This window comes from Lynx rufus, unplaced genomic scaffold (genome assembly GCF_022079265.1).
Source record: "Lynx rufus isolate CCGP_SWC_20201006 ecotype Redwood Valley unplaced genomic scaffold, mLynRuf1.p SCAF_36, whole genome shotgun sequence".
Classification (NCBI taxonomy): Eukaryota; Metazoa; Chordata; class Mammalia; order Carnivora; family Felidae; genus Lynx; species Lynx rufus.
In genome coordinates this window covers 1,499,019-1,567,555 of record NW_025814852.1, presented here as the reverse complement: position 1 = coordinate 1,567,555, position 68,537 = coordinate 1,499,019, and the positions used below count along the sequence as shown (strand labels likewise).

The 68,537-nt window shown below is 61.0% G+C and overlaps 1 protein-coding gene across 1 annotated transcript; it reads left to right on the top strand.

The window, feature by feature from the left end:
- The first annotated feature begins 26,353 nt into the window (after nt 1-26,353).
- Nucleotides 26,354-55,110, top strand: NACC2 (NACC family member 2). Its single transcript, XM_047093864.1, has 5 exons — nt 26,354-27,287; nt 50,537-50,701; nt 52,683-52,788; nt 53,132-53,229; nt 54,605-55,110. The coding sequence occupies exons 1-5, from the start codon at nt 26,417-26,419 to the stop codon at nt 55,108-55,110; spliced, it is 1,746 nt and encodes a 581-aa protein (XP_046949820.1). The 5' UTR covers nt 26,354-26,416.
- The last annotated feature ends 13,427 nt before the right edge of the window (nt 55,111-68,537 follow it).

The following is a 68,537-nucleotide window of genomic DNA, read 5'->3' as shown; positions in this document are numbered from 1 at the left end:
GGTGCTCCCGGTTGCCTCGACCGGGTATATCCAGGTGGCTATAGCTTGGTCAGGGTGGGGTGGGATGGCTCCACGAGGGGCCAGCAGGAAGGGGCCGGGTGTCCTCGTCCTGGGCGGGGTGGTGGGGTGGCTGGTGAGGGCATGGCCACAAGGTGGGGCCGCCCCTCCACCGGCTGTTGGGTATTCCTGAAGGTTTCCGTTTCTCCTCGCCGTTTCTTAACTGTGCTTTCGTAATAATTATAACCGAACGGAGCCACTGAGCGGGCTTGTTCAGAGCCCCAGCAGCTGTGATTACATTACAGTCACTGATTTCCAAGAACCCTCACGAGGGAATTGGTTAGAGCCCGAGGTGGATGCAGACGCCCTGCACGCCTGAGCCTCGACGCCTCGGGACCCTCACCCCGTGCATCTGGACCACCCCTGCGGGGACGGGGCACTCGCCAGTTCCTGGGGCAGGCGAGGTGGCCCCGGGGGCAACGTTTGCAGGTTGTTGGCTAACGTGGGCGGGCCAGGTTCGCCCGCTGACCCCCGTCCTGCCTCTGCCAGAGCCCCTGAGGGGCTGGCTGGCCTCTTTCCCCTCGGGGTTTCCAGCGGCTTGGGATCCTGCAGGGTCCCAAGGTGGGCGTCTTGGTCCTGAGCTTGGTTTGGTGTCTGTCCTTGGGAAGCCTTTCCCACGTCCCTTGTCGGCCCTGGGATATATGAACACGTGTGAGCATGTTTCTTTTCCCCGAGACTGCTTGATCCTTGACCTTGGGCTGTGGTGTTCTAGGTCAGCCTCTTCCGTTCATGGGAGCAGGCGCCCACGGGGTTAGCCATCCCCGGGCCTCCTGGAGGGCACAGGGAGGGGCTGGCCTCCCTAGGCCGTCCCCAGGCCCGTCCTGCTGCTCAGGTGGCTGGGACGAGCCGCACACACTGGGTCCGGCCTGGGCCTTCCTGGGGCTGGGCTCGTGGCTGCGTGCGAGGGAGGGCGGCCCCGGGGCCCAGAAACGCTGTCCTTGCGGTGATGAACAACACAGCGGTGTGGCTGGTTACTTGTTCTTGAACCACTGCTGGAAAGGCCGTCTGTTTGCCTGTCACTGACTTCCCGCCCTGTCACCCCAAAATGCCCCGTCTGGGGGCCGCGGTGCCCGCCTGCTGCTTGGGGGGCTTTGCTGGGTGGGGGCTGCGGGCCGCCAGCTCGGGTATCTGGCTGCTGTCCTCTCCCCGGGCCCCTTCTGCCTGGGGTGTCAGAGAGCCCCCCGTGTGTCTGGAGAGGAGCCCCCTGACCTGATGCACCTCCGGCCCCCCAGAATGGGACAAGCAGGAGCGCACCACAAAGTGTCCTTTGTTGGCTAAGCTCTGTGCCGTCTGGGCTGACACTCGATGACAACGACAACCGACGACGACGACGACGACGACAACGACGAGACGACGAGGGCCCGGCCCAGCAGCTTCCCGGGATAGAGCCCCGCGGGCGCGACGGAGGGAGGAGGGGCCCAAGCGGACTCTGCTCTAGAGTGGGCCTGGCCTGCCACCTCCGGCCCAGTGGCTGCTGGAAGCTCACTCCCAAGCTTGCTCCAGTGCCAGCCGAGGCGGGAGGGGCGGCCGGTGTCCCTCCTCCAGGCCGTCCTGGGTTGTCCCAAGCGCGTCCCGGGCAGCCCGTGATCTGCGGGCCCCGCTCCCCCTGCATGGGCCCGAGTCGAGCCTGGTGCTGGGGGGAGGTGTCCCCTGCAAGCAGCCAGGCAGCGGCACAGGGGGCTGATCTCACGGGGGAGCCCCCTCGGCCGTCCCCTCGGCCCCTCGTGGTCAGTGTCCGTGCCCAGGATGGAATGCCCAGACGTTCGAGTGAGTAGTTTTCAGGTTCCGCGCCCTAAACCGATAGAGCGTGCACTTTGTTTTAAAAAGCCGTGATTGAAGTCAAATTAACATATTTACCTTCAGTGCTCCCCGGGGAACCGTTAGGGAATCAGAGAGGTGCGGCGGCAGCGGCTGGAGCGGGTGGTGACAGTGACGGTGGCTGTGGCTGTGGCTGGCGGCAGTGGCCCCGGCTCTCCCGGCTTTGGGACAGATGGTGGTCCTGCGCGTCAGCCCCCAGGCTCCCCTGCGGCTCCCTCGCTGCTCCCAGGGGCTCCCGGGCACCTGTCCCTGGAGGGGCCCAGGCTGGTGGGGGGGTTGCGCCCCGGGGTTGGGGCTCTGGCCCCGCCTGCCTCCGCCCCCACACGACCGACGCCCAGGACCCTGAGCCTGGACCCTTGTCCCCCTTGCTCTCCGGCACTGGGGTGGGTCCCTCTGGTGCATGTGCCCTCAGCGGCTTGTGGCCCAGGAACATTTGGTCCCCGAGTTCTGTCTGCACCAGGAGGCCTGATGTCCACTCTCGAGATTCAGGTCAAGTTCCTGGGCCGGCGAGCCAGTTGGCTCCCCACGCAGACCCTCGGTTTTCCTACCTGTAAAAGGGGGGTGTGGCATTCCTCGCAAGCTCGGATAAAAATGCTGCTCAGCACCGGACATTTCGACCATTGTGACAAGACCTGGGATTTTCTAGCCTCCCGCCTGTGTGTCCGCTCTCCCGTGGAGATGGGGTTCTGAGGCCTTGGGAGCTCTAGGCCGAGGGGGTGGCCATCCTGGGGAGGGGGGCGCTGCTACAGCACAGGGTGTGGGGGTGCACCCACAGCCTCGGTGCCGCCCGCCGACACTATTTTTAAAAACCCGCGCGTGGATTGTTGAGCTACGTGGCGGAAATTTTCATCGTCGGAAAGCTGTTCATAGAGCGACATCACTTACCTGGTTTTTCCCCCGTAAAAAGCACACCTCTGGGTAGCGAAGTGCACAGAGGCGTTTAAGTTCACCAGTCAGGTCTCGGACTCGTCGCTCACCTGGCCGTGCAGCTCACAGGAATGTGCACGATCCTAAGCGCAGAGTTCAATCTGTTTTCATGCAGCTGACACACCAGTGTGTGACCGGGGTGCAGGTGGACAGGGCCAAAGTGTCACCCCCCAGACCTCTCCCCCACCCACCCCCTGGCCCGCCCGCCAGCCGAGCTCCTGGCGCCTGGACGGTGTGCCGTTGGATCCCAGGTAAGGGAGTGGGCCGAGGCTCCCTTCATCTGTCCCTGCGTCCCTGCGGCACCTGCTGTCTAGAGGTTCTTAGTGGGCAGGTGTTCCTTGGGGGGGGGGGCTCCCCATGTTTCCAGCATCTAATCTGTCACGGGCTCTGGGGTCGGTTGTGCTGCGGGGCGCGGACGGACGGCCTCTGCCGAACGACCTGGTGTGTGGGGGGTGAGCCCGGGGCAGGGGGGGTACAGGTAGCTGGCCCCCCCCGCCCCGGCCCCTCCCTCCCCTTGGAGGCTCTGCTTCATCTCCCTGGTGACTAATCCTCCCTCCTTCTCTGATGCCTTTGGATGCTGTCCCCTGAGTGCCTGTTCTCAGCTTTTCCCTCCCTCCCAGCTGAGTTGTCCTTTTCTTGATTGGCTTGTAGAATTCTTTCAAGGTCCTGACCACACAAATTTGCTTTACAGGTATTGTAAATATCTCTTCGTCCTCCTTGCCTTTTTTTTCTTGGCGCTGATCTTTTGAATTCTCGATTTCAGTGAGAAAATTGGTTGGTTCAGTTTGCCAACAATGCCCTTTATGGCTGCTGCTGTTTGTGTCCTCCTTGGAATCCTTCCGCCAAAGGTCACGTTTCTCTTCTGTTCTGACATTTGACTCTCGCACCTTTCACATGGAGGTCTGATAAATTATTACTTAAAAAATTCTAATGGAAAAATACACATGACATAAAATTTATCATCGTAGCCGCTTTTAAGGGCACAGTTCAAGGGCGTCAAGCACAGTCACACTGTTGTGCAGCCGTCCCTTCCGTCCCCGGAACGTGTGCGTCTTCCCAGGCTGGACTCTGTCCTGGGACCCTCCCCTGCCCCAACCTCTGGCCCCCTCTCCCCCACCCTCCGTGTCTGTGGCTCCAACTCCTCTCCACGGCCTCTGGTGAGCGTCCACTTCTACAGGACGTGTCCCCTGTGACGGGCTGACGTCACTCAGCACGGTGTCCTCCAGGTTCGTCCGGTTGTAGCAGGTGTCGGGATTTGCCTCCTTTTTAAGGCTAAGTAATATTCCGTGGTTTGGACAGGAAAGCCGGTTGCAAGAGCATTTGAGGAACTGCGTGTTTCTAGTCGCCGAAGAAAGAGTATTGGAGTCTGGTTGTTCGGTTGGTTACAGAATTGCTCAGTGTCCCACAGGACAGGAAGACCGGAGCCTTCGGGGCTCCCTTTGCTACTCCGCAGAAATCCCCATTTGCCCCCCTTCTGGGCACCAATCTAAGGGCTGACACGACCCGGTCCGGAGGTAACGAACGTCAGATAGTAAGTCAGACAGAAGGATCTGAAGGAGCTAATCCTCGGTGGAAGGGCCCGCCGGACCCTTCCTCCTGTCACCCGGAGACGGCACACGGTTACCCTTTGCCACGTTTCCAAGTTTTGGGTAAGCGTTCCTAGCAGCATCCTCTCGTGGGCATAACTGAGCTCCAAATATGGTTTTCGAGAGCGAGTTTCGCTGCGTTCTGTGTGATACACGGTGCCACGCGGCGGGGGAGCGCGAGGGTGTGGCCGGTGGCCCCAGCGGCCTCGACGGCCGCGGGGGACACCGGCTCTCCCCCCCCCAGAGCACAGGAGCCGTGCACGTTCTGCAGGTCCTTCTTGGCTGTGCAGCCAGCCCGGGCGGCTCCGTCGGGGGGCGGGGGGGGGCAGGTTCTCAGGGAGCACTGCAGATTGCTCCACTGCCATGAAAGGGAAAGAGACTCCGGAAAGGTCTCTGCTTCTGAACCGAGAGGCTAGGGAGACGGCGCTCGCGATGTACAGGATGTTCCCTTTGGAACGTTTCCACGCTGTGTACAGAAAGAGGGCCGGCGGTGGGTCTCCGGGGGAGGAAGGGTTTCCCGCCCCAGAGCCCCACGGCCACCACCCACCGCGGTCCGTGGGGGCCTTGGTCCGCAGCCCGCGCCTCCGCGCAAGGAAAGGCGCCTGGACACGGGGTCCCCTTGCTGGGGGTGAGCCGTGCGGCACGCCTCCTCGGGAGACATCAGCGTCCCTGTCTGGCCGGCAGCTTCCGGGCAGCGGGAGGCACCTGCTGATGGCCAGACAGGGCCCGGCGGTCTCCCAGGGAGCCCTACGGCGCCGGCCTGGAGGAGGTTAACCCCTGCACGCAACCTAAGCGTCGCGTGAGGCCGTGATCGCTCATTCCCCCAGAGGAAGACCATAAATGGACGGTGTGGAGAGACCCGTCTCCTGGAAGGGAACGTGTGAGAATTCTCTTCCTACGAACGGCCCTTGACAGTTCAAGCTTAACCCTGGAGGGCTCTGGCTGGGCAGCCGAGGCCTCCTCCGGGGCGGTTCTGGAGGTGCGGTGGGGACGTCCCGGCGCCGCGGTAAACCCCGCGTGCCCCGACTCACACGCCCGAGGCCGCGGGCCCCCGGGAAACTACCGGGCTGGAGAGTCAGGAGAAGACGAAATCAGAGCCATCGGAAGAGGTGAACGTTCCGCTGTGGGACGACGCCTGGCTTTCGCCTGGGTGCTTGTTAATCGAATAATTATAGTCTTGGAAATCAGGAACGCCTTTGCGAGGAAACGTCACTGCTTTGGGAGTGAAGAACTTTAATTTTTTTTTTTTTTAACATGTATTTATTACTGAGAGACAGAGAGACACAGAAGGTGAGCAAGGGAGGGGCACAGAGAGGGGGAGACAGAATCCGAAGCGGGCTCCAGGCTCCGAGCCATCAGCACAGAGCCCGACACAGGGCTCGAGCCCACAAGCCGTGAGATCATGACCTGAGCCGGAGTCGGACGTTCAACCGACTGAGCCACCCAGGAGCCCCTATTTACAGGTATTACAAAGCAAGAGAAATAAAGATCACTTTGTGCAAACCTCCTGCAGTTTCCCGTATGTCCATTTGAAGTTTTAGGCGCTTTTTTTTAAGTTTATATATTTTTGAGAGAGAGAGAGAGAGAGAGAGAGTGCGTGAGCAGGGGAGGGGCAGAGAGAGAGGGGACAGAGGATCTGAAGCAGGCTCCAGGCTCTGAGAGCAGAGAGCCCGATGGGGGGCTCGAACTTGGGAACCGTGAGGTCGTGACCTGAGCCGGCGTCAGATGCTTGATCGACAGAGCCGTCCCCTTCCGCATGCTGGGACAAACAGCCATTTCCCTCTAAGACAAGATACCTCTTTTCCCCTTGGTAACAGAAGACGCCCTTTGATATTCTTGGGCCTGTAGTCACACTTCTTTGTCCCGTGTTGTTATGTCTTTGGAAGGGGGTGACTAACTTCTCTCTGACACAGAGGGCTGCGAGTGGAAGGTGATGGGGGCCTGCCTGTCCTACACACGCGTGTGCCTGTCACACCTTGTCAGAGTGGCCCGGAGCGTGTTCCTCTGATCTGTGATGAGGACAGATGAGTAAAGTACCTGCCGTCCGAACACTGTTTCCATCATGCGCTGACTGATCACGCGGAGCTACCTGAATGCTGTTCGTTCCGTTTAATGTTCGCATGGCGTGTTACAGTGAGCGAGGATTTGGGATATCTTACGTTGACACGCTGATGCTTTTTGGTTTTCGTTTTAACTTTGTATTTTGAGATAATCCTAGGTTCACGAGCAGTTGTGAATCGTACAGAATGAACGGAAAAACAAAGTGGTGCGTCCCTGTAGGGAAGGTTATTTGGTCATAAAAGGGAACGGGTGGATTTTGTGGCATCTCAGTACAGCTGTTACTGGACCAGGTAGCACTACCGAGAGACCCAGTGCACCCTCCACAGGCCCCCCGGGGCCCCTCCCACCCCCACCCCGTAGCCTCTGACAGCCACCACCCTGGTCTCTTCTGTAAGTGATCCATCGTCCCCCTCCGTCACCAGCATTTGGTGTTACTGCTGTTTGGGCTGTAGCCGTTCTAATAAGTTTGTGGCGCGTCTCGTAGTGGCGTTAATTTGCGTTTCCTGATGGCTGATGGCGGGGAACATCTTTCGTGTGCTTGTTTGCCATCTATATGTCCTCTTGTGAAATGTCTCCGTGTCTTTTGCTGATTTGTTTTAAATCGTATTAATTTTGAGAGAGAACGAGAGCGAGCAGTGGAGGGGAGAGAGAGAATCCCAAGCAGGCTCTGCACTGTGAACACCAAGCTCGTCACGGGGCTCGAACTCACGAACCGGGAGATCACGACCTGAGCCGAAACCGAGAGTTGGATCCTTAACCGACTGAGCACCCCCAAGCGCTCCTTTTGCTGATTTTCTAATTGGACTGTGTTTTACTGTTGACACGTGGGGCTTCTTTATATAGCCTGTATACGAACCCTTGGCCGTCCATGTGCTTTGCAAGTATTTTCTCCCAGCCGGTCTTTCCATCTTCCTAACAGGGTCTTTTGACGAGCAAAAGTTTAAAATTTTGATAAAGTCAAGTTTTTGACGAGTTTTTGCCCAGGGAAGAATGCTGTGTCTAGCCCTAGATTCTGAAGTTAATTCTCCTGTCCTTTTTTCTAGTTTTCAGTCACACATGTAGGTTCTCAATCTCTTTTGGATTAAGTTTGTACACAGTGTGAGGTCGAGGTTCGTTTTGTTTGCCTCTGGATATGCACTTGCTCAAGCACTGTTTGCTGAAAAGGCTGACTGTCCTTTACTGAATTGCTTTTGCATTTATATAAAGTTACTTGGACATAATTGTGGGTCTTTTTCAGGGTTCTCTCTTCGGTTATTGATCTGTCAGTCATGCTGTCTTAGTCTCTACAGCTGTCTGGAAAGTCTTTATATCAGACGGGTTGATTTCTTCCACTGAATTCCTCTTAAAAATTCTCTCACCTGTTTTAGTTCCTTGCCTTTTCATATACATTTTTGGTCAATCTTGTCTATATCTACAAAAAAATATGCTGGAATTTTGGTAGGATTGTGTTAATAGGTAGGATTGTATATAAATTTGGGGAGAATCTTCTTGTGTCACGTTCCCATCCATGAACATGGTATATCTCTCCATTTATGTAGATGTAGATTTCTTTCATCAGCATTTTGTAGTTTTCGGCATACAAGTTCTGTGCATCTTTTGTTTTTGTTTTTGTTTTTGTATAGTTTTTTTTTTTAAGTTTATTTATTTTTGAGAGAGAGGGAGAGGGAGAGAATGAGCAGGGGAGTGGCAGAGAGGGGGAGACAGAGAGAATCCCAAGGAGGCTTCATGCTGTCAGTGCATAGAGCCCAACGCAGGGCTCAATTTCATGAACCATGAGATCATGACCTGAGCGGAAACCAAGAGTTGGATGCTTAACAGACTGAGCCGTACTGGAGCCCCTACCTGTGTGGGTTTTTTTTAATGTTTATTTTTGAGAGAGAGAAAGAGACAGAGTGCAAGCAGGGGAGGGGCAGAGAGAGAAGAAGACACAGAATCCGAAGCAGGCTCCATGCTGTGAGCTGTCAGCACAGAGCCTGACGTGGGGCTTGAACCAACAAGTCATGAGATCATGACCTGAGCCGAAGTCAGACACTTAACCTACTGAGCCACCCAGATGCCACTGTTGTTTGGTTGGTTGGTTGGTTGGTTGGTTGGTTTTGTTTAGTAAACTCTGCCCCCAGTGTGGATCTGGAACTCACAACTTTGAGATCCATTTCATGCTCTACCAACTGAGCCAGCCAGGCACCCCTTACATAGAGATTTTTCTGAACGATCATAGTATCATCTTGGTAACTGATTGTATATAGAAACACAGTTGTTTATCTTGCATCCTGTGACCTTGATAGACTCACTTATTCTAGAAGGTTTTTTTTGGTGGATTCCCTGGGATTTTCTATGTAGACAATCCTGTCATCAGCAAATAGGGACAGCTTTTTTTATTTCTTCCTCTCTAATCTGTATGCATTTTCTTGCCTTATTGCACTGTGTTGAGTAACAATGGTGAGGAGGATGTCCTTGCCATATTCCCCATCTTAAGGAGAAAGCATCAGCTGTATGATTTTTGTAGATGCTTTTTTATCAAGTTGAGGAAGTTCTCTGAGAGTTTTTATCGTGGGTGGATGTTGACTATCGTCAAATACTTCTGCATTGAATGGTACGTTCATGTGATTTTTCTTCATTAGTCTGGTGATAGTGGGTTACATTGATTGATTTTAAAATGTTGAATCTGACTTGCCTCCCTGGAATAAATCCCACTCGGTCGTGGCGTATGATTTTATTTTATTTTTATTTTTTAATGTTTTTATTTATTTTTGAGACAGAGGGAGACAGAGCATGAGCAGGGGAGGGGCGGAGAGAGAGGGAGACACAGAATGGGAAGCAGGCTCCAGGCTCTGAGCTGTCAGCACAGAGCCCGACGCGGGGCTCGAACTCACGGACCGTGAGATCATGACCTGAGCCGAAGTCGGACGCTTCACCGACCGAGCCACCCAGGCGCCCCTGATTTTATTTATATGTTGTTGAATTCTATTCATATTTTGTTCAGGATCTTGCTTCTGTATCACAAGGAACGTTGGTGTGCAGTTTTCTTTTTTGTGTCATCTTTGGTTTTGACATCAGGGTAATACTAGCTTTGTAAGTGAATTGGGAAGTGTTCCTTCCTCTTCTGTTTCCTGGAAAAGATTGTGTACAAGTGGTGTTAATCCGCCTTTCGATGTTTGGTAGAATTCTCCGGGGAAACCATCTGGGCTTGGAGATTTCTTTTTTGAGAATTTTTAAAGTTACAAATTCAATTTCCTGAATAGTTAGAAGGCTATTCAAATGCCCTGTTTCATATTAGGTGAATTGTGGTAGTTTTTTCCCCTTAGGAATTGGTTATTTAATTTATGTTATCAGGCTTATGTGCAGAAAGTTGTCCGTATTATTCTTTTTCATCTGCAGGGTCTGTAGTGATATCCCTTGCTTCATTTCTGATACTGGTGATTAATTTGTCTTCTCTCTCTTTTTCTTGTCAGTCATGATAGAAGTTTGTCACTTTCATTGATCTTTTAAAAGAACCAATTCTTGGGGCGCCTGGGTGGCTCAGTTGGTTAAGCTTACGAACGGCTCAGGTCATGATCTCGCGGTTCGTTTATGTAAATAAACGTAAATGTATGTAATACAAATAAATGTAAAAAAAAATTTTTTTAAAGAACCAATTCTGTTTCATTGATTTTTTTTCTCTATTTTTTTTATATTTTCAATTTGATTGATTTCTGCCCTCATCGTTATTTCTTTTCAGTTTATTTTGCTTCTTTTTCTACGTTCTTGAGATGAGAGCTTAAGGTTATTGATCTGAAATTTTTCCTACTACAAGTACTTAGTATAAGCTATAAATTTTCCTCTCCGCTCTTAAGTAGTGTCCCACAGGTTTGGATGTGTTGTATTTTCCTTTTCATTCACTTGATTTCCTGAAGACTTCTGACATGTGGGTGACTTAGAGGGGTGTTGCTAACATTTCCAAGTGTTTGGAGATTTCCTTGTTACTTTAGATTATTGATGTCTAACTTGATTTCATAGTGGTGGAAAAACACACCCTGAATGATTTCAGTTCTTTCAAATTTCTTGACGTTTATTTCCAGGATTTGGCTTGTCTTGCTGTAGGTTCCACGGACACTTGAAAAGAGTGTGTATTCTGCTGCTGTCGGAGGGACAGCTCTGCGAGTGCCGATCAGATCCTGTTAGTTGACCTTGGCTCTCTCTGTACTTTTGCTCTGTCGACAGAGGGTTGTCCAAGTCCCCGGATGCGATGGTGGATTTGTCTCTGTCTTTTAAGTTCTGTCCATTTGTGCTTCATGTATTTAGCTGTTCTGTTTCTGGTACAGATACTTTGAGTACTTCTGTGCCTTCTGGGTGGGTTGACTCTTTGGTCGTTGTGAAATGTCTTTCTTTGTCTCTGATAATTTCCTTTGCGCCGAAATCTACTTTACTTGATATTAATATAGCAGCTCCTGTTTTCTTTTGATTATGTTTGCATGATTTACCTTTTCCTGTTTTTTTGAAATTATCTGTATCATTATGTTTGAAAGTGGATTTCTTATAGACCACTTATAATTGGGTCCTGTGTTTTCGTCTACTCTGCCAATCTCTGTCTTCTAATTGGTATATTTAGGCCATTTACGTTTGGTATGGCAGGGCTTCAGTCTGCCATTTTATTTTTTGATTCTGTTTGTCTTTTTGTTTCTTTCTCTGTACTCCCCCCAACACCTTCCTGTGGGTCTCTTGTCATTTAAAATTTCATTTTGGCGGATCTGTAATTTTTTTCTCTTTGAAAGAAAGGTTTATTGAGATATAATTCACACACCATACGGGTCACTTGTAGGCACACAATCCGGTGGTCTTTAGTCTACTTGGAGTTGTGCACCCATCATCACAGTCAATTTTAGGACATTTTCAGAAAGAAAATTCTGAAAGAATTTCGCAGAAAGAAATTCTATGCCCTTTGGCTGTCACTCTGATTCCCTCTTTTCCTCCCTGATCCCCCCACCACCTCCAGCCCAAGGTAACCACTCATCTGTTTTACGTCTTTATAAATTGCTTGTTTTGGGGGCACCTGGGTGGCTCAGTCAGTTGAGCGTCCAACTTCGGCTGTGGTCATGATCTCGTGGTTCATGAGTTCGAGCCCCGCGTCGGGCTCTGTGCTGACAGCTCGGAGCCTGGAGCCTGCTTCCCATTCTGTGTCTCCCTCTCTCTCTGCCCCTCCCCCACTTGTACTCTCTCTTTCTCTCTCAAAAATAAACATTTAAAAAAATAATAAAAATAAATAAATTGCCTGTTCTGGACGTTTCACATAAATGGAATCGTGTAATATGGTCTTTTGTGACTTTTTTTTTTTCTTAGCATGATTTTTTCAGGGTTCATCCATGTGACAGCATCTGTCAGTACTTCATTCTTTTTTATGGATGGATAATGTTCCATTGTATGGTTTTGCCACATTTCATTTATCCATTCATCCGTTGATGGATGTTTTGGGTTGTTTCCACTTTTTGGCTATTGCGAATAATGCTGCCGTTCATATACTGGTTTTTACATGGATATTTGTTTTCATTTCTGTTGGCTGTACCTAGGAGTGAAGTTGCTGGGTTATGGCAACTCCATATTGAACATTTTGAAGAACTTCCAGACCCTCGTCCACACTGGCTGCATCCACTTATGTTCCCGTCACATCTACACCAGCACATTTACTTATTTACTTACTTAATTTTTTTAAAGGTTATTTATTTATTTTGAGAGAGTGAGCAGGGAAGGGGCAGAGAGAGAGAGAGGTAGACAGAGAATCCCAAGCAGGCTCTGCGCTATCAGTGTGGAGCCCCATGCGGGGCTCGAACCCACGAACCGTGAGATCATGACCTGAGCCGAAGTCGGACGCTCAACCGACTGAGCCACCCAGGCGCCCCTTCCTCTGTGTTTTAAGAGTCGTATCATTTTATCTCCTACGTTCAAATCTTTGGTGTGTTTTAAGTTAATTCTTGTATGTGGTGTGAGGTGAGGGTCCAACTTCATTCCTTTACATGTGGGCATCCGGGTGTCCCAGCACCATAGTTTGAAAAGGTTGTTATTTTCCTGTTGAATGGTCTTGGCCCCCTTGTTGTTTGTTTCTAGACTCCCACTTTGATTCCATTGATCTGTATATATCCTCATGTTAGCACCACACCGTTTTGATTACTGGAGCTTTGTAGTAAGTCTTCAAAGTGGGAAGTATGAGTGCTCCAACTTTGTTCTTTGTCAGCATTGTTTTGGTTATTCTGGATTCCTTGGGTTTCCATGAGAATTTTAAGATTGGCTTGACAATTTCTGTGGTGATGTCACCTGGGGTTTTGGTTAGGATCCCACTGAATCTGTGGGTCAGTTTGGGGAGTATCTGCTGCCTTGGCGATGTGAGATCTTCTAATCCGTGAACATAGGTATCTTTCCATTTATTTACATCTGTAGTTTCTTTCAGCACAGTTTTACAGCTTTCAAAGTGTAAGTTTTTACACTACTTCTGTTGAATTTATTTATTTAAGTATTTTGTGCTTTTTGATGTCATTGGAAACGAAATTAGTTACTAATTTCATTTTCAGATTATTTGTAGCGTACAGAACTGTGTTTGAGTTTTGTCTACTGATCATATAGCCTGCAAACTTGCTGAACTTGTTTATTGGTTTTAATAGTTTTTTGGCCGACTCCTCAGAGTTTTCTGTGTACAAGATCATGTCACCTACGATAGAGATAGTTTCATTTTTTTCCTTCCTAACTACTTTTGCTTTATTTCATTTTCTTGCCCACTGGGCTCCGTGAGGGCCCCTTGTACAGCGTTGACTTCCTTGCCTTTTTCCTGACCTTAGGAGGAAAGCAGCCAGTTTTCTGCTGCTGAGTATGATGTTACTTGTGGGTTTTTCACGTGCGCACTTTTTCAGGTTGAGGAGATTTCCCCCTTTCCTGGTTCACTGAGTGCTTTTATGTGTTGTTTATGTGTTACGTGTTTTTGGATGACAGATGCTGGAATTATCTTGACAGAGATTCTATTTTTTTATCTTTATTTTTTAATGTTTATTTATTTATTTTGAGAGAGAGCGTGCGCGTGCATGAGCAGGGGAGGGGCAGAGAGAGGGAGAGAGAATCCCAAGCAGACTCCCCATCATCAGCGCAGAGCCCAACTCGGGGCTCGATCTCACGAACTGTGAGATCATGACCCGAGCTGAAATCAAGAGTTGGACGCTTAACCGGCTGAGCCACCCAGGCGCCCCAACAAAGAGAGATTTTAAAGAATCACTCCTGTGTTCCATAATCCCGGAAGTCGAAATTCAACACAATTTTGATACAAGTTTTGGCATCAGTTTGAGTTATCCAGTAGAGTCAACCATAGATTTTCTATTTTTTTCCTAGTCAGGAACACACGTGCGTGTATCAGTAGCTTCTCTGGTTGGTCGAACGGTGTAAAGAGTTTGGGAAATTCCGATTAACTACTTTCCTCATGAGAAAACACACCCAGATCCTGATAATAAAATCCATGCTGGATTTATAAATTAAAGAAAAGACGTCAGGTTGTTTTTAATTTTTTTTTTCTAACCCAAGTTACCGGAGCACTCCCATTTGTTCAAGATTGTGGACATTTGGAGTTTTGCTTGGAAATACTTTTTGAGCTGGTTGTTTTCTCTGCAAAGGGCTCCCTCCTTAAAATGCTAGCTCATTTACGATATTAGAATTTCTTTCTCTTTATATTCTGGGAATTCCAAAAGTATTGGGTTTGTAAAGTTACTTATTACGTATGAGTGCACGAGGACGCCGCTCTCCGAGAGACTCTGAGTCACAAACCCCTTCAGAAATCCCAACGTGAGGGGGCGCCTGGGTGGCGCAGTCGGTTAAGCGTCCGACTTCAGCCAGGTCACGATCTCGCGGCCCGTGAGTTCGAGCCCTGCGTCAGGCTCTGGGCTGATGGCTCGGAGCCTGGAGCCTGTTTCCGATTCTGTGTCTCCCTCTCTCTCTGCCCCTCCCCCGTTCATGCTCTGTCTCTCTGTCCCAAAAATAAATAAAAAACGTTGAAAAAAAAAATTAAAAAAAAAAAAGAAATCCCAACGTGAGAAAGGTCTGGACACAGCCTGCGGCACCGGCCATGGGTCAGAAGTGAACGTGGAGAGCGGCCCACCTTGCCTCATCTGATGAGAGAGAGGATTTCCTTTGCGGCGGATGTGGGCACAGGCGAGACCCCTCACCTGCCCCTCGGAGTCTCCACCACCGTGGTCACGCTGGAAAGCCGGCCGTCGGCCCGCTCGCTGGCTCCCGGCTCCGGCGGTGCCCCAGACAAGGGTGGTGGAGACCAGCCGGGGCCCCGGCGACTGCTCCTTCCCGGTCCTTGCCACGGAGAAGGGACGTGGCCCAGACCACACGTTACCCGGGATACGGGCGGGCTGACAGATTAGGCCACCTGCCGGGGACGGATAGTCTTGGGGCGGGGGGAATAAACCACCAAACAGAAGAAGACCGTCAGCGGAGGCCGGGGTCTGCTGCCCCCCGGGCTCCCTCGACGGGAGGCTTGCGGGCCAGCCCGCGGGATGTCCGTTGGCGCATAGTGTTTTCAGTTAGGCCCCAGACCCGCGTACACGTGCAAGGTGAGCGTGGTTGCAGATGTGCTGACCTCACGGAGGAGGAGGTGGCGGGTTGGAAGGTGGCTGTGAGGGCGCCCGAGGAGCCGCGGACACCGAGGCCCGAAGGGGAACGAACGGGTGGTCTCCCGGACCTGCCGGGCCAGACCCGCGGCTGGCTCGTGTCCTGCAGAGCAAAACCCCGCGCCTTTGGGGCTGTCTTTTCCAGCGGAGAGAAAGTTTGCATCTTTCCTGGACAAAAACGAGCACGTTTACATGTAACTTGGCAGAGCCTGGGTAGAAAGGGAGTCGGAGGGCGTCCTCCCGGACGGTGGTCGTCCTGGGACGACCTTGCGGCGGCCCGGCGGCCCCGCCTCCCTGTGGTGGTCATTTCCAGGTGTCTGATAATCCTCTGAACGGCGTCCCGTCCACCTGGGGTTCACGATTGTGTATCTCCCGAGCTTGCTTCCCTCCCAGCCTGCCCGCCTGCCGTCAGCCTCTCGGCCCTTCTCTGAGCTGGTGCTTCTGGGGCATCTGGCTGGGGGCGGCCAGCGTGGCTCCCTGACCTGCCTCTCTTGGCTCCTTCCTCTGCTGTCTTCCCTCTACCTCCAGCTTCTCCCGCAGGCTCGATTGATTCCCAGCTGACCCCCAGTGGCCAGGTCCCCCCAGTGAGAAGGGCAGGCCCTGCGGCGGGACTTGGGGAGCCTGGTGTTCTGCGGGGCCGGGGGAAGCATCTGCGTGGGACAGGTGCCAGGTGCGGGGCCTGCTGTCTGTCCGAGTGGCTGCTGGCAGCCTGGGGCTCAGTCCCGTGTGCCTGGGGCAGCGGGAGCCCTGACCTCACCCCACTGTGCCCCGGCCAGGCCGTAGGAGGCCACCTGGCGTCTGGCAGGACGTGAGCTGGTGGCCGCGGGCTCCCTGACCTCCGTGGGATTCCAGGGCAACTGGGGACCAGGCCTGGGGAGGGCCTGCCACTGCCCCCCCTCCCCCAGCCCCTGGGGGAAGGGTCTCCTTCAGCCTAGAAGGTAGTGGTACCACTGGGCCTTGTCCCTACTCTGAGACGGTCCAAGATGAATAGTGTGATCCCGGGCCAGGAGATGTGGGGACACACACACACACACACACACACACACACACACACCTCTCTCTCTCCACCTCCTCTGCTCCCTGCCACCTGTGCAGACCCCCCACCCACAGGCTCCCAGGAGGCGTGAGTCTGGGAGGGCTTGGGGCGAGCAGGCAGCGCGGGGGGTTCTGGTGAAGGCACTGCCAGCTGGATGCCCGCATAGCCGCTACCTGGCAGGTGGGAATGAGCGGGGGAGGGCTGGGGCCCTGGGCTCCCAAGGGTGGTGAGCATGTGCCCCAGGGCGCTGAGGGTCTTCCGAGAACGTGGTGCCCACCGGCTGCGTCTCTGACGGGCACGTGGCTTTGTCCTCTGTCTCAGCCCCCACCCCTGAGGTGTGGGGGGCCAGCCCGTCCGGTGGGGGGGGGGTCCCACCCTCCCGGTGTGAGCACTGCACCCCGCCGTTCCCGGCCGCGCTGGCCGGTCCTGTCCGTGCCCCACAGATTCCGCAAGGTCTGGGGCTCTGCGGCCCCCAGCCCCCAGCTTGCCACGGGAGCCACGTGAGAAAGCGGGGTGGGGGCCAGCCCGGTGCCCCCACCTGTGGCACAGGGGAGCCGCCTCTGGAACCCACCGCCCTGGCAGTAATCCTCGTTCCCAGGCTGTAAAGTCGGGCGTTCGTATTTACGATCTTTATTTTTCATATCAGTAATTACCTTTTATGGCCCCGGCTGTATGCCGCGCGGCCTGTGCCTCTGATCGCGGGCCAAGCACGGACCCGCCCCCTCCTGCTCCCCCCACCTTCGCACGGCAGGATGCCTCCGCCTTGCACAAGGGCTTGGGGAGATCTGGGTTTGTGGTTAAGATTCTCACATTGGAGCACGAGGACAATTATGTGTAGCTTTTATTCGGCCCCCAGGATTCTTACTGCATTATCCGTATTTCCTTTAATTTGTGGGATTTCTAGTAAATGGGCTTAAAAATAGGTCTGGGCGTGATGCCAGGCAGATGCGGGCAGCAGGCATCTCTGTGTCTCCTTGTCTAAAGGCAGAGTGGGGCAACCCCCGTGTCACTTGGGCCCGGCCTCCTGCATGTCCCCTGAGGCAGTCCCACTGCCACTGCCCCCTGGGAAGGGCGGGGCCGGGCCAGCCCAGGTGCCCTGACTCCTGGACAGGAAGTGGGGCTTGTGTTTGGGACTGCCCGGGAAGGCAGGGCCAGGGGCATTTGGGGACTCTCTGAGGGGAAGGAGGCGGGCAGATGCTGTGGGGCTCTGGTGCAGGGCAGCGGGCGGGCTCCCGGCTGTCGGCATGTGCACCCCCGGGCTCACCAGGTGGCAGCCCCCAGGCGCCCCGAGACCTGGGTCCATGCCACCTGCTGGAGCCCCGGAGGCCCCCGTGGTGCCCGTCTGTGAGGGCTGGTACTGTATTGGGCTCTAAGCGGCTGACGTGGCCTCCGTCCCCCAGACCCTTCTGTTCTGCAGGTCCCGATGCCCCGTGTCCCTGCAGACAGGGGGACTGGCCCCAGAGCGTGGTGCCGGAGCCCCCTCTGTCCTGCTTGTGCGGGGCTGGAGCACCCTCGGGACTCAGAGGACCCGCTGACCTGTCCTCTTGGCCCCTCGGTGGCTTGGCGCCCCGTCCCCAACTCCATTCCAGAGTGGGGGTGGGGGGCATCCGTCTGTTCCCGCCCTACTGTGTGAGCCGAGCCTGCGGGAGGGCCAGAGTGTCCAGGGGGTTGAACGTGGAGACAGGGAAGTAGAGATGCTCCGCCCATGGGGTCAACCCTCACGGCACCTGCTGAGGTGGGCAGTGGGAAGGAGGCCCGGCGTTGGGAGCCCTTAAGGAGAAGGTGAGGCCGGCTGGCTGGCCCTGGGGGGGGGGGAGGTGTTGCTGAGGCTCCTCAGGCATCCACCCCGCCCCACACTGGCTCTGGCTTCAGGACCAGGAAGTGCGAGGTTGGCCGGGGTCTCCGGGCCAGGGGGGGGCCACCGCCACCAGCCGCCGCCTTGCCCGGAGCTCCGAGGTGGGGGCTGCTACGTCGTGGCCCCGTCTCCGTGTAATTGGACCCCCCCCTCCGGCAGCTGATTGAGTATTTCTGTGTCTGTCTGATTTACATTAGGTTTTTAAGCATAATTAGAAATGCAGGGGAGCTTTGTGTCTTACCTCGACTATTTATGGCACGATATGCAGATGAGAAAGGCTATGAATATTAAGGACGGGGGTGTGTGGCACAGCCGCGGTGGATGAGGAGCCGGTGACCGGCCCAGGGCAGCGCCCCCCGCCCCCCGGCGCCGGGACCCCCGCCCGTCCCCCAGGTGCTCCGGGACCCGCACAGGCCTGTGGGAAGGGGAGGGTGCCCAGCGGGCTGAGGAGGGGGTCCGGCCCGCTCGGTCTGGGCAGCCCCCGGTGCCCCCGAGCCCCGCCCTCCAGCCGGGGGTGCAAGGGGGGACCTCCCGCCAGCAGATAAGGGGGAGGAGGCCCGTCTGCCAGCGAGTGGAGCTGGCTTTTTAAGTTATTAAACTATGCCCGAGGGAGACACTCTTCAAGCTTACGTTATTTAAATTACAAATACGGGTGAGGGAGATTGTCGGCTCTGTTCAGAACACTGCTTCATTCTTTGGGAGCCTTCTGGAACCGTTTTGTGGCTCGAGAGCGGACCTGCTGGGTCCACGGGCTCCTGGCGGGGCGGCGGCCAGTCCCTGCTCCTTCATGCCGTGTGGCCGTGTGGCCGTCCGTGCCGTGTCTGTTTGCCCCCCCCCAGCCCCATACCCACAGTAAAGTCAGAGTATTTGAGAGTGAAGGGTGGGGGGGCTGGGGTGTCGAGGAGCCCCTCGGACGTGGGCCCGGCTCGGCCACACGGACCACCAGACCGGACCCTTGTCGGAGCCCGTGCCGTGGGACACGTGCTGAGATGCGGGACCCGCTGCCCCATCTGACGGGGTGTCCGCCCAGCCCGTGCCCAGCTCCGTGGCCCTGCAGCAGCAGCGGCTCCGACGGCCGTTGGTGGCCTGCCTGGTGCCATGGGTCCCAGTGTGCGTTGAGCCTCTCTGAGGACCAGCCCCGGGTGTGTGGCACCCTCCTTGGGGCGGCGAGGGGGAAGGACTGATAAGCACACGTTTGAATTTGCAGATTCTGGCAGGCTGCCTTTTTCTGTTTGGGGGAAGGAAAAGAAAGCTTCCAGGCAAACGCTTGTTGTGAAGTTGAAGCCAGTTGAAGCCAGCTGTGGCGCCCGATGCCGGCCCAGGCTGAGGTCGGCCCAGGCTGCGGTCGGGGGTGGAGGCTGCCGGGTGCCGGGGGTGGGGGGGGCATGGTGAGCCAGGGCGGGAAGTGCGTGCCCCTTCCCCTGGCACAGGGGCTCCAGGGCCAGCACGTGCAGAGGCCGAGGGGGGAGTCTCCTCTGCAGCGGATCCTGGGGGCCCTGGGCGGGTCCGGGCCCGAGCCGCCCCACGGTGCCTCCCTCTCTTGCCACCCGAAGCTTGTCCTGGGTGGCTGCAGACGCGGGACGCAGGTCCCGGGCCCTGGCCTTGGCAGGAAGCTCAGGCTCCTTGTCCGCACCCACCTGGAGAGGAGGGGCTGGGAGGCGGGCACACGGTAGGTGCGGTGGGTGCATGTTGGGGGCTGCGGGGAGGGGCTCCCGGCAGCCGAGACCCCACCCTGGAGCCCCCGGTCCTCGAGGGGTGACTGGCCCTTCCATTAGCAGCGAGGCCCCGAGGCCCCAACTGGCGGGTGCCTCACCCAGCCCCTGGGGACCTGGCACTCCCAGCTGGCGGCCGTGCTGTGCTGGGAACCGACACCTCGACCCTTGAAGGGTCGCCCTCCCCGGGGCGAGGCCAGAGGTGCTCGGCACAGCCAGAGCGCTGACCGGGCGTGGGGTGTAAGTGGGCCTCCGCTCCCGCAGGCCGGTAACCAGAGCCTGCGCTGGTCATTGGAAAGCTCCCTCCCCGCCCTCCCTTAACAGCCCAGACGCACACAGCAGGCGCGGCCCTGGTGCCCCCCCCCCCCCCCCCCCCCGCGCTCACGTGTGCGCGCTGACTCACGGGCCAACTTGCCTGCCTCCCGGTGAGGCACTGTCCTGGGGCTGCGGCCTGCCCCGCCCCCGCCAAACTCGGAGCACCTTGACTTTCAGGAGGTGTCCTCGTTGCTGAGCTGGCTTCTCCCCGGACGGCAGGGCTTGGCGGCCGGGCCGAGGGGCTGCCCCGGGGACGGGCCTGGCGCTCGCTCGGGGCAGGGGAAGCAGGGAGGCAGAAGGGGCTCCTTTGTTTCCTGGGGCACCTGCCTCCCTGCCTCCCCGCCTCCCCGCCTCCCTGCCACGGGCGTATTTGATAGCTGTGCGTTTGCCGAGGCCCAGACCTCTTATTAGATTGGAAGAATTAAATCCTGCCCAATGATCTTATTTAATTTCATTTATCATTTATCTCGCCTCTCCTTCCTGGGCTGGTGGTGACCCTACAGAAGGTAGGCGCTGCATTGTCCCACCTCAGGAAGCTCCTCGGGATCTGGGGGGCGGGTGGGGGGGGCTTCTGACAAGGCCCCCCAGACCTTGCAGCCGTATCTGCGTGGGGTCCTGGGAAGGAGGCACCCCTGCTTGGAATGCCCGTCCTTCTCTGGTCCTCCGGGCCCCCGAGAGAAGTCCTCGGCGTGTTCCCAGTACCTGTTGGAGCCCCTGCTTCCCCAGGTGCACCTAGAGCCCTGCGTGGCCGGCCTTGGCCTGGCTGCAGCCGAGAACCTGTGCCCCGTCTGCATCCTGCCCAGGCCCTGGGGCGCACACCCTGCGGCCAGTCCCTCGGTACCTGTGTGGGCACCTGTCTGCGGCTCCTGGGGCCAGTACCCTCACCCCCTTCTCGTTGGGCTCCTTCCCTGTGCACCTGCCAGCCGCACTGCCCGTGGGGGGCGGGGAGGAGCTCTGGGTGACCACCTGTGACCCTGGGTCCTAGACCTGGCTCTCCCCGAAGTAGGGTCTGCGGTGAAGAGGCCCCCCCCCCCCCGCTACCCACGTTTTCTCATTCTGGGGGGAGGTCGTGGAGTCTGAATGGGGTGGGGGCCCCCGAGGCTGGCACAGCTGGACTCTGGCTTCGGGATTTCCCAAAGTGGGTTCCGTCCTGAAGGTCGTTAGGAGGGGGCGGGGTTCCGTGGTGCAGTGGCTTTGAGGATGGCCAGAGTGAGCACAGTTAGAAATTTCTGCCGTTCCTTCTGGCTCTTCAGAACCTTCAGTAATAGGCCAGTGGGCATGGCGGGTCTCGCTGTGGCGGGGGAAACCGAGGCGTGGAAGGGGAAAGGCGGTCTTGGTGGGGCTGGTGCCCGCTGCCCTTGGCCCACTCGGGTCCCGGCCCCTCCTCTCTGGCCACCGCACAGGGTCGGCCCTTGACCTGCCCTGCTTTGACGGGTCTAGGCACGTAAACCAAGCCTTTATTTGATTTCTTTTCTCCTAAAGTTCAGCTTTGTTCTTGTCCCGGCCAAGGCTTCTAAGAAAGCAATCTAAAACCAGCTCTTGTAGGGCTGTCCTGGGCTGGGCCGTGAGATGGCAGCCTGGCCTGTGCAGGTGGCCTGAGGACACACGTCCCCCGGGACCCGATGGCCTCATCACCTTCCAGAGGAGGAATGGTCCCCTCTCCGGGCCAGCGGTCTGGCCCCCAGCCCTGGGGCACAGGCGTGGGCGAGGATGGGCTGGGGGCTGACGGAGGCACCCACCTGGACCACCGCCTCCTGTCCCAGTCAGCGCACATAACGGCATTGTGATGCAGGTTACTGGGGCATGGAGCATGCTGTGTTTGCCGTCCGCCTCGACCCTGTAGTGACCGTCAAAGCGTAAACCTGACCCCCAGGGGACAGATGAGCGTCCCAGATGTGGTGCCATTTGCTTGAGGCCACAGGACACGGATAGGAGAGCAGCCGGGCTTGTGGGAGGCGGGGGGAGGGCATTGCCTGGTGGGACCCAAGATTGCAGCCCTGCTGACCGGCCAGGACCTGATGCTTGGAGGGACAGGCTCCGAGAGCCTCTTGGTGTCCCTGCCCTCAGTTTGGGACCTGGCCACTGGCTGGCCCAGCCCCAGGCCACCGGGGCCCTCTGGGCACCGATGCACGGTGTACCTTTGCTGGCCAGGCTGACTCACCCCTCTCACGGCCCTAGAGCCCTCATCTGGCTCAGGGGACCCCATCTTGCTCTCCAGGAGACTCCTGGCAGTGGGTGCTGTGGGTCTGTGAAGGGGCCATTTGGAGGGCCCCTCTCCTCTGTGGTGTATTGCTGGCCAGCACAGCCCCACTCTCGTGGCCCTCCCTGGCGTGCCCAGCATTGGGCTAAATGTCCACCAGGCAGTGGGCAGACCCCCCCCTGCTACCCCCCCCCCCCCCCGATCTTGCTCAGGTCAAGAGACACCCTTGGCAGGCTTCTCTGAGGAGGTGACAACAGGTCTGTTCCAGGCAGGGCCGGGACGCAGCACAGCCAGCGATGGGGGCGGGGGGATTGCTCCTGCAGAACCGGTGGAGGCTGCGTATGCTGGGCCCTGGGGCCCAAGGCCAGCACCCAGGCCAGGAGTGGCCCTGCCCCGCCCCCCCCATCACGGGTCCCGCCATCCTTTGGCCTCTGGGTGGCCCTCTGTTTCCCCACGTCGGCTCTGCCTGTGCCCCGGTCTGCTTTCTTTTGTGGGCGGGTGGCACGTGGGGGGTTGTGCCCCCAGCCCCCTCATCTTGGGGCCAGTGGGCTCCTCCTAGGCCCCAAGACAAGGAGGCTGCCAGGACAGCACAGTCCGGTCGGGAGGCCTGACATGGCTCCTGGCGGGGGCGACCCTGGGTCTGTCCTTCTGGGTCTGGATGCCGGCGAGGCTGTCCCACCGCCCCCCGGGGTTGTGCGGAAACAGGCAGGACCTCCAGGCAGCTTCCCCAGGGCAGCGGGGCCAGGCTGTGCGGAGCACGAGACCCTTGCCCTGAGGCCTGTCTGCTGTTGACCGCGCCACCCGCGCCGCCCCCCTCCCCTGGACTTGCTGCCTCGACACCCTCCAGGTAGAGGAGAGCGAGGGCCCAGGGTCCGGACTGGCTCCATCGCCAGGGGGACGAGGGCCAAGTCCCCCGTCGGAGCAGCGAGTGGGGACCATTTCTGCCGACGCTCCAAGCTCAGCGCTCACGTGGCCGCCACACCGAGTAGCCATCCGTCCCACGGAGGAGCCCGGCAGCCACTGCTGCTGGGAGGCCTCCCCACACCTGTATTTCTTCCTGTGCCGTTCCTCCCGCGGCGTTTTATCTGCTGTGGGAAGCTGAGCCCGCCGCATGTGAGCGCGGACGCGCCAGATGGCCCTTCTTCTCCCTCCGGACACGCCGCTGCCGTGGAGGGGGCGGTGGGAGGGCCGCTGCCTGTGCCCCGGCCCCTCCCGCTCCGGCTGCCAGGGTTAGGTTCTCGGTGGTGGCAGCCGTGCCGTCACCCGTCTCGACCGTCTTCCTTTTTGCAGGCTGTGTGTGTTCTTCCCGGGGCCGCGGTTGGGGGCGAGAGGGGAGACCGAGGCAGGGCGGGCCAGTGGTTTGCCACAGGCGGGGGTGTGGGCCTGGAACAGGACGGGCCCTGTGCACAGCACAGCCTCCCCTCCCAAGGGAGGCCCAGGGGAGGAGCCCAGCCTCCTTCACACGGGCACCCTTGCAGGTGGTGGCTTTGCTGCCCGGCTGCTGGGAGGGGCCCCCCTCGGCCTGGCCCAGCTGCACTCACAGAGTTGTTCTTCTTGAAAAGACCCGCGTGGGGGCTTGGGGGACAGGGTGACTTTCCTGGGTGAGTGGGATGGGGTGTAGGGCTGCACAAGCGGGCCCTGCTGCTTCCGGACCCCAGGGAGAAGTAGGGAGGCGAGCAGGGGCCACTGTGGAGCCCTGGGGGAGCACTGGGGGGGGGGGGCTGGGCCTCGTCCTCGCCCCCCCCTTCCCTGTCTCGGGGCCTCTTCTCCCACCTGTGCTTGCCTTCCTGCCTCCTGTTCTCAAAACCTGCCCCTCTTTCCTCCCGGGCTCCCCACCTTCACCCTCTGCCCTGCCTGTGCCACCCCGTCGCCCCCCTTCCTCCTTGCCTCCCCGCCCTCTACGCCCCCCTGTGCCCCCACACCCTCATCCTCCTGTCCCCGGCTCCCTGCCCCCTCGTCCCCCACCCCCTCTCCCCTGTCCCTTTATCCCCCCTGCTCCCTCATCCCCCGCCGCCTGACCCCCCAGCCCCCACGACCCCAGCCCTCCGCCCCCCTCATCCCCCACCCCCCTGTCCCCTTATCTCTCTACCCCTTTGTCCGCCACCCCCTTGGCCCCCCACCCCCCCCCGCCGGCCCCCACCCTCCCTCCCTGGCAGAGTTGGTGGCTGTGCCAGCCCTGCAGACTGTTTGGAATACTTTAAATGCTTTGACACTCGGGCTGTGCTGGATGGCAGGACGGCAGTTTACTGGGTAATTCACATGCAGAGCCGCACCATAAATCTCGGCGCTCAGTTGCCGTGGCACCACGGAGCGTTTCTCCGCGTACAGTACAGTATTTCTGCCATCTTTGTTTGCATTGTGGTGAGTCATCAAAGTCTGTCTTGTACCAACACCCGGAGCCGTGCATTCCTCTGGCACCAACACTCCACTGTTTTTAAAGCCGGGGCTGGAGCTGGCATTTACTTGGGCTCCCAAGTCAAAGGCCGCTATTCATTCCCGAGAGCTGCCTGAATGTCCGTCTGCATCCGGCCTCTTCATTTAGATGCTGTGCGCTGCCCCGGAGAGCCGGGCTGGGTACAGCTGAGCTGCGGCCGCCGAGCCCAGCGCCGAGACTCTCTGCCCTGCTCCTCCTCCTCCTCCTCCTCCTCCTCCTCCTCCTCTCCCGGCTCCTCGCGCCCTCCCCACCCCAAGGGCTCCCGCTCTGTTTGCTGCATTCCCGGAGCAGCTGGCGAGCCTGCCCCTGCCAGGCGGAGCGGGCACTGCCGGGCCACCGGCGGCAGCCGCCAAAGGTAGGTCTCCCCCGCGGGCCGGTGCCACGGCCGACCGGCAACTTCTCCGCAGCGGGGGCACTGCGGGCCCTCCCCCCGCGGCCACCCATCTGCCCAACTCCTGTCGCCGGGGTCCGGGCGCTCCGCCCTCCCTCCGCCCTCCCTCCTCCGGCCGCCCGGCGCCTCTGCGGCCGCCTGCACTTTCCTCCCTCGGGACAGAGCGGCCCTTTGTGCGGGCGCCGCTGTGCAGAGTTGGGCCGGCGCCTTCTCCACCCGTCCGTGCCCGGCTTCTCCGAATCTTCTCTGAATCGGGCGTCAGATCAACCTCGCTGGAGCCCCGGCCCCCGGCCCCTGGGGCGCCCGAGGAGGCAGTGGCATCCCAAGCCCTTGCCGGTCCCTCCCCCCCACTCCTCCCCGACTCCCCCCCTGACCCCTTTAGTCACCTGGGCTGGGGCCGAGCCAGCAGGGATTGGCCGGCACGGGGAGCTGGGGGACCAGGAGGGCAGGCAGGTGGGGTTGCGACAGACTCCCGACCGCTGGTCCAGCCGGGTCCCTGACAGGCGCGCTGGCGGCCTGGGGAGCCGGCCCCGGGGGAGGGGCGGGGGTGGCCAGCCACCGACTTCTGGCTTCAGCTCACTCCCCTGGGCGCCCCCACCCCCACCCCTTGCCCGCCTCTGCAGGGGGACGAGGGGCCAGCATCTCAGCCAGTGGGGTGGGACTCCCCCCTTGTGGGCCCTCCGTGTGGCTGCTCTGAGGGAAAAGAGGAAAAACAAACCAGAAACCAAGAGCCTCCGAGAGACCCCCTGCGAGACCCCCCTCGCTCTGGGCTCCAGCCCCTCCGAGGGGCAGAGCTGTGAGGGGTCCTTTGCTGCTAACTTTTTCTTGGGGAGAAGAGTTTGCAGACGCAGCCCGCCGCCCTCACCCCTCCCAGCCGCCGCGGGTGGCAGTGCCCTGCTCCGTGTTCTGTCCTCCATCCACCCCGTCCTCCCCTGAGTGCAGGCCTCTGTTTGCATTCCTGGCTTCTGCTGAGACGGGGCGTCCCGGGCCCGAGGGCTCAGGCGCTCTCCTGGGGGTGGGCCCTGGGAGCCACACAAGGTGCGGGGGTGTGTGTGGGGGGGGGGGCGTCCCCCTCCCCCCACCCCCCCACCCCTCCCCCCGGCTGGAACACGGCTGTGCGGCTCTGAGTCCCGTGCAGCGCTGCCCAGCCAGGGTCCTGCCGTGAGGAGCTCGGGGCCCCAGGACCTCCCCTGGGTGGCTCTGCTGGAGGGGGGCCGGGGCGGGGACCGCGGCGGAGGAGGGCGCAGCGGCCGAGTGCCTTTCCGTACCCTTGGCCGGCGGGCCCTGGCCGTCCGGGGAGCCTGACCCGCGTGTCCCCGCGCCCTCTCTCCCCCACAGATGTGCCCCGCTCGGGCGCTCCCGTGCTGAGTGTGAGGCGAGCCCTCTAGCGCCTGCCCGCCATGTCTCAGCTGCTGCACATCGAGATCCCCAACTTCGGGAGCACGGTGCTCGGCTGCCTCAACGAGCAGCGCCTGCTGGGCCTCTACTGCGATGTGTCCATCGTGGTCAAGGGCCAGGCTTTCAAGGCCCACCGGGCCGTCCTGGCCGCCAGCAGCCTGTACTTCCGCGACCTGTTCAGCGGCAACAGTAAGAGCGCCTTCGAGCTGCCGGGCACTGTGCCTCCCGCCTGCTTCCAGCAGATTCTGTCCTTCTGCTACACGGGCAGGCTGACCATGGCGGCCAGCGAGCAGCTCGTGGTCATGTACACGGCCGGCTTCCTGCAGATCCAGCACATCGTGGAGCGCGGCACGGACCTCATGTTCAAGGTGAGCTCGCCCCACTGCGACTCGCAGACCGCCATGATCGAGGACGCCAGCTCCGAGCCCCAGAGCCCCTGCAACCAGCTGCAGCCGGCCGCCCCCGCAGCCCCCCCCTACGTCGTGTCCCCCTCCGTGCCCATCCCGCTGCTGACCCGCGTGAAGCACGAAGCCACGGAGCTGCCGCCGGCTGCCGGCCCGGGCCTGGCCCCCAAGCGCCCGCTGGAGACGGGGCCCCGGGATGGCGCCGCGGTGGCGGCGGGCGCGGCCCCCCTCAAGCTGCCCCGGGTCTCCTACTACGGGGTGCCCAGCCTGGCCACCCTCATCCCCAGCATCCAGCAGGTGCCCTACTCCCAGGGGGAGCGGACCAGCCCGGGGGCCAGCAGCCTGCCCACCACCGACAGCCCCACCTCGTACCACAACGAGGAGGACGAGGAAGACGACGAGGCCTATGACACCATGGCGGAGGAGCAGTACGGCCAGATGTACATCAAGGCCACCGGCAGCTACGCAGGTAACGCGCCGCGGGGGACCGCGGGGGACCGCCGGGGACCGCCGGGGCCCGTGCGGGTGCAGAGGCAAGCCCGCCCCCTGCCCCGTGGGCCCTCACAGCCTGGCTGTGACCCCTCGGGGAGACCGCCGCGCCGGGCCGGGCTGGATGGGCTGGAGGGCACGACCTAGGTCAGCCTCTCATGGCCTTAGCTGAGGCCTTGACGGCCGATGCCACGTGAGATGGGAGCCGCGGGAAAGCCGAGAGACCACCCACTGGAAGCTGCCGTCCAGCACGTGGGATGGGGCTTGGTCTCCCGCTCGTCAGACGAGGAGACCGAGGGCCTCAGCGGACCAGGGACCTGGCTGAGGGCTCACAGAGTGCTGTGCGCACCGCCTGCTCGAGGCCCGAGCGGCCCCGTCTGCAAAGTGCCAGACGCTGTTGGAGGCCCCAGCAGGCCCGTCTGCATTACCTTTGACCTCAGCCGGCCCCCCACCCGTGTGGTGTCACCTGCCCCGTGACTCTCAGTGAGGCCAGAGACTCCCCTGTAACGCATCTCATTTGCCACCACCTCCCTGGGTCCAGGCCAGAAAGTGCTTGTTGAGCTGAGTGAGACACGTCCCCCCAAGTTACTCGTGGGGTGCTCCCCCACTGGGGACCCGTGCGTCTGAGGTGCCCTAACTCAGCATGGCGTGACAGACCGTATCACATCCCTGGAGACTGTTTGGGGTTTGTTGGGCGGAGGGTCTGGTATTTGGGGCCCCGGATCGGGTGTCTACCTGCCTTCCGTGTTCCCCGAAAACTGGCCGTGTGCCTGGGCTCGCTGCCTGCTAATTTGCATGCAGGGCCCGTGGTACCAGCGGGAAGTGGCGATGTAGAACCGGGGCCCCGAGGGACCGCGTGGTGGCTCTTTCCTGCCCTCTGTTCCCCCACGTCCTGGTGCCTGATGGGACAAACGCTGCTCCCCCCACCAGCCTTCCCCTCCACTTCCAGGCAGGGACTTGTTGATCAGTGCTGGGGTGGGGGGGGGGGCGGTCCCGACCAGCTAGGGCCCTTGGGACGGCCGTTCCCCCGGGGCAGCCGAGGACTGGACGGTCTGGCCAAGCCGGGTTCCTCTTAGCACCGTGGAGAGCAGGGAAGCGCCGCCCTGGGCACCCCCCTGCCCCCTACAGGGGCTGTGGGTGGATGGTTGTTCCCTAGAAGTCATTACTTTATTTAAGTGCATGTTGCTACGTTTGCATGAATCCCACAGGACGCTAGTGCAAAGACCACCTCGACCTGGAAACCTGCAAGCTCGGCTCGGCCCTTCAGAGGGCCGCTGGGCCCAGGCCTTAGGGGAATCTCCGGGAACCTGCCCGGTGTGCGGTGCCCTCTGCCCACGGCCGACAGCCACCCAGGGGGCCGTGTGAGGGCCGTGTGGAGCCCCAGAGCCCGCCACAGGGAGCTGGAATCTGCCAAGGGTCCCGGGGGTGGGGGCTGTGCGCTGGTGGCCCACAGTGGTACCCCACGGAGGAGATGGCCCAGCCTCCAAACGTCTCCATCCAACGTGGCCATTGGCCTTGGCAGGTTTGGGGTAGGAAGAAATAAGACGAGGCCTTGGCATCTCTGGGCGCAGGTACTCTGAGACGGCCCGTCTGAGTACACCTGCCCTTCCGGCCTGATGAGCCTGGAGCCCTGTCTCCACCCGGACGGCAGTGGCCTACCTGTGTCCTTGGCTTTTCCAAGGAGCCAATGGGACAGTGGCCCTGGAATGGCCAGGGTAGGGATTGGGGGGCCGGGCCGCCCCACTGCCTCGACTCTGACCCGGCCGTCTCACCAGCCCCCCCACCCCCACCCCTAGCTCTCAGGCAAGATGCCAGGGGCACAGGCCTGGCCCAGGGCAGTGTGCCTACAGAGGTCTCCCGTGCCTTGGGTGACAGGAGGGAGTCCGGCGGCCATCAGAGCCCCTTGCCCACATCTCCCTGGGGGCTGTTGGCAGGAGAATGGGGTGCTGGGAAGCTGGGAAACAGAAAGGGACGGTGGGCAGAGGTGGGCCGGGCACGGGACCAGCCCTGCCTCCAGTCGGCCCGGGGCGCTGCAGTCTGGGTTTTCTCCTCAGTGAGACCATAAGTGGGGCAGGGGGGGGGGGGTGTGATTTCTTGGTTAAAATCTAGGTTATTGGCAGTGACGTCGCTGGCATCACCGGCCGCTGGGATGACGGTTGTGGGGGAGGGGGCGATGGGGGCAAGCAGGCAGAGATGGGGGCCTGTCCCCCAAGGCTGGCTGCCCCTTGGGTGCCGGCTGCCTGTACCCCGGGCTCCCTCTTCGCCCTGGCTTGGCCTGGTTGGGGGACATCCTCACAGCCCCTCGGGCGGCCAGACAGCCTGCTGCCCCCGGTCTGGGGTCCGGACGGGGGCGGGGCGGGGCTGTCGAGAGCTGGTGGGATCAGGGATGTTGATAGAACATATCCACCCGTGAAGCCACGGGTGAGCAGGGTGAGCAGGGCACCGAGGGCACCCCAGTGCAGTAAGGGGTCTGCTCTCGCGGCCTCTACTTGGCCACACTCCTTGGGCACGTCTGTACCCACGGGCAGACGGGGAGACAGACAGGCAGCAAACGGGACCTCGAACAACTATTTTATCTTGGCTGGGGTCCCCGTGAGGCAGGACGGGCTGCCCCCTGGCCCCAGGGAGCGAGGCTCCGTGGTGGGGAGAGTGAGCTGCCCAGGGGGGTGGGGAGGGCTCCCTCTCCCATCGCTGCCACCTCTGCGGGAGGAGCGTGGGTGGCCGGGAGGAGCCACCTTCGGGGCCGCCGCCCCAGGACCGGGCTTCCCGTGGCGCCTTCCGCCGCGGGCCCAGCCCCTCCTCTGCGCGGGCAGATGTTTGATCGTTGTTGGCAGACGCCGTTCCCTGTGGATGAGACAAAGGCACTCCTCGGCACTCACACTCTAGCCAGGCACGTCCACGTTAGGGGCCCCGCGGGGCGCTGTGCCGGGATGGGACAGGTGGCCGCGGGCTGGTGGCCCTGCCTGGGCTCGCCCTCTCTTCCCCTCTGCGGGCTGGCTGGCTCCTCCGGGTCTGCCCGCTGTCCCGGCCCCCGGACACGGGACAGACACTGGCGGTGCTTGGGATCGGGTCCTGTCTCCCCCGCCTCGAGCAGAAGCTGCAGACGACTCCTGTGAGCCCTGGAAGGACGCAGAGCGTGTGCGCCCTGCCCCGGACCAGGCCCTGGTCAGTGCCACCATGGCCTGTGGTACCCTTGTGTCCTGCTCACCCCAGAACCAGCACCGCCCCCCCGCCCCCGACCCTACCTCCCTGACTAGGGCAGCCCCTCGCTCCCAACATGGCAGCAGACAGTCAGACCCCTAGCCTGTTGGGGGGCTGCTCCCGCCTGCAGCCCAGCTGCCCCTTGGGGGTCCCGCGGGGAACGGGGAAGGCTAGGTCTGTCGTGCGAATCCCAATCCTAAGCACCCCTCACTGCCTCCTGACCCGGGCCCAGGGTGTCTACGCTGTTGGATCCCCGCCCAACTGCTGGGAGAGGCCCGGGAACAGTGGGTGCGTTTTGTCCCTGGCCTGATGGGGGGGGGGTCCCTCCCTTTGGAGGCAGCAGTCAGGGCACGCGAGGGAGGCGCGGGCCCCAGCGTGCCTGTCCCACACGTGCCCAGGGAGCTGGCCCCGTGCTGCTCTGAGGTTCCGGGGGTGGCCTCCCTGGCTCCCTGGCCCTCAGCTTCTCCTGTCTCAGGTACAGGGACAGGGCACTTCTGTGCAGTGTCACGTGTGGCCCCCAAACCCCGGGAGACCCTGAGGTGCCCTCTTAACGTCTGAGTGACTGAGGTATGATGTCCGTGCCTCCCCCAGAAGGGGCGTGAGATGCACCCGCTTGAGTCTTGGGCTGTGGCACCAGAGCACGGTCAGACGGAGGACACTGCCGTCACCCGCCCGCCCCAGGCAGCCCTGGATCTGCTCTCTGTCACTCGGGGTGCGTTTGCCGGTCCTAGAACATCAGGTGGGCACGGTCGTGCGCTGCGTCCTTGCGTCTGCTTCTCTCCGCAGAATTCGGGTGAGACTCGTCTGTGCTCCCGGGTCAGGCCCACCTTTCCCTCCCCTTGTTGGGTGGTTATTCCAAGCGTTTGCACAGTGAAATGTGCCGATTCCAAGTGTACAGGCGATGACTCTGGGGGCTGTAATCAGTCGAGTACCAGGGTCACGGTCAAGATCAGATCAGTCTGCCTCCCCTCAAATGTCTCCGGGTCCTCCCGCCCCAGCCCTGGCCCCCTGAGGCCTCCCCACCGGCTTCCTGTCCTTGTCGATTTGGCTTTTGCAGAATCTTTTAAGTGGCATCGTTCAGAACGGAGTCCTTTCTTCTCACTGTATTTCGTGGCCTGTCCACGTGGTGCCAGGTGTCGGTCCTCCTAGTCCTAGGCCGTGGACACGGCCACCAGTGGCCAGCGCGTGGGTGGCTTCGGGGGACAGGAGCTGTTGCCGTCTTGCTGCTGTGAACGTCCGCGTGCAGGTGGCGCTGCTGGGTCACGGGAGAGGCACGTGTCCACGCGGCCACACGCTCACTGGTCTCCTGAGAGTTGATTTGTGTCCTGAGCGGTGACTCGGGTTTTTGCCTGGATTGGACACGTGTGGTGCTGCATCGGTTAACTTTCTAACCCGGAGCCACCCTCGCAGCCCCGGGATGGAACCCACGTGGCGTGGCGTTTATGCCGCGCTCGGTTCAGTTTGCTGACGTTTTCTCGGGGGTTTCTGCGCCCGCGTGCGTGGCGGGCAATCACCTGTAGCGCTCTTAGTATGGTCTCGGGGATCAGGAGAACGCGAACCTTCTCTTCCCTTCTGTAGTTTTTGAGAGTTTGTGTAAGTTTGATGTGACTTCTTTCTTGTGCGTTTGATAGAACACATCCACCCGTGAAGCCTCTTGGCTCTGCGGGTTTTTATTGTTGTTAATTGTGGGAGTTTTTAATGATAAATTCTGTTCCTTTAGGTACAGAACGAATCGATTTCCCTTTCCTCGTGCTCCAGCCGTGGCGTTTTGTGTGTTTCCTGGAGCTCATGCGCTTGTGAAGGCTGGCGTGACACGATTCCTGCGGCCACGCCGGCTCCCGTGTCTGGTGCGCGCGGGGCGGGGGGGTGGGGGGGTTGCATGCTTACACACAGCACGGGGTCGACGTTGCGGGTTCATCCGGTCCAACTTGAGTCTCTTGACACTGGCAATGAGACTTGACGGAGGTGGGTTCGCACCTGCTGTCTTTCCATCCGTTTCCATTGGCCCCGTTTCCCGGTTGCCTCTCTGCCGGCACTTTTTGGGTCGAGTTTCTCCTGGTATTGCTTTTTTAGCCCCGCTGTTGACCTCTGTCTTGAGCCGCCCAGCCCCCTGCGTCTTCACCCCGTCCCTGGAGCCTTTGTCCCTGACGCCGCCCCCTGTGGCCCCCTGCGCGGTCGTGGTCACGGGTTTCCCTTCTTGACGTGCGACCAGCCTTCCCACGCGTCGTCCTCTACCTGAAACGGCCAGCCGGCTTTTCTCCACTTTCGGTCCGTTTTATTCATTTAATTAATTTGATAAATTAATTACTTTTTATTTAAAAAATTCTGTAAGTTTTTTAACATTTATGACATTTTTTAGCGTTATCTTTGAGAGCGTGAGTGGGGGAGGGAGAGAGAGAATCCCACGCAGGCTCTGAGCGCTCAGCACAGAGCCCGACGCGGGACTCGAACCCACGCACTGTGAGATCGTGACCTGAGCCGAGGTCCGACGCTTCGCCGACTGAGCCCCCCGGGCGCCCCCGTTTTCAGTTCTTTGAAGTCCCGTGAGACGTACCGGCTTCGGCGCGCGGCTCTCCAGTTCACAGCAGTGCCGTCAGCCCCGTCCTCGTCTCTGCCCGCGGGCGCCAGGCCGGCCCCCTCTCCGCGGCTGCCCCTGCTCTTGCCCCCGCCGCTCCGCCTTCTCCTGTGGGTGGGCCGCCAGCTGCTCCGCGTTCCCGCCAATGCTTGGTCTTGTCTGATGTTGAAAGCTGTGCCCGGTGGCCGTAGCGGTGTCTCTGTGACGTCCGATGACGTCGGACAGCTTTCACGTGGGTCCGCCGGGTCCGCCGTCCCTTTGAATCTGTGCCCTTCTTCCTGGGCCGTCTGATCAGCGAGGGTGTGAGGCACCGTTGAGAATCGGGCGTTCTTTGCATGCTGCAGGCAGAGGCCTCTGTCGGGCGTGTGATTCGAGAACGTTTCCCCCCGCCGCCGCAGTCTGTCCGTTCCCTTGACAGAGCCTTTCATAAACGGACACTTTGGGATATTGATGAAGCTAAGTGATTAATTACACTGACCCCGAACAATCCACTTAAACGTGGATTTTCTGCATTGCGGCGCTGTAAGTGTGTTTTCCTGTCCTTTTGACTGTTTCGGTATTATTTTCTTTCCCCCAGCTCACCTTGTGGTAGGAACACGGTATATGGTGCATAGAACGTACCGACTGTGTGTTAATCGACTGTGTGTGACCCGTATGGCTTCCGGTCAACAGTGCGCTAGTTACCTGTGGGTGAGTCCAAGTTACATGCGGATTTTCGACGGCTAGGGGGCAGTCGGTGCCTCTGATAATCGCCTTGTACAAGGTCAGCGATATTTCTCTACAGACCGCGCTCTCGTGGTGGTTAAGTCTTTACCTGACCAGCACACAGACAGACATTTCCCCTACGTTTTCTTCCAGATGTTTTACGGCGTTGGGTCTCACATTCGGCGTGTGGCCCGTTCTGGGTCAAGTTCTGTGTGAGGCGTGAGGCGCGGGGCAGGCTCCTTTGTCTCTCACGTGATGCCCAGTTCTCTTTCAAAGAAATGTCACTTATGAAAAAACCCGGTGATAGTTACCGCACATACTCATTTTGTGAGACTTGAGCTCCTCACGGTCCTAGTGAGGGACCAGCAGTGGATTCTGAAAACTCGCAAACACGTCTTTATAGCGTTTGACGGTTTGTGGTAGTGATGTGTGATTTACGTGCCGTGAAGTCAGTCCCTTGTCGTTGTGCGGGGGTGTCCGTGGCCGCGAGCGTGCGTGCCCTGGAATTCTGGGCGGACGCTTGTGTTCCGCCTTCTCTTGTTTTCTTCGTGGGGACTGTCGTCCTTCTGTGTCCCTTGTGCATGCTGTGTCTCTGCAGGCCGCCTTTGTCCCTGACCGTCCTCCACCTGGTTTCGACGTGCCCCTGTGTGGTGTCCTCTGTGTTCATTCTGCTGACGTCCATGGAGCCTTTCAGGCACGTGCATTTATACCGTGGTTTCTCCAGGTGTCTTTGTGCCCCTCTGTCCGGAACCCCGGTCACGTGGCCTTTTGCCCCTGCGATCTCCGAGGCTCCGTGTGTTGACCGAATAGTTCCTATTGCTGTTTCTAATGCTTGCCGATCTTCTCTGCAGTTGCATTTGGTTCTGATCTTTGGCTCCCTGTTTCTCTCCTCATTGGGTTCCTCTTTTGTTGTTTTTTTAAAGTTGATGTATTTATTTTGAGAGGGAGACAGAGAACGAGCCGGGGTGGGGCAGAGGGAGAAGGAGAGAGAATCCCCAGCAGGCTGTGGCACTGTGAGCACAGAGCCTGATGCGGGGCCCGATCCCACAACCCTGGGATCATGACCTGGGGTGAAATCAAGACTCAGACACTCAAGCCACTGAGCCACCCAGGCGCCGCTGGCCTCCTCTTTTGCACAGCTTTAAAAGTTGCGGTCGGGGCGCCTGGGGGGCTCGGTCGGTGGAGCGTCCGACTTTGTCCCAGGTCATGATCCCGCGCTTCGTGGGTTTGAGCCCCACGTTGGGCTCTGTGCTGACGGCTCAGAGCCTGGAGCTGCTTCGGATTGTGTGTCTCCCTCTCTCTCTCTCTGCCCCTCCCCTGCTCTATCTCCCAAAAATAAGTAAACATTAAAAAAAAATTTTTTTTAAGTTGTGGTCACGTTACGTGGCTAGTTTAAAGCCTCTGCCACTGGTGCCGTCCTGTGTCGTTTCCTGGGGTGTCTCTGCTGACCGGCTTTCTCCTCCTTAGGGGTCGTCTTCTTGTGGTCTGTCGGTTGTTTGTGGATACGGGACGTCATCAGTGTTACCTCGTGGAACACTTGGAGTTTGTCACCCCGGGTCTCTCACGGTAGCTGGTTACGTGGCACCCCGTAACAGCGGGCGTGGCAGCCTGCGCCCCGGAGCCTCCCTGCTCTTGTGGGCTCCCTGCTGCCCTTTGTGTCCTCTGTTGGGCTTGATGTCATGAGGTCCGTTCACGATTTAGCAATGGCAGTTTTCGGATTTTGTTTAAAGACCTCTTTCTCCACGTCTGGATGGCTGTGATGTTCTTCTAGGTGTTACTTAAACAATTCTGATTTGGAATCATTTTCCTTATTTTTTTTTTAACGTTTATTTTATTTTTGAGAGAGAGAGAGAACATGAGCTAGCAGGGAGGGGCAGGGAGAGAGGGAGACACGGACTCCGAAGCAGGCTCCAGGTTCCGGGCCGTCAGCGCCGAGCCCGACATGGGGCTCGAACTCACAGACCGTGAGATCGTGACCTGAGCCGAAGTCGGGCGCTCAACCGACTGAGCCCCCCAGGCGCCCCGTGATTTGAAATCATTTTAAATTTACAAAAACGTTTCAAGATCAGTGCCCTTTGCTCAGACTCGCTCACGGGTAAGAATGTGCCACGTCTGTTTCTCTTCCTGCGGAGAGGCTGTGGGGGTCTTTGGACCGTTGGGGGGCGAGCTGCAGACATTATGTCCTTTTGCCCCCAAGTACTGATCATTTCCTGCAAGTGGGGACAGTCTCTTCCATAGACACAGTCCCGTGCTCCACGCACAGGAGGCCGGGCGGTGACGCCGTGCTGCTCGCCGGCCTGTGCCTGAGTCCCTCCACGTGTCCCCATGCCATCCTCCAGAGCGGCGCGGTTTTCCCCCAACCTGTGCCCGGTTCGGATGCGCACACTGCGTATCGTGGCGGTTCTCTGCCCTCCCCTCCTCGGCCTTTGCCCTTCAGGGCACTTCTCTTTCTGAAGAGCACAGTTCAGCCGTTTGGCTGAATGTCCCTCTGCTTGGGCTCAGGTTGTGCGTTTCGGCCGCATCTCGGGGGAAACGGTGCCTGGTCCCTCCCGGCGCGTCCTCTCGGGAGGCACCTGAAACCCGTGCGGCTTCACGGTGGTGATCGGTGACCCCGGCCGGGTGGAGCGTGGGTTCGCCCTCGGCGTCTGTGATCCTGCCTGGGCTGGTTACTAACTCCTTACGCCCTACCCTTGCTAGTTGGCCCTCTGTGTTCGGGAAGGGCTTCTCGACATATCCCACTCCGCTCCTGCGGTGCTCCCTCCCTTACTGTGTCTCCCGTGTGAGTGGAGAGGGGTTTTTGGGGCATTTGTCATCTCGTTTGGCAAAAATCCAGCTGTCTCTCCCTTCAGCGGGGAGTGGCGTGGAGAATTCACCGTCGAGGTGCGAGGTCTGCGTCCTTGTTTTCAAGACCCCCTGTCCGTCAGAGCTGGGACTCATAGATTTTAAAAACCGCAGGTTCGGGCCGGTGTCTCCGAATCCAGTCCGACCCCAGGGTTGTCCTAGCCTCCCCTCTTCCTGATGTCCGTTCTCCGAACAGACAAGATCCGACGCTCCTGTTTCCGCGTGAAAGGCGTTTACGTCTGTAGTGTGAGTGGAATCGATGTTTCAACGTGCGGTGATCTGGGGTCCACGGTTTACTTTTTTCCCACCCAACTTCCGAGTGGGTCTGCCACTTTTCATTGAGAAGACCACCTCTGTGGGCACCGCCCTGCTGACCCCGTGTGCATGTGGCATGTGGGCCCCATCCCTAGCCCTGCCCTGTCCCCTCTGTCACTGCTGGTCCCTGTGCCAGGGCACACCGCCCGCATTCCTGCGTAAGGTCGGCCTCTGGTTTTGTTCCTTACAGCCGTCCTGCCTTTTTTCTGCATTTTTACGTGTTTTGTCAAATGCCACACAAAAGTACCTGCGGGGTTTGGTTGGGATTTCGTTGACTCTGCAGATCAGGCTTGTGCTGAGATCCCTCCAATGTTGGGTGTTTCCTCCATTTACTTACATCTTTTTCGGGTTTTCTTGGGACTGTTTTGTAATTCTCTGCATGTTTGTTGTTAGATTAATTCCTAGAATTCATTTTTTGTTTGAATCTACGTGGTATTTTTTTTTTCATTGTTTGTTGCTTGTATGTAGAAACAAATTGAATTTATTATTTAAAAGCAAATCTGGGGGCCCCTGGGTGGCTCAGTTGGTCAGAGGTCTGACTTCGGCTCGGGTCATGATCTCACGGTCCGTGAGTTCGAGCCCCGCGTCGGGCTCTGTGCCGACAGCTCGGAGCCTGGAGCCCGCTTCGGATCCTGTGTCTCCCTCCCTCTCTGTTCCTCCCCCGCTCACACTCTGTCTCTCTCTCAAAAATAAGTAAACATTGAGGGGCACCTGGGTGGCTCAGTCGGTTAAGTGTCCGACTTCAGCTCAGGTCATGATCTCGAGGTCCGTGAGTTCGAGCCTCGCATCGGGCTCTGTGCTGACACCTCCGAGCCTAGAGCCTGCTTCGGATTCTGTGTCTCCCTCTCTCTCTCCGCCCCTCCCCTGCTCATGCTCTGTCTCTCTCTGTCTCAAAAATGAATAAAAACATTAAAAAAAAGTAAGAAAAATAAGTAAACATTGAAAAGTGAATAAAAACTAATAAAAACAAAAAAAAATTTTTTTAAGTAATAAAAAAAAAAAACCCTGGCCACCGCCCACTCATTTATTCCAATAGTTTCCCTGCAGACTCTCAGATTTTCTCTGTGTCCCATCCTGTCACCTGCTGGCAATGGTGGCTTTATTTCTGTTCCTGGCCCTTTTGCTTCCTTTTTGCCCGACCGTACTGGCCAGACCTTCCGGTTCACTCGAGTGTCTCATCTCTGAGCTCAGGAAACACGTTCAATATTCATCTTCAGGTAGGATATTTGCTCTAGGCTTTTGTGACGCGTGTTATGAGGTTAAGGATGTTCTTTTCTTACGTTAAGAGGTTGGTGTGTTTCTTTTTCATAAATCAGGGTTGAATTTTAACAAAAGCCTTGTCTCTAAACACTGAACCGGGCATCCCGCTTTCCTCTTCTGCCCGTTACTTTTCTGAGTTACGCTGATTGCTTTTTTGAACGTTAAAAAAACAAAACACTTGTGTTTCTGGAATAAGTTCAGCCTAGTTACGATTGAATTTCTGCATTCGGCCTCCTCCTCCTTTTTTTTTTTTTTTTTTTTTGCCCGGTTTTGGTGACCGTCCTGAGGTGTGAGGCCCTCCGCAGTGTCCGTGCCCCGGAAGGGGCCTCAGGCAGTGTGGAAGGGGGCCACCTGCTTCAGTGGGAGCCTGGGCACGTGGCCTGCACGGTCCTGGGCTCCGGCCTCAACGCCAGGAAACCTGCTGGCACAGGCCCCACACGCGGTGTGGGCGCCCTGGTGTAGACACATCCCCCCCCCCCCACCTCGCAGGAGGCGGGGGGCTCCGAACCAGGGCCTGTGGGCCGCGGAGAGCGCCTCGAGGGTCAGATCCGTTTCACGGGTGACCACCCGCCGCGGGAGAGAGCCTGGACGTTCCTCGCTTGCGAGCACCGGGCCGCGTGTCTCATTTCCCTTCAGACGGTGCCTCACGTTTCCCTGTGGTGTTATCCACCTTCTGAAATGAGCCGAGAATTCCTTCCTGCCTGTTTTGTACTTTTATGTCTTCTCAGTCGAGGACTCAGTCCGCCTGGAAGCGTGCTCCTGCCTCTCCGGACGGTTGTCGGCCGCATCTGTTTTTCTGACTCATTGGCGTGAACTTGTCCCTAACATCCTCTTAAGGTCCCTCCTGACGTCTGGAGCGGGGCCGTCCCCTCATGTGTTTCGTGCAGCCCACGACCTAAGGATGCTGTTTATGTCGTTAAAGAAAGATCTCCCGGGCGCCTGGGGGGCTCAGACGGTTAAGCGCCCGACTCTTGGTTTCGGCTCAGGTCACGATCTCACGGTTCTTGGGTTCGAGCCCCGTATCAGGCTCTGTGCTGACAGCGCGGAGCCTGCCTGGGATTCTCTTGCCACGCTCTCTCTGCCCTCCCCTGCTCTCTCTGTCTCTCAAGATAATTAATTAATTAACAGAAACATGTGCAGCTAAAGTCGTGTGCGCCCCAGACAGCCTCAAATACTTCCCGTCGGTCTGTTCACCCTGGAGGTCTACAGGCCCCCGTCCTGCAGGGGCCTGTGCTGTGTTCCGAACACTGTTAGTTTGTGCCTTTTTTTCCTTTCCTTTTTCTTCGGAGAACCAACTTTTGGATTTTTTTCTCTATTTTCTGTCTTTGTATATGTTTTCATCTCACCGTACTACAACTTTCTCTGAGTTTATTCGCTGTTCTTGCCCTGGATTTTTTTTTTTTTATTTTTAAAAAAAATTTTTTTTTTCAACGTTTATTTATTTTTGGGACAGAGAGAGACAGAGCATGAACGGGGGAGGGGCAGAGAGAGAGGGAGACACAGAATCGGAAACAGGCTCCAGGCTCTGAGCCGTCAGCCCAGAGCCCGACGCGGGGCTCGAACTCACGGACCGGGAGATCGTGACCTGGCTGAAGTCGGACGCTTAACCGACTGCGCCACCCAGGCGCCCCTGCCCTGGATTTTTAAGACAGATCCTTCGGGGCGCCTGGGTGGCTCTGTCGGCTGAGTGTCTGACTCCATTTTGGCTCAGGTCATCATCTCAAGGTTTGTGAGTTCGAGCCCCTCGTCGGGCTTTCAGCTCTCAGCACTGAGCCTGCTTCGGACCCTCTGTCCCCCTCATTCTCTGCCCTTCCCCCACTCTAAATAAACTTGAAAAAAAAAAAAAGGACAGATTTTCAGATGACTGACTTCTCAGCCTTTTACGGTAAGTGCGCGTGGGGCCACGCACTTCCTGGGCCGCGCGGCTGGCTTCATCCTGTCTCGCGCGTTTTCATCGTCACCCATGAAACAGATTTTCTGGTTGTGTCACTGAGTCGCGGTGTTTTCCTCGACCCTTGGCTTTGCGACGGCGTGTCCCTCAACTTCCAACCACACTTTGGGTTTTCTGGTCATGTTTTTGTTGAAGTTTCCAAATCAAATGCCCCGCGAATTTCATACCGCCTCACTGCTCTGGAATTCGTCAGGAATTGCTTTATGCCCCAGAATATATGTTCCATACGCACTGAAGGAAGCAGCCAGGCCGTCAGCTTAATGAACTGCACCGATGACTACGTCGCATCCCACACGCGCCCGCACGTTTGTTCTCGTGTTCCTGCTGGGGTGGCCGCGTACGGTGGTTCTTACGTCCCCTGCCGCGCTGGAGTGTCGCGTGCTCTCAGGTTGGCCCGCCGGCCGCCCCGGTCCGCGGCCGCGGCCGCGCTGTGTCGTCTCCACGCGGCTTCACGATGTGTCGTGGGTTTTGGTGTTTTTGTCCGGGCTTAACAAACCTTCATTGTCTTCTCGCACACAGTCCGGTTCCATCTTGTGTAATCACTGGTGTCTTTGGGTTTCATGTCCCGTCTTTCTAGCGATTTCCCATCCGTCCCCTCTGATCTGTGTTTCTCTATTTTCCCCCTTTCTGGCCGATCAGCCATTTGGTTCTGTTTATTTCCCTTTCTTTTATTATGAGTGTGGGGGCTGCTGTCTTCAGGGTTAGAGAGTCCAACATCCATCTGAGCACGGCCTCCGTCCGGGAGCGTGTTCAGGGCCCGGCCCTCTCCCTCTTAGCTGGGACCTTTCGGTCACCCTGGCTCCCGTGCGCCGCCGGGCCTCCTGGGCTCCCGGGACACGGGGTCATGCTTGCCCCACGTTCCGTGTCTCTTTCGCTCTTTGTGACTCTTGTGTTTCCTTTCTCCGCTTCAGTCTGGATACTTGGCATTCTTTTCCAGGTTGGCATTCCTGTCACCTGCTCTGTTCCGTCTCCTCCAGCGACACCGATCTTCCGTCCAGGGTCTGATCCTTCCCACAGATTCTGGTTTTCTGGTGCAGCTCCCCATTGTGTTGCTACGTTTCCTGCCCTGTCGAGAGCAGGCGCTCCACGGGTGGTGGCCATTGTCTGGGACGGACCACCTTGGGTCTGATCTAATGTCTTTTTGTAAATTGGTTTCTTATTACTCATTTCCCCCTGTTCCTGCTGAGTTCTCGTTGAAGCTCGACACGGTAGGAAGCATCTGGGAGCTCCTGCCAGCGCTCCTCCACAGACGGTCCGTTGTTAGAGGCCTCAGGTGGGAGCCGGCGAGGTGCTCACCGCGGCTCCCAGGCCACGGCCGGTCCTGGGGTTCCCAGACCGCCTCCTCCTGGCAGGCCCCCGAGTCTGCTATCTCGCACGTGGGCACCACATCCCTGATTGCACCTTTCTTTGGTTTCTGAATCTGGTCCTGCACACGTGCTGCTTAGTGGTGGCAGGAATATAGGGGAAGCCGGGCCATCTCCCAGGCCGAGGCCCCTCGAATCTGCACGCTTCAGGCCCGGCTGTCCCTCCCACCCAGCCCTATGGCAGCTGTCCCCTCAGCTCAGGGGCCTGGCCCTGAGACTAATTTTTTTTAAGTTGTTTTTTTTTAATTTTGAGAGAGAGCCTGTGCAAGCAGGAGGGGCAGAGAGGGAGCGAGAGGGTCCCAAGCAGGTTCCACACTGACAGCGCAGAGCCCGACCCAGGGCTCAAACCCAAGATCAGTGAGACCATGACCTGAGCCGAAATCAAGAGTCCGACGCTTAACTGACTGAGCCGCCCTGGGGCCCGTCCAGCACCTTATTTTTCATGCAGCTTTTGGAGTTGTTCTTGATGGGGGGGGTCACTCCCCCATTGCCGTACAGGGGTCTCTGGGGCACCTCACAGGTTAAATGAGTTTGTGTTTGTGTAGCTGATGTGTGCTAATCATTGTAAAGAGTATAGAAGGTCACACTGGGGAGAGCTGTTCTCCACCCGATGCTCCGCCTCCCGCTGTCTCCCAGCGGCCTCGCGTCCCGTGTTTTGTCTTCAAGCATAGCCCGTGCGTGCATCTTACATAAACACGGTCCCAGGGCACGCAGAGCCCCACTGTGTTTTCAGGGTGACCAGTGTCACCTGGTGTCACGGACCAGGATCTGTCCGGGCCGTCCACGGTGGACGTCTCGAGTCCGCGGAGCTGACGGACGAGAATGCGGTCAGGCTGGCAGTGCGGGCAGCCGCTGGGTTTGCCGGGACACCAGCTGGGGCCTCGGTGGGGTCTCCCAGGGCCAGACGTGGGTGCTGGACACAAAACGGGCAGCCCTGTGGGGTCTGGGGACAGGCAGCATCCGTGGCAGGTTTGAGTGGGACTGGCTGAGTTGGACGGGGAGCCTCCCAGAGGAGGTTTGGAATGTTATGAGCCGGGCCCCAGAGGAGCTGCGGCTCAGGGTCGCCCTGGGTGCCGTCCAGGGCTGCAGGGTCAGAGCCTCACGTCCTGTCCGGCCGCTGTGCCTGCGCCTGCCTGCGCACGGGGACCCGGGGACCCTACCTGTGCACGGAGACCGTTCCCGCGTGGGGGCCCCCCGGCAGGGCGTTTGCACACAGTCTCTCCTCGACGTTTCTGTGTCCGCTCGTAGGTTTCTTTCTTCAGGGCTTTCCCTGCCAGACTTGTTATTTTGTGCCCGATGTGCTGGGATCTCGTTGGTTCTGAGATGCCTTCTGTCCTTCCTTGCCTCTTAGCCCCCGCAAAATAGGGTTCGCCTCACAGTCGCTGGGGGACGTGGCTACATTGGTGGCATTTCTGTCCTCACGTGAAAGAGCAGTCCTCTGTGATGACCCCCAGCTGCTGATGCTCTGCCCCACCCCTCGGGGCCCAGGCGCGCCTTTCGGAAGGACCCCCTGCCCTGTGTCCAGGATGCCAACGCGGTTGTGTTCAGACGCATGGGCGCCTTTGTAGGTGTGGCCCTTTCAGAACTGCCTGCCTGGTGGGTGTTGGGGGCGCCTCCTGGGGCCCAGCAGCAAGGGGCAGGGCAGGGCAGCGCTGGGCGGGCCGCCTGGGCGCTCACGATACACAGCAGCTCCGTCAACCCTCCGTGCCGCCCGACATCACCCACCCCCACCCCATCCCCTGCGGTCACCGATCTGTTCTCTGTCCCCACACGAGACACTGGGCCGTCTCCAGTCAGGGCATTTGTGAGCAGAGCCGCTGTCCGCGTCGTTGCTCAGGGCCCGAGCGACTGTCTTCATCCCGTTTCCCTGGCTGAGCACCCAGGTGAGGAAGTGCGGCTCCCACACTCAGACTGTGTTCAGCTTTGGAAGAGCTGCCCAGCCATCCTCTGGAGTGCCCGTGTCCCCTGCCCAGCCGCCTATGGAGTGCCCATGTCCCCTGCCCAGCAATCCTCTGGAGTGCCCGTGTCCCCTGCCCAGCCGTTCCCCAGGGTGCCCATGTCCCCCTGCCCAGCCATCCTCTGGAGTGCCTGTGTCCCCCTGCCCAGCCGTCCCCCGGGGTGCCTGTGTCCCCTGCCCAGCCATCCTCTGGAGTGCCCGTGTCCCCTACCCAGCCGTTCCCCAGGGTGCCCATGTCCCCCTGCCCAGCCATCCTCTGGAGTGCCTGTGTCCCCCTGCCCAGCCGTCCCCCGGGATGCCCGTGTTCCCTACCCAGCCATCCCCCAGGATGCCTGTGTCCCCTACCCAGCCATTCCCCAGGGTGCCCATGTCCCCCTGCCCAGCCATCCTCTGGAGTGCCTGTGTCCCCCTGCCCAGCCGTCCCCCGGGGTGCCCGTGTCCCCTGCCCAGCCATCCTTTGGAGTGCCTGTGTCCCCCTGCCTAGCCGTCCCCCGGGATACCCGTGTCCCCTGCCCAGCCATCCTCTGGAGTGCCCGTGTCCCCTGACCAGCCGCCTATGGAGTGCCTGTGTCCCCCTGCCTAGCCGTCCCCCAGGGTGCCCGTGTCCCCTGCCCAGCCATCCTTTGGAGTGCCCGTGTCCCCTGCCCAGCCATCCTCTGGAGTGCCCATGTCCCCTGCCCAGCCGCCTATGGAGTGCCTGTGTCCCCCTGCCTAGCCATCCCCCAGGGTGCCCGTGTCCCCTGCCCAGCCATCCTTTGGAGTGCCCGTGTCCCCTGCCCAGCCGCCTATGGAGTGCCTGTGTCCCCCTGCCTAGCCATCCCCCAGGGTGCCCGTGTCCCCTGCCCAGCCGTTCCCCAGGGTGCCCATGTCCCCCTGCCCAGCCATCCTCTGGAGTGCCTGTGTCCCCCTGCCTAGCCGTCCCCCGGGATGCCCGTGTCCCCTGCCCAGCCATCCTCTGGAGTGCCCGTGTCCCCTCCCCAGCCGCCTATGGAGTGCCTGTGTCCCCTGCCCAGCCATCCTTTGGAGTGCCCGTGTCCCCTGACCAGCTGTCCTCTGGAATGCCTGTGTCCCCTGCCTAGCCATCTTCGGGAGTGCCCGTGTCCCCTGCCCAGCCATCCTCTGGAGTGCCCGTGTCCCCTGCCCAGCCGCCTATGGAGTGCCTGTGTCCCCCTGCCTAGCCATCCCCCAGGGTGCCTGTGTCCCCTGCCCAGCCATCCTTTGGAGTGCCCGTGTCCCCTGCCCAGCCGCCTATGGAGTGCCTGTGTCCCCCTGCCTAGCCATCCCCCAGGGTGCCCGTGTCCCCTGCCCAGCCGTTCCCCAGGGTGCCCATGTCCCCCTGCCCAGCCATCCTCTGGAGTGCCTGTGTCCCCCTGCCTAGCCGTCCCCCGGGATGCCCGTGTCCCCTGCCCAGCCATCCTCTGGAGTGCCCGTGTCCCCTGACCAGCCGCCTATGGAGTGCCCGTGTCCCCTGCCCAGCCATCCTCTGGAGTGCCCGTGTCCCCTCCCCAGCCGCCTATGGAGTGCCTGTGTCCCCTGCCCAGCCATCCTTTGGAGTGCCCGTGTCCCCTGACCAGCTGTCCTCTGGAATGCCTGTGTCCCCTGCCCAGCCATCTTCGGGAGTGCCCGTGTCCCCTACCCAGCCGTTGCCCGGGGTGCCCGTGTCTCCCTGCCCAGCCGTCCCCGGGGTGCCCGTGTCCCCTACCCAGCCATCCCCCAGGATGCCTGTGTCCCCTGCCCAGCCGTCCCCCAGGGTGCCCGTGTCCCCTGACCAGCTGTCCTCTGGAATGCCCGTGTCCCCTGCCCAGCCATCTTCGGGAGTGCCCGTGTCCCTCTGCCCAGCCATCCCCGGGGTGTCTGTGTCCTCCTGTGCACTGTGGCTGGGGACCAGCGCCCAGTGGCCACCCCTCGCCCCACTCAGGCCGCAAGTTCAGCCGCACCGTGCGTGTGGAGTGGTGTCTCCATGCGGTTTTATTTGGAGTTTCTGGTGGCTAACGTGGCTGCCTCTTCGGTGCCGGTCTGCCGTCTGTGTGTTCTCTCACCAAGCATCTGTTTGGATCTTTTGCCCATTTTAAAGATCGAGTTGTCCGTTTTCTGGCTGTCGGGCGTTGAGAGCCGCTGCGGGTTTTCAGCACAAATCGCCTGTTGGGTGCAGGCCTGCAGGCTGGGGCCGCTGTCTTTGCGGGAGGCTTTCCCTTCCGTGGGGTCCCGCTAATCAGGCCATTCCTTCAGGGGCTGTGCTTTCGGGGTCGTGTGTAAGCTTTTCGCCGAGCCCGAGTTCACGAAGAGTCTCTTCTGGAAGTTTTGTAGTTTTGTGTTTTACGCGAGGTCCCGGGTCATCTTTGTCAATTTCCGCGTCAGGCGTGAGGCTCAGATCAAGGGCGGCTTCACTTTTGTGATCTGTCCGTGCCTGGCTGCTTCCTCTGCACCACGTGCCGAAGCAGCTGTCACCTCCCCCGTGGAGTGGTGAGCGAACCTTTGTCACAACTCAGCCGAGCGTGTCTGTGCCGGCCTGTTTCCGTGCTGTGGACCGCGTGTCCCTTCGCTTGCCCGTACGTACCGTTCCGATCGGTTTATAGTGAGTTGAAAGTGGGTAGTGTGACCGGCCTTTTTCTTTCCGTTTGGCTTTACGTTGTGCTTTCCGATATAATCAAGGACTAGGGGTTCGATTTCTTATTGTGCCATTTTAACAAATGACACGTACTCTGAGTGTCCCCTCCCTTGTCCTCACACCTCCGCGCCCAACCTCCCCGGGGCTCGGTCACCTGCTGGCGGCCACACACATTGGTGGGGGCTCCCTGCCAAGGATGGGGGCTGCCTAGGCCATCTCCGAGGGGCCGCCAGAGACACTCTGTGCATCTGGGGACAGGAACAGAGGCCACACCGTTGGGGCGTGGTGATGCACCGGCATCCCGTGGGCTGGGGACTCTGTGTGTCTTGCTTGGGGAGAGAGTCCATCGCTTCCTCCAGGTTCCTGGTGACCCACAGGAGGGTGAGAAGGTGCAGGGACGGAGGTCAGTGACCCTCCCGGGGTCCCTGCAGGCCTGCGTCACCAGCGCTGCCTTCTATCCGTGCTTAACAGACTGCGAAATGAGGACCACAGCCCTCGTCTCCCACAGAGGCCTTTCATTCTTTCAAGAGAATCGTGTTGTTGGGCTGGAATATCGTGACGCAGGATTTGCCGTGACAGCTGTTGCTGAGGGCACAGTTCGGGGGCGTCGGGCACACGCACGCTGCCGTGCAGCCGTCCCCTCCGTCCGTCCCCAGGAGTGTCCATCTTCCCAGACCGAACTCGGTCCCGTTACACGCCGACCACCCTGCCCCCCGTGCTGTCTGTCCCTGTGGGTCCGACTCCTCTCGGCCAGTGGAATCTGACGGGACTTGTCCTTCTGTGCTGGTTTCCTCTCACCCAGCACGATGTCCTCGCCGGCTGGATTCACGCAGCGTCACCGAGTCAGGGAGCAGCTGGGTCCCTTCTTGGTGCCCAGAGTCCCTGGCGGGTCCACCCATGAGTCCTGTGTCCACAGTTGCAGTTTTCTCTGTCCGGTGATCCGAGGGAAACTCTGCCTGTCCTTGGTTGCGGCTGCCCCTTTGGCCCAGATCAGCTACTGTTCCGGATCATTCCGTAGAGGCCTTTTGACCGGGACTCACCTTTCCTACAGGGAGAGCGATTACTCACCTCTCGGGACAAACACCTAATTGCTCTTCACTTTCATGTGCTTCTCTCCAAATTCCACGGGCCCAAAATATTCGGAGCCCACGGTCCTGGAGACTGGAGCTGTTGCTGGTTGAAAACGAGGCCGTTGATGGTGAGGGTGGTGGTTCCGCCATGGTGGCCAGTCCCCGAGTGACCTCAGTGTGGTCCGTGGGTCCGTCTGCGGGCTGCCGTGTCCCTGCCCACAGCCCACCGAGGGGCCTCCCGCCAGCCCCGCAGTCAGGGACGCCTGCCCGAAGGCCACGGGGACACGCGAGGGGCCCCGTGCACGCTCTCCCAGGCTCCCAGAACCTGGTTGTAAGCTGCCCCCTCCTCTCCCTGGGAGGAGGGGACTTGGGGCCCGGGGCAGGGGCAGGGGCAGGGAAGGCTTTGGGCGCACCTTTCCAGATGAGCCACCACGCGGGTTCGGGTATTTTTAGCTGGCGCAGTATCCGCTAGGCAGAGCAGAAATAGAAGAGGCTGTTCTGGGTGTTCTGGATCTGCTGGTCTCTGGCTCTCCGGAGCTGGGCTGGGGGCCGGGGTCCGGGGGCTGAGGCGGCGGTCCGGGGGTGGGGGGTGGGGGCTGGGGTGGGGGCGGAGGGCGGGGGCGGGAGGCTGGGGCCGGGGTCCGGGGGTGGGGGCTGGGGTGGGGGCAGGGGCTGGGAGCGGGGGTGGGGGGCAGGGGCTGGGGGTGGGGGCGGGGGTGGGGGCTGGGGTGGGGAGCTGGGGCCGGGGGCAGGGGCCGGGGTCTGGGGCGGGGGGCTAGGGGCTGGGGGCGGGGGGCTGGTGGCCGGGGTTGGGGGTTGGGGGTTGGGGGGTAGGGGGCTGGGGGCCGGGGGCCGGGGCGGTGGGCGGGGGGCCGGTGGCCGGTGTTGGCGGGTAGGGGGCTGGGGGCTGGGGGCCAGGGGCCGGGGCGGGGGTGGGGGGCAGGGGCGGGGGCTGGGGGGCGGCCCGGGGGCAGGGGCCGGGGTGGGGGGCTGGGGCTGGCGCTGGGGCCGGTCGGGGGGCAGGCGAGAGGAGCGGAAACAACTTCTGCTGTTTGGAGAAACACGGCAGGCTGCGTTGTGGACGCCGTTATTTCTGTTGGTGAGCGCTCTTTATGTAAATGCCGCGGCGCTGGCTTTGGCTCTGCGTCTGCGTGTGTAATCACAGCAGGCCGTGGGGGGGGCGGGGGCGGGTAATTATGTTTTAAAATACCACCCGGGTTGTTTTTCCTGTGCTCCCTGAGCCCCCGGGTATGCCAGGTTTGGAAGGTTCTCTGTTGCTCTCTGCTCATCTGCCCCCACCCGCGTTCCCCACACACACCTGGTGGGAGGTGCCTCCCGTTCCCCAGAGCGACTGCCCCCCCTACTTGAGCCCTGATCTGGGCGGGGGGGGGGGGGTGCTGGGCACTGGAGCCCAGCCTGCCTTCTCCCGAGGGGCTGTCCTGTGGCTCCAGGAGGCCGGCCCCCACGACCACCCCGACGGGAGCTTGAGGCTGCCGGGTTCTGGCCGCCTGGGGGTGAGGGTCTGCCCAAGATGCCTCCTTGCCACCCTGCCTCCTGAAGCCCCTTTGCAGCAGCCCCCGTGTGGCTTTCCCAGGTCTGTGGCCCGGCCCAGCCTGGCACCTGCCACAGTGGGGCCAGGTGCTGAATTTTCCTGGGACCCCCTAAGCGGGGATGGGTCACAATGCCGAGGGGACAGGACCACTGCTCCAGCCTGAGTGGCCAGGTATCCCTGCCTGGAGCCTGATGGAGAGCAGGTTCCAGCCTGGCCCTGCCCTCCAGGTATCTGGGCACTACAGGGTTCTACAGCCACCCCCTCTGGCCCAGGAGCCGCTAAGGCTGCTACAGAGAACCGCTGTCCTTGACCATGAGGGCCCAACCCTGAGTGGCCCTCTGAGCAGCCTGAGGCCCTTGCCGGCATGCAGACCTTGCCCCTGTGTCTGGGTGGCTGAGGGCGGGCTGGGCCGTGCTCTCTGCCAGCTGTGTGGGGGAGTCCCCTGCCCCGGACCAGCTGTGATTTCTCAGTGACAGCAGCTGACCGGGAGCAGGTGGCCCTCCTGGGAGGTGACCCAGAGTGGCCCATGTGCTGGGGACACAGGGTGAGGGAGGCGGGGTGAAGCGTGCCGGGCTGATGGCAGCATGTGCGTGGCAGGGGGCTTTGCCCTGGAGCCCTGCCCCGTGCAGAGGCCCTTCGCTGACCCTGTGATGAGCGTGCGGCTTGTGTGGCTGCTGGGGTGGGGGGGGGGGGGGGCAAGGAGACCAGGGGGCTGCAGGGAGATGGGGGAGGATGTGGGGCTGGACTTGGGGGCACCTGCTTAAGGGGTCTTGGGACACAAAGCCTGGTGGGGCTCAGTCCTCTCCACCACGGGAGCCTCCATGCGGCGTCTCTCCCCACCCAGCCTGGCTACCTGATGAGCCCCCGACGGGGCATCCCCTGAGGGCCTCTCCTTGGCCCCCCCAGCACCTGGACGGCACTCGGTGTGGCTGGTGCCCGGTACACTCAGGGCCTTCATGAGCACTAGCGGGGGAGCCCCACCCCGGCCTTGAGAGACAGGCCAGAGGGCCTGTATCCAAGCCAGGGGAGGGTGGAGGGTGGAGCCTCGGGAGGGGAGGGGAGGGGAGGGGGGGACAGTGGCCTTGACGTCCAGCTGCTCTTATGCTCCCGTGTGGCTTGGGGACGTCAGAGGGGGCTCAGCCCCTGCCCCATTGTAGCTGCAGGTTCGGTGAGCTCAGGGGCCCCTGACTGTCAGCTGGCAGTGGTTTGTCAGGAGCATTCCCAGACCACCTGGAGGGCTGGAGGTGCCCTGGGTGGCCTGCCCGACAGTGCCACTGCCCAGCTTTACTGCTGGCAGGTACTTACGGAACTGTCTCTCGTCCCGGCAGCATGGCACAGCGTCCGGGAAGTGCCCACTGGCAGGCAGAGGCCCTGTGTGCCCCCACCTGTGGAATGGGACCGCCCCCGGCAATCAGGCCAGGGGCACAGTGCAGGCCCTATGCGCTCCAGGCCTGCCCTCCACCCGGCAGAGTGCCCGATGAGACCCCGGGGCCGGCCCGGCTGCCCTCCGACCAGCCCCTTGCACATGCCATCCTGAGCCCTCAGTCCTGCCTGATCTGCAGGCCTGTGTCTGGTGGGCACCTCCGGGCCCTCATAGCTTGTTCACAGGTCTGGGTGGGCATCCCTCCCTGCCTTCTTCCGTTCACTTCTCCACTCTGGTCCTCCCTGCAGAGGTCAGGGTGAGGTGGGCAGGGAGAGAGTGGGGAGGGCACGGAGGCAGGGAGGGAGCAGTCGAGCCCACCGTGGAGGGTCTGACCCGAGCCTGGCTGGGCAGGATCTCCATCTCCGTGCCTGAGAGCACCCCTAACCAGATCGGGTCTGTGTCCGCAGTGCAAGAGAAACCAGAACCCATGCCGCTGGAGAGCCGCTCCTGTGTCCTCATCCGCCGCGACCTGGTGGCGCTGCCCGCCAGCCTCATCAGCCAGATCGGGTACCGCTGTCACCCCAAGCTCTACTCAGAAGGGGACCCTGGCGAGAAGCTAGAGCTGGTGGCAGGTGAAGTGCCCCTCCCCGCCCCGTCTATTGTGTGCAGATAGATGTCCTCCTTTACTTTCCTTCCTTCAGAGCTCTGAACAACGTACTCATCACTAATCAGTCAAAAAAAAAAAAAAAAAAAAAAAGAACATCTTAAATTTCCTCTAATTTCCTTTTAGGAGAATGTGTCATTAAGAGGAGTTATTCAATTGAATTAATTTAGCATTTTAATTGAATCCCCCGGGCTGGTCGCACATCTGATTGGCAGGGGCTGCAATCATGATTGTGTTTTAATTTAGGTGGCAGATAAAACCAAATCGAATACAGCGCACAGGCCCCCCTCCCCCAAGTCCCAGAGCGCCCCATCGTTGAGCTGACGGGTAGCGACCGGAGGCTCCAGACGCAGGTCCGAGTCAGAAACGGAATTCTGCAAAAGCGAACGACACAGCAGAGTCCGAAAGCCCATTAGGGCCGGGTGCCTTTGTCAGAAATACTTATCTTTTCGACATGAGGATGCATCTGGCCTCGCAGGCCCCTCGTAGATTTCTAAGGCTCTTCACAGGGAAGACAGAAGATGCTGCCGTCACCCTCGGTGGGGAGGTGGAGCCATTTTCCAGGAGTCTCCTGGTTGGCCGGGGGAGCCCCTAACAGGCTGGCCAGGACCCATGGGCTCCTTCCCTCCCTCCAGTGCTGGCGTGGACCTTCTGTGAGCTTCTGCCCCCCCCCCCCCAGTCCTGTTGGGCACTCCTGACCACCACGCCCTGGGCAGCATCATAGGGTTCTGCCTGAGCCGTCCCCTCTGCTGGGAGCCACTGTCCAAACGGGCAACCTTAGAACAGGGCAGAGAGGGGTGGCTTTGCCTTTCAGCTAACAGCCTGTCTGTCGGGGTTGGGGGTTGGGGGCGGGGGCCAGGGCTGGCCACCATCCCTGGCCCAGCCCAAGCTGGATATCAGGTTCCCAGGCCCCACTGTGTCCCAGCCCCCCCTTTACAGGTTTCCCCACAATGAGGGGGTGTCCCCCGTGTGGCTCAGAGTGACCTGCTCTGCTGTTGGGTGGGAGCCGCTGCAGACGTGAGCGGGGTGGCCCTCAGGGACACCTGGCATGCTGTGGCTGAGGACCGTCCGGCCACACTGACCCGACGCCCCCGGCGGTGGTCTCCATCCAGAATCACGTGTCTGTTTAAACAGTGGGCCCAGGCTCCCCCGGAGACCTGGCCCGTGGAGGGAAGCCAGCCCCAGGCCGCCCAGCTGGGGACCCACACGCAAGAACACCTCCTTGTGTCTTCCTTCCACCCTGCCCCCCGAGAAAGGAGCCCCCCCCCCGCCGTTGTCTTTTTCACAAGATTCAGCACGTGATCTGTGACAACTGGGGTCACAGAGGCCTGAAGGAGACTTCAGGAGGCCCCAGAGCCCGTTGGGGTTTACCGCACTGTTGTCTCAGGGGGTCGGGGGCACCGTCCGGTGCGGGCTCCTTTCTCCACAAGCAGCTTCCGTTAAATGGAGGCCACCCCACACTCTGGGCGGTGTGTCCTCTGCTGGCTTGGCCCACGCCCTGCGGGGCCCCTGGGCCTTGCCAGGTTTCTTTGGGGTAAACAGTACTGTGTGGGCTCACTGCCCCCACCCCTGCCCTGGGCTGGCGGCGCCCCTCCCCCCACAGGCACAGGGCCGGGTGACCTCCAGAACTCTAGGCCCCAGCACTGCCCGAGGTGCTTTGGTTTGGGGGAAGGGATAGAGAGGCGAGGAGCGTTGCCCAAACCCTGGGCTGAGCAGAGAAACCCCCTGAGGCTGCCAGGGTGATCTGGGGACACGTGGCCAAGGCTGCCTCCTCCAGGTGACAGGGCACGCCCTGGGGTGCTGCACCCAGAAGTCGGGCGGCCTTGCGCCGCTCCCCACACCCCCTGCGCACCTGCTCTGGCCCCAGGAGCCTCCCGGGGAGGTCCTGGCCTTGGGCTGTGTGGGTGGGGAGGCCGAGCGCCTCACTCTTCTGTGTCTGGGGGTCACAGGCTCTGGCGTCTACATCACACGAGGTCAGCTGATGAACTGCCACCTCTGCGCAGGGGTGAAGCACAAGGTCTTGCTGAGACGGCTCCTCGCCACCTTCTTTGACAGGTGGGTCCCTGGGCAGGTGCAGAAGCCTCGAGGGTCTCCTGTGGCTGACGCCTCTCGCGTGTGAGGCCCCCACCTTACTGACTTCACACTTGGGTGTCGGCCCGGGGACTGTGGAGGTGAGGGAGGCGGGGCCTGGGTCTGGGGAGGGCTGTGGACCACCCCCCCTCTAAAACAAAGACCTACGTGCTTCACTTCACGGGTGGGTCAGAAGGTGGCGGGCCTGTTCCCCACCCCTGCACCCTTGGAAGTCAGGAGCGGCACAAGGCGGGGGGCAGGTAGACTTCTGGGTGGGAAAGCCCCATTCCCGTGGCACCTCTGACTCCCCCCCCCCCCCCCCCGCCAGGAACACACTGGCCAACAGCTGTGGCACCGGCATCCGATCGTCCACTAGTGACCCAAGCCGCAAGCCTCTGGACAGCCGGGTCCTGAACGCTGTGAAGCGTAAGTGGACGGGGTCTCCCGGGTCGGGGGCGCAGGAGCGGCGGGGTCCCCCGGGGACCCCGGCCGGGGCGGGCGGCCTCTCCCCGGCACCAGGCTGGCCCTACAGGGCTGGGGGGAAAGAGAAAAGAACAGCTCTCAGGAGCCAGGTCTCGAGGTGCTAACGTTCTTGGTAGGTTTCCAAGCATGATGGATTCAGCTGCGTGCGAAACTATTTTAATATGTGAAATAGATCTAATTTTCCTTTTTGAACAAAACCCCTTATTTACATTTCGAGGTTATTTTGAGCCTTTGCCATCTGCTTGCTGGCTCCTGCCTCCCGCTCCTGGGCGCGTGGGGGCGGAGCCGGTCCATCTCCGCAGCCGACTGCTGCCCCCCGGCCCCAGCCCCGGCCTCCGGAGGAGCCCACCCGCTCCGATCGGGCCAGACGGGCCGAGAGCCGGCCCTCCTGCGGCCGTCGGCTCACGAGACACTGTCTTACTTCCTTGCTTGGAAAACATCTCTTGTGAGGCTAATTCTGTTTTAGAGCAAAGAGGGGCCTTTGTGGTGGATAATGGGAGTCCCAAAGCGTGCAGTGTCAGCGGGGCTCCGGGAAGAGGCCGGGAGGTGTGCGGCCGATGCTGCTGTGAGGGGCTCGCCCTGGGGACCTGGCTCCGGCTCCCAGGTGGCTTGCAGAGCGGGGTCCTGCGGCTCCCAGTGGAGGACAGAGGAGAGGCTCGGCACTGTTTTCAGTGATGACGGATGCGGCCACGGGGCTCACTTCCTCCCGGCGTGGGCTGGGCCGAGGGAAGGTGCTGACCGGCTCCGCCTCGCTCCTTGTCCGGACTCTGAGGAAGCGCCTCTGATGAGCAGGTGCCGAGGGCTGCCTGCCCTCCCTGCCCCGACTCCCCTTCTGACCAGGGCACGGTTACCCATCAGGCTTGTCTGAGCAGGTCTGGGACCCAGGGTGGGTGGGGCAGCGGTCAATGAGGCCCAGAGATGCCAAGGACCTGCCCAAGGCCACACAGCCAGTGGGTGCTCAGGGAGGTACCACGGCCCTGTGTCCGGATGCCAGTTGTCCCGAGGGAGCAGGGCAGGGTCTCCAGGACTGGAGTGAAGGGTGACCCCCTGTCCTCAGGCTGAGGCCAGAAGACGCCTGGGTGGCCATGAGGTCTCTGGAGGCCCCCAGCCATGCCCCCACTGGCTCAGGAGTGGCCACTCCAGCAAATAAGTGCCCTGACCCCGGGGCTGGTGGGGCCCCTCGGGAGGCGGGGGTCACCCTGACCCCGGGGCTGTGGGGCCCCTCGGGAGGCGGGGGTCACCCTGACCCCGGGGCTGGTGGGGCCCCTCGGGAGGCGGGGGTCACTCAGCCCGTGCCCCCGCGCCCCTGTGCTCGCAGTGTACTGCCAGAACTTCGCCCCCAGCTTCAAGGAGAGTGAGATGAACGTGATCGCCGCGGACATGTGTACCAACGCCCGCCGCGTGCGCAAGCGCTGGCTGCCCAAGATCAAGTCCATGCTGCCCGAGGGCGTGGAGATGTACCGCACGGTCATGGGCTCCTCGGCCGCCGGCCCGCCCCTTGACCCCGACTTCCCGCCCGCCGCGGCGCAGGTGTTCGAGCAGCGCATCTACGCGGAGCGGCGGGCCGACGCCGCCACCATCGTGGCTCTGAGGACTGACGCCGTGAATGTCGACCTGAGCGCCGCCAACAACCCCGCATTCGAGGCCGGCGAGGAGGCGGACGGGGCGGGCTCCGTCATCCAGGAGGTGGCCGCGCCCGAGCCGCCGCCCGCGGCCGCCCAGAGCCCCCCGCAGCCCTTCGAGCAGGGCGGCACCAGCTCCAGCCGGCCGCAGACGCCCGCGGCGGCCCGGAGACAGGAGGCGTCCTACGCAGGGACCTTGTAGAGGAGCCGCCGGCCCGCGGGACGGTTTTCCAGCTGCTTGCATGCGTTACTAATACAACAAATGTGATCAAGCCACTTACCTACGGAACTGCTACTGTTGCCTGAAAAAAATGTGATTTTTATCCTGCTTGTATTTAAAGTTGATGAAGGAAACACACGCATTCGATATACTGTAAGGACGAGTCCGCCGGTGACCTCGCGAGGAAGGTCCCAGGGCCCCTTTTGATACCTGCGAGGTTAGCCTCCAGGCTGTGGCCCCGCCCCCCGCCCCCCCCCACCCCTCGCGGCGGGAGGTGGGGGCGGGGGCGAGAGCCTGGCGGGGGGGGGGGGGGGGGGGGGTCCGCCTGCCCTGCCTCCCGGCCCTGCCCACCCCCTCTGCCCAGGGGGCCTGAGGTGTGGGGCAAGCGCCCCCTGACACTCACTGCTCACCCCCCTGGGGCCAGGGGCCAGGGCTGGGCCCCCAGGGGCCAAACTCCTCTGGTTTTCCTTCTTCCTGAGACTCGGGGGTCAGGCCTTCCGGGTCCACTGTGTGCGTGGGGTGTGGGAGCGCGTGAGAGCGTGTGTGCGTGTGTGTGTGTTTGAGCGTGTGCGGGGGCAGCGGGATGGGCCGCCCACAGGAGGAGGGAGGGTTCCGGCATCTCTGTCCTCCCACCCTGTGCCTGTGGGCTCCCCTGGCCCCCCAGCTCCTTGGTCCTTGGTGCACCGGGGCCCCACGGGCTGGGCCAGCTGCCATGAGCGCCCGCGGGCTCCCGCCCGGCCACCTGCCATCCTGTGGGGCGCGGCCACGGCCCTGGTGCCGCCCCACAGCCCTCAGCCACGTTGGGATTACGTTTGTCTGTTTATTTGTTTTTGTCTTAATTCAGATCTATTTCATGTATGGTTTGAAAATTTTCAGACCCAAAAGAGCAAAAAATTAGGGAGGATTTGGTGTCCCTGCCTCCAACCCACTGTGGCGGGGGGCTGGGTCACCTATATCCGGGTCCCGCCCGGCCCTGGGTCCCACCTCCCTCCTGTGCAGAGCAGGGCCGTCGCAGGGAGACGCAGCCGGGGCAAGTGACACAGGAGGGTGCTGCGGGCCCTGCTTGGGAGGAGGCAGAGGCCAGGCCGGGCTGGAGTGGGTCCCCGTTTTGTGCTGCAAACCCTGGGGTGTGCGCCTCTGCGGCTGTGGGTGTGCGGGGGCGGGGGGAGCAGTAGGGGTGCAGTCGGGAATGCACGGCAGGGTGCACGGAGGAAGGGCCCCTAGAAGTTGCTGGAAGGGAAGTTGAGTTGCTGTGTTTTGGTGAGGGAGGGCACGGGCTGCATGGAGCGCTCAGGTGGCCACTTTGTCCAGGGGCTTCCTTCCTTCCGAGCCCCAGGCAGCCAGTAGGCCAGACCCGAGACACCCCTCGGTTTCTGGACCTGAAGGGGTCTGTTGGACCCCTCCCCTTCCCCCGCACTCTCCCCGCCCCCGACTGGGTGCAGAATAGGCCCACCTGCCTGCATGTGCCTGTAGGTGTCCCTGCCCGGGACCCACAGAGCTGAGCCTCCCCCAGCTGCGGGCGGCCTGCAGGGGCTTAGGCCTCTTTCCACGGAGGGTCCTACTGACTGCTGCCCTGTGTGGAGAGGCCCTGGGGGAGGCTTTGGGAGGGGGCTCCCTGCACGGAGCCTCCAGCCTCCTCCAGCCGGCCCAAACATGTGCCCACCCTCCAGAAAGATCTGATGGCTCCCGGGAGACGGGTGGGGGGACCTTGGGCAGGCACGGGGGAGCTGATCGCAGCCCCTGTGCCCCAGACCAGGGTGGTCCGGGCCTGGAGGTCGGGGCCCCGAACCCACCGCCTGGCCCCGAGATACGCCTCTCTCCCTGCCTCCTTCTCCCCCCGACTTGGGCCCAGGTGGGGTTGGCTCTGTGTGGGCCCCTCAGGACCTGGCCCTCCTGGGACTGCGAGAAGGCCTCCCCCCAGCATCAGGCGGCCCCTGGGGGGTGGGGGTGGGGATGGGTAAGGCTGACCCCCATCCCCCCATCCCCCCATCCCCCCATCCCCCCTGCAGCTCCCCTTCCTCACCCCAATGTGCACTTTAATTTGACCATCCCTGAGGACCCTGGGGAGACGGCCAGCCCGCCCCGGCCGTCAGCAGAAGGGCTCGCTCGCTCTCCCTCTCTCCCCTCCGGTCCAGAGTGGGAGCGGCCCCTGACCCGAGGCCAGGTCACGCAGGGGTGCACTGGCCCGGTGGGGGCAGTGGCGCCTGCACAGAGAAGGCCTGACCGCCACTCAGGCCAGCACAATGTCCCGCGACCTCTGTCCCCTAATTGTTTATAACCGCCGTCTGTTTTGTTCTGGGTAAGGAAGGCAAGAGCTATGGGCGAAACTTTAATACTTCAATGTGAATGGGTTCTGAGCTCCCCCTGTGCCCCGGGCGGGCCAGGCCGAGCGTTTTGCACTAAAGTGTCCCGCGGTGGACGTGGGTCCGGAGCGTTTGCAGACGGGCATGGCTGATGATTGTATCTGCCGGGGCGCTCCCTCCGCGTCCTGAATGTTCCGCGGGGCGGGCGGCGGCGGGCCTGGGCTCGGAGGGGCCTTCCAGAGTGCCTTAGCATCTTCCAATCATTTTTCCCAAGGAAAACCAATTAAGAAAACCGGACCCTCCCCCTCCTCTGTTTACAAGACGGCTAATTCCTGTCCCGTGAGCGTGACCCTGACTCACCCAGACCCTGTAGACCGAGAGACAAGCCACTCAGTATTTATGACATTTCTGCACCTTTACTCCCAAGCTTGACTATTAGCAATATGCATACACTATGTAGAGTCTATTATAGAGCTAAGTTAGACCCGCGCCTTTTTGAGGAGGAGAGAAGGGACTGGACCCCGTCAGAGCGGACGTGGCGGGCAGCCGGCTGGGCGCCCATCCTCCCCCGGCGGACGGGCTGTGCCACAGGAGGCAGCTGGGACGGAGTGCAAAAGGTCCAGGAGAAGGGACGGGTAGATGTGACAGATACTGTGAGCTGGCGGGGCCCCCCCGGCCTGGCCGGGGCGCCTCAGTACTTGAATTCTGTCTTGTTTTCTGCACTGTGTCTGGTCTCACCCAGAGTTCTCTGTGGTTGCTTAACTTTGCGTTTGGTTCGATTGTCTTACCTTGCCCCTGAATGTGGCCGTGGCCGGGGATTAGAGGCCAGGGGAGATAGCTTCCCAGGTGCGGCCTGCAGCCCCTCTCCGGCTGCCGTGGTGCTGGCTGACCGTGGGCCTGGGGTTCACGTCTCCTCCACGCGAGCTCGCTCGCTCGCGAGCTCGCTCGTGGGCGTTTGTGTTTGGAGCTGGAAGGAAGGCAGAGGGGGAGGGGCGCGGCGGGGGGCAGGGCCGGAGCATCTGCGGGGACTCTTGGTGTGCCCGGCCCTGACCTATTCCCACCGAACGGCAGAACTTTCTAGCACCAGCCCAGTGCCACCCCCAGCCATTTACCGCCTAGACTCCCCTCAGATGGGTTATTTTTATGGAGATGTCTTGATGCCCGCGGAAAGAGGCCGATGGCCCATTAACCGACCGAAAACTGCGAGAAAACCTCTGTTTGCCTCTGCCAGCAGTAAATCCTAAACACAGAATTGAGAGTTCATAGCTGTCTTGAGCTTTAACTACTGCAATGCATAGATGTGTCATCATGTCAGCCAGCCAGCTCCGAATACCCGCCACCCGCCACCGGGAGGTCGTTAGGGCTTGGTACAAGATGTTTCTAACATGGCAAAGGTTCTGGGTTCCGTTTGTTTGTTTGTTTTGTTTCTTCGAGAAAAAAAAAAATGAAAAGGAAAATTATGCAGAATCTGGAGCGTTCAGATTGGACAACCTGCTTGAATTCAGATCAACCCCTTCATTGTTAGCGTTTTGCACATGATTGTAATTTTTATGTCAAAAGAAGCCAAAACTTGCAATACTATTTTTAGCAGACAAAAAAAAAAAAAAAGAACTTAAGTATAAAATGTATAAATATTTTTGACTTGAACTTGTGGATGGCACTGGGTGCAAACAGACCATTCATGCTTTGGACGGAATGTTTGGGAAAAAGAGCCTTTTGAAAAAGGAGACTGTCGCCGCCACACGGTCTGGTGGGGGTTGTTAGGTAGTGCTGTAACTCACGACTGTTAATAAACGAATGAAATCGCTGTCCCTGTGCCGTGGAGGAGGTCTGTTTCCTGAGCCCCGAGCTCCGTTCCAGCCCCGCAGGTGCGTCCTCTCTCCTTTCTGCTGCTACTCAGCAGAGTCAAGACTGTTGCTTTTTCGCCGTGGCTGACGCTGCACCGGTAACTCGACCCTACAGACACGTCCGCCGGCGACCGGGAAACCCAGGGCTTCTGTCGCGCTCAGAGCCGATTCGTGAGGTGGAAATCCGTTACAAACAAACAGAAGGATGTGATCGTTAATTGTATAGCGCTTTGTAAAATTCACATTTACGGAATAATAAAGTCAGTTCAAACCCAGCTGCCCGCACCTTGCTTGGTCAGTGCGACTGGGGAGACACTGAGGAGCCAGGGAGAAGGCCGGCTGCTGGGCAGGTGACCCAGTGACTCGGGTCGCCCTCAGGACCCGGGATCCCCAGGTGGGGGAAGGGCCATCCCCAGGCTCCGTGCCCACGGGCCCCCCGCCCCGGGGGGGTTACGTGCTTGTGGGAGGGCTCCGGGCTGAGCTGGGAGGGGCTCCTTTCCTTTTTGTGGTCTGCCGGCTGTGCCCCGGCCACCTCCTCCTGGGCCGGGCCTGCCCCCAGGTGGACAGAGGGGGGATTGCAAATGGACAGCAGGTCCCCTGGCCGGACTGGGAGCCCCCCCCCCCCCCCCCCCGTGTCCGGGGGGACACTCCCATCTCCCAGCCGTTTCTGGAATGTTCCCCTCAGGCCAGCTCTGGACTGGGGTCCTCAGATTCAGTCCTGGCAGCTCTCTGCCTGCCCCCTTTGTTTCTCTGCTGAGAGCTCGCCCTGAAACCAGGGCGCTGGGCAAGGGAGGCCGTGCCTCAGGGTGTCCCTGAGACCTGGACTGGGCCCTCGCACGTGCTTCCCGCACCCGGGCACCTGTGCGGCAGTCCCCCGTCTTCTCATCGGCACTCCCGGTTCTTGCCCGGGCTGAGCCACGGGTGTATTTGCTGACTTGTTTATCGAGCTTCCCCGGCGGGGGAGGGGGGCCTGTAGGTCTGCTTCATGGTGGTGTCCCCAGAACGGGGTCCCCTGGAGCCACGGCCAGCACGGAACAGGCACAGAGTCTAAAATGGGCGTACGTGGTTTTCAAATGGGTGCTCTACCCTGGGGACCCCTGCATCAGCGGGTACGCCGGCTTGGGTCAGCACATCACACCGTCTCCCCCGGAATGCCCAAGGAGCCTGGCCCAGGCAGGGCTGGGGACCTGGGTGTGCCTGTGCCCACCCCACTGCCAAGCCCAGCTCCGGCCACCAGGACAGTGTGTCACTCCAGATCTTGTTTTCAGAGCTGTTCCCTGCCACCCCCAGTCCAGCTGACCAGCGTCCTCTCTGGCCCGTGCGGGCCCCTTCCCGCCGCGGCCTCACAGCTGCTGGACGTGGTGGAGATACCCCTCCTCTGGGCCGTGGGACACACACCTGGGAGGCCCCAAAGCCCCCTCACAGGCCTCCAGATGCCCCATCCGGGTGGTCTGGGGCCGACTGAGGCCCGTGTGCGGTGGGAGTGCAGGGAGGGTCCCCGCTTGGAACCCAGTTCGGAGGGGGAGACCCTGTGGCAAGGGGACCCGCCTGGCCCAGCGTGTCCCAGTGTTTCAGGAGGAGGGGGAGCCCGGCACCTGCCGGCCTGTGCTCTGTCCCCTCCGGCCCCTGTCCTTCAGCGGCCTCCCTGCCCTTGCAGCCTCCACAGAAACTGGCTGAGGCATCAGAACCTCAGCCCCTCCTCTCAACCCTTTGTCCTGATCTGGGAGGGGGTGCAGCGTCAGCAGGCCCGAGGCTCTGCCCTGGAGCCCTTTGTCCTCCGCACAAAGGGTCCGAGACCCGGGGACCGGGTGGTCCCGAGCCTGTGGAGGAAGGGCCCCGGGGTCCCCGGGGTCCCCGGGGTCCCCGCTGTGCGCAGGCCAGGGTGAGGGCCTGGCCGGTGGGGGGGGGGGGGGGCTAAGCAGGGAGGAGGGATGGCCCCGGGCGGGAGCCACCTGGTCACCTTTGTGCCAGCTCCCACTCGTTGATAAGCCTGGGTGGCGTATTCGTCACAGCCCGCTCTGAATGGGCACCACCCCTCCCCGGAGGGGGCACGGAGGCCCTGTGCCGTCACCCCGCGCCATGCTGGCAGTGACCCAGCCCATCTGCTGCTGCTGAGGAGGCCTGGGGCGGCTCGGTCACAGCTCTGCGTTACGTCCGCTCAGTCAGGTGGCCCCAGAAGGGCCAAGTGGGAGGGTCCACTCAGCAGTGGACACAGACGCTTGTCCAAGGACCACGGAGGGATCTTCGTCGGGAAGGAAGGAGAACGGTGGGCAGGCGGGCCGCGGTTAGGGCCCTGGGCTGGGAGGGAGGGAACGGCCGGGGAGGAGGGACAGGGTGTTCAGATGCACCCAGCTCTCCGGTATGTCGGCCACCGAGGCACCCACGTGTCTGGGCACTCGGGGGACGGGCAGGGGGTGAATTGGGTGACGATGTCAACAGAGCTCCTGCTGTGAGAGTAGGGGTCACGGAGGCCGGGCTGCCTGGGCACCCGAGGGCGGGGCGCGAGGCCATCCCCCGTGGGCGCTGCCTCTTGGGCCCCCCTGGGGTGACCAGTGCAGAGAGCTGGGCGGGGCCCCCGGGAGCCTGCTAAGGAGGGGGTGGGGACACATCAGGTGGCCTCAGTAGGAATGCGGCAGAAGAGCAGGGGCTGGACGGGATCCCTGGCCCAGATCTGCCCTTCCCTTGTGGCCCACCTCCGGGGTCCCCGTCGTCTGAGGGAGGCTGTTCTGGGTGGGCCCGGGGTGCGGCAGCTTTGTGACTGGGAGCCTACGGAGAGAGGGGGCGGGGCGGGCGCAGGGACCAACGCGGCAGTGTGGCCCAGGCAGTGGCGGCCCCGGGGGTCTCGTCTGGGCCCCCCTCCCACACACACGGGGGAGGCAGGTCTCGCTGAGCAGAAGCTGGTCCCAGCCCCCTGGGACCCGTAACTGCCTAACTGCTCCGGACAGACAGGGAGCTGGGAGGTGGATGCCCTTGCCGCAGGGGGAGGGGCGCGGAGGCCCTGATTTCCAGGAAAGGCAGCCTGTTTCTCTCGGGCTGGCCATCAGGGGCCGGGGAGAGCAAGGCCTTGCCCAGCGCCAGCCAGGCTGGCACAGAGCCCACGTGCACGGCCTGGGGCTGCCCGGCTCCTGCCTCAGGTCCCTTTTCGCGTGAGGGACGGGCTGGCGCGGGGGCGTGGCTGTTTCCTGGCAAGGAGCCAGCCACGCTTGTCCCTCTGGCCTCCCCACGGTGGAGCAGGTTCTGGAAAAGGGCTTCCCCAGCAGCGCTGGCACCTTGTTCGGGAGGCAGCTCTGCCTGGGCACGGAGGTTCCAGGGCGCCCCACGCTGGCACCCCAGACAAGCCACCCCTCGGGCCACACAGCTCTGTGGCCTTTGCCCTGCTCAGACCCTGGCCGGCCCTGGTCCTGGAGGGGGCAGAGGACAGAAGTTCACCCTCCAGGAAGAAGTCCTGGCCCCCAGCTGGGGGGCTGCACCGGGGTGGGAGGGGAGGAAGGTCACCCCTGGCGGCCGGCCGGGTGTTCACATCCAGCCCCCCCAGGAACAGTCGGTGAGGCAGGGGGGTGGGGAACTTGACCTCCACAGACCCCGATGGTCTGGGTCTCCATCCTGAGCTGTTTCCGGAGCACCCCCACCCTCCCTCTAGGCGCTGGAGGCCCGAAACAGCTTGGGGCTGGGAGGGCATTTCCTGCCCTGAGGGAATTAGCACCTCGTGGACCCCGAAACGCCTCCCTGCCGACTGGGCCCTGCTCGCTCAGCTGTGCGATCCTTCGTCCACCAGCCGGGCCCCCCCCTCCCCCCGGGCCCCTGGTCCTCCACCCCCCAGGGACCCTGGCCTGCACGAGAGCCGATGATTTGAGGCCTGGCTCGGAGCCCCGAACTGTGATATGGACGCACATGTTCCCGCCTCCGGACCTCGGCTTCGGCCTCTGGGCTCAGGTCTCTGGTGGGGAACTGCTTTGGCTACTTTTGTCACTACGAATGACACCCCCCAAAGTCACAGCACACGCAGATGGCCAGGATCCCTGTGGGGACCTGAGGGGGCTGGGGCGGGGGAGGAACGTACCTGCTACCGCTGCGGGAGGCCACCCCGTACCTCGGGCCTCCCGGGGGTGGGGGTGGGGTTGAGCTTGACCCTGCTGACCTCTGCAGGTCTGGTGTTCATGCAGGACTTCACTGAAGCCCCAACACAACCCTGTGAGGCGGTCTCATTGTAGCCCCGTTTTTCAGACAGGGAAACTGAGGCTCAGGGTGTTGAAGGGGTCTCCCGCCACAGCCACTCCTGGTCTCCTCACCCCCACCACGAGGGGGGCCCTCAGCCCTTCCTCTGAGGAGGGAAGGAATGGGGCACCTGGCCTGGCCTGCCGGGTGACCCGGGGCTCTTTGAGGAAGATGAGGGTTGAGGGGCCCAGAGCGGAAGTCACCTGCCTGGGTGGCCCCTGGGGTTGGGAGAGCAGGGGAGGGGCGGGCAGCCTGGCTCAGCGTCACCCCGAGGGGCTCCAACCTCCGAGGGGTGACAAGGAGTGTCAGAGACTCTTTCAGACAAAGAGGCTCCAGTCAGACCAGTGGGGACTTTCCCCAGTCAGGGTCCCCAGAGAAAAGGCAGGTGTGGTCCTAAGGTGCCAGCCTCGTGCCATAAGGTGGGAGCAACCCAAGTGTCGGTCAGAGGTGAGCGGGTCGAGCGGACCCCTCAGGGTCTGCGTGGACACAGAGGCAACCTCACGCTTTCCGGCCTGACCGCAGCCCCACCACCCAAAGAAACAGGGAGGGGAACTCACGGCCCTGCACACGGCTGGCCAAGTCGGCCGGCCTCGAACGCCATTTCAGAAGCCAGACGGAGATTCCCGCTAAGGGTGTGCTGGATACCGGCCGGGCCCGGGCCAGCTCTGTCTCAGCTGTGACCCACGCGGGTGCCCGCCCCTATTCTGACTGCAGCTCCTGGCTTCAGAGTTCTTGAAGCTTCAGCCGAGGGCCAGCAGGGAGTAATTGTGGTCTGGGGTGACGCTTCGAGGGGGACACTGTGACCGGCCACAGGAACTCTGAGAGCTCCCTCTTGGGGGGGCCTCTGCACTCAGCCCCAGGGCCCCCATCACTTCCAGGAGCCCCCGCCCACAAGGCTCCCCGGTCTCTCGTGGGGAGGCCATCACCCGTGACCACTCTCCCCACGCTCTGTAGCCTGCAGAGCCCGGGGCCAGCACAGGGGCGTGGCCGCGGCACACAGCCCCGCCCCCACGGAAGCCCACAGAGCCCCTGCCCACCTTCTCCCACGCCAGGTCCTGAGAGCTGATGGGCTGTGGAGAGGGGCGGGTGCTCCCAGCTTTTTGCTTCCTGTGGTCACCCACACCACACAGATGGGGAACTGGGGTCATATGGTGGGGGGGTGGAGCTTGGGGCAGGGAGGGGTGGCCTCTGGCCCAGGACAGACTCTGACGCTTGGGAAGCGGCTCCGGGCTTGGAGTGGCTGCCTCTCCCCCGTGGCCAATGCAGTGGGTTGAGAAGACAGGCCCAGCTCTTTGTCTGGGGACACTGGGCAGGGCAGTGGGGCGGGGAGGCGGGGATGGAGGGCAGAGGAGGAGGGGGAGGCCCGGACTCCCCGCCTGGGGGCCCTGCAGGGGCTGAAAAGGGTCCCTCTGGGCTCAGAGACTGGCTGCAGGGGCTCTCGAGGTCTGTGTCTCCACACAGGCCCTGGGCAGCCGCTGGGCCTCAGGACCCGACGCGCCCCTTCGAGAGCCCCCCCAGGCCAGGGCTCCACACAGACCGGGGACGGCCTGGGCTGGAGGGCCGGTGCCCTGTGCTCCTGGGCTCCTGGACCTGTGCCCTGGGGCCTCCAGGGACTCTCGGCCACCCCAGTCCCAGGGGACATGCCAGGAGGAGGGGTGCACCGCCCGGCACCGGGCCCGGGAACGTCTCCAGGACAGAGCGGCAGAGCCCCTCCCGAAGGGGAAGCTGGACTTTGGTTGGAAGGGAACCATCAGGCCACCCCGGCAGATCAGGGGAGACCGGCAAGGCTGGGGGGGATATTAGGACCTGAAGCCAAAATGCTCGGGTGAGCCCAGCCTCGATCAGATGGGCTTTGCTGGAGACCCAGCCCTGGTGGGAATACAGAAGTGATTAGGCCTAAAAGCTCGGGCCATTTAGCTTTTATTCGATTGGCAGAGAGGCCCTCTGTGCCCTCTGCTTTTTGCCGTTTGATTATATGTCTGTGCTCAAAATACGGTTCCTGGAATGTAGGCAGCAGGCAGGACTCATTGGAATGGAAATCAATTTGATTAGCGAGCAGTCGATTACCGTGAGGACTGAGGCTGTGATCCAGGCGGAAGCCAGCTCCACAAACATGGAACTTTCTGAACGCGCCTGTGTGGAGGGGCTCACTCCGGAGGGGCCGAGGCTGAGGTAGGCCAGGCCCGCCCGGGTGCTCGCGGGGCGGGAGGTATAGCGGAGCTCTCCCTCCTCGGCCTCGGCATGTGCTTGACTCCCCTGGGCCTCGGCTTTCCCCTCCATGAAATGGGATCAGGCCGCTGCTGCCGGGAGGAGTTTGGGGCCTTGGAGGGGCCGTGCATGATGGAGAGTGAGTGCTGGCCGGGCGGGTTCTGTTCAGGCAGGAATCCGGTTCCCCAGCCGCACATACTCGGACCCCTGGAGGATGCCAGTGGGTGATTCTGTACCGAGAATCCAGGGAAAGCTGGTCCGGCAGCCAGAGCCAATTTCCTGAGAGACAGGCGAGGCCGAGAGGAGCCTGGGCCTGGCCACTCTGAACCTCAGTCTCGTCCTCTGTAAGTGGCACCTCTGTTCCGACCGTGTCCGTCAGGCCTGCAGCACACTGCAGCAACACGGTCACTGCGGCCCCCCCCTGGTCCCCCTCTGCTGAAAGCAGGAGTGTGAAGGGTCTGACCCTCAGCCTTCACACCTGCAGGGAGTCGGGTGCCTCTCTGCACGGCCTTCTCCTGGGGATCCCTCCAGCAGAGGCTGGGCCCGGGGCCACTGTGGCGGGGCCCAGGCACGGGCAGGCCCAGATCGGAGAGGCAGGCCCGTCTCTGGCCTTCTCCCCGTTCCTGCGTCAGAGGCACACTGTGTCCCTGCTTCCCACACACAGCAGAGGGCAGCCCCAGGGCTCCCTGGGTAGGCCTGGCACAGTGTGGGCCCCCGGCAGGACACGGCCAGGCCTTCACCAGACGCCCAGCACCTCTGCGCTGGTCACGACAAGGCACCCTGGGCGAAGGCAGCTCCCGGGCACATGATGGGGGTGGACAGAATGGGACCCGGGCAGCCCCTTCCATCCCCTCAGCCGGGCACCCTTGTGCAGTGAGCAGCCTGCACCCATGTGCACGGCGGCCCTGCTCTCGGGAGCCACATGGGCTGTGACAGGGTCCCGGCTCCATCCTCTGGCTGGGGGACTCTGGAGTCACTTGACCCGTGTGAGATTTTGTGAACTAGAGAAAACAGTTTCTACCTCACCCAGGTGGCATGGAAATCGGAGATCGGAAATCCCCTCTCTATTTGGTACGTATAGAGCACCGACTGGATGCACCAAACGAAGTGGCTGGTGCGCAGCAGGGGCTCAGTAACTGTGGCTGCCACGGCCGGACCCACGTGCCGAGGGCCACCCTGGCCGCTCTTCCTCACGCGCCACAGGAAGCAGTGATGGTCTCCATCCGACGGGCGGATCCGCCGCCGCGAGGACGCTTGCTCACACGTCTGTGCCCCCGGCGGGGCCGCGGTTCTCAAGACGCCGAACGCGGACCTTCCACGGGCCCCAGCCGTGCCACCCCCCCGGGCACGCGCCCCAAACAACTGAAGACCGATGTTAGGACCAAAACCCATCCTCGCACGTTCCCGGAGCGCTATTCACCGCGGCCAGAGGGAGGGACCATCAGACGAGTGAACGGGGCCCACCCCGGGCGGCGGAATGTTCCTCCACCAGGAAAAAGGGAGGAAATGCCGATTCCCACGGAGGAACCTTGAAAACGCGGCCCTGCGTGAGGGAGGCCAGGCACACGAGGACACGCAGCGTGGGATGCCACGTGAAACGTCCAGGACAGGCAGCTCCACAGACAGAAAGCAGGTCGTTGGCGCCAGGGGCCGGCTGCTGACTATGGGCACACGGTGTCCTTTCGGGGGGAACGTTCTGAAACTGGAGGGTGGTGAAGGCTGCAGCATCTTAATGCCATCGAACTGTGCAGTTTATAACGCTTAACTGTAAATCTTGTCTCTGCTGTATTTGGCCACGATTTTTAAAATGTATTATTTTTTTTAATTTTCGAAACATATTTTTGAGAGAGAGAGAGAGAGAGAGAGCGAGCAGGGGAGACACAGCATCCGAAGCAGGCTCCGGGCTCCGAGCCGTCAGCACAGAGCCCGACGCGGGGCTCGAACTCACGGACCGCGAGACCCTGACCTGAGCCGAAGTCGGATGCCCAACCGACTGAGCCACCCGGGCGCCCCGCCACAATGTTTTTAAAGTTTGTTTATCTTGAGAGAGAGAAAGAGCGAGCGGAGGGGGAGCAGAGAGAGGGAGAGAGAGACTCCCACGTGGGCCCCGTGCTGTCAACACAGAGCTCGACACGAGGCTCGAACCCTCGAACTGTGAGATCGTGACCTGAGCTGAAATCAAGAGCCGGACGCTTAAGCGATGGGGCCACCCCGGTGCGCCCCTATTTTGCCACAATTTCAAAAATAACTCCTCACGGCCAGTGGGTGGTGGGGCTGAGTCGGGCCGGGCGTTACCCTCCACCCGACGCCATCCCAAATAGGGGCTTGGTGCTGGGGGTCCCGCCAACCCCCCGGGGGCTCGGAGCGCTGAGCAGACAGGTGCAGGAGGGAGGTGTTCCGGCAGAGGTGAGGGGCGGGGGGTGGTTCTGCACCGGGCGAGCCCCTGTCTGCGATACGAGGTCTGGGGTAGAAAATCCGCACCTGCCAGAGGTGACTGGCTTTGCTCAAGCGGACAGCATGGAGGCAAAAGCCCGGCCCACGCGGGGGCAGGTGACAGGGGCGAGGGGACGCTGTTAGCCACACGGTGGGGCAGGAGGGAGGCCCGGTGCAGCACAGAGCCAGCCCCGGGCGCTCTGGCCCCAGACGGAGCTACGCGACCCCTTCCAGACCAGGGGTGACCTGGGTCAGAGGGGCTTCCAAGGGCAGCTGCTTCCAGAAACCTGGGGAAGGGAGGGCTGGGGACAAGGCTGGGGAGGTGCAGGGCAAGGCAGCCATCCAGCAGGCCAAGGGGAAGGGACCAAAGAGCCAGGACGCTCCCTGTCCCGATGCCCCCCAG

What these genes read in the sequence shown, in the direction of transcription:
- NACC2 (XM_047093864.1), top strand. Translation starts at nt 26,417, where the DNA reads ATGTCTCAGCTGCTGCACATCGAGATCCCCAACTTCGGGAGCACGGTG. An exon ending in GAAGCTAGAGCTGGTGGCAG is followed by an intron (nt 50,702 to 52,682) that starts GTGAAGTGCCCC and finishes TGGGGGTCACAG; the next exon opens with GCTCTGGCGTCTACATCACA. An exon ending in GGTCCTGAACGCTGTGAAGC is followed by an intron (nt 53,230 to 54,604) that starts GTAAGTGGACGG and finishes CTGTGCTCGCAG; the next exon opens with TGTACTGCCAGAACTTCGCC.